Source organism: Perissodus microlepis, chromosome 8 (assembly GCF_051167445.1).
Source record: "Perissodus microlepis isolate ML-2025 ecotype Zambia chromosome 8, ASM5116744v1, whole genome shotgun sequence".
Lineage (NCBI taxonomy): Eukaryota > Metazoa > Chordata > Actinopteri > Cichliformes > Cichlidae > Perissodus > Perissodus microlepis.
In genome coordinates, this window is record NC_140468.1 from 20,334,278 (window position 1) to 20,406,366 (window position 72,089).

Here is a 72,089-nt window from a genome sequence, read left to right on the forward strand (position 1 = left end):
GCACTTGATTCCCAGGCATTTTTATGACAAACTAAAAATGTGTGAGTACTGGAGCTGAACAGAGGTGTCTGAAAATAAAAGTGACATTTTCATCGTTGATGACTCATCCATTTACCTTGAGTGTGTCAGGCTCAGTGCTTACATTGCCACCTGTCAGAATCCCTTCTCCCAACAGCGTCTGTGGCGGTCTATAGCTATGGACTGAGTTGCTAGACCTGGAGGAACCCATCCGAATGAGCCAAAGCCCTAGCAAGAAGCCCAGTGCTAATCCCAGAGCCAGGCCAGAGAAGTATGGACTGAGAGGTAGGATAAAGTAGCCGTATGAAAGCACTGCCACACAAAATAAACTCATTCGTGGCAGAGGGTGAGGGGGCTGTGGAACGGGAGAGGTTGTGGGTGCTGTTAGAGCCTGAGAACCAGGCGACCTCCTCGCCTGCTTATGAGTTTCGATGGCAAACACTTGCATCATATCACCATCTGTACATATTTCCAGCTCCTCATCCCTGTGTTGCTGCACGTGGTGATGCACCGGGCAGGGGCAGTGCTGAGTTCTCCCGAGATGTCTTACAGAAGGCCACTCAAAGACAGAAAAAACATCAGCATCTGTTTTCCTGGCGCTTCTCACAGGAGACTCGGACAGAACAGTGTCTGTGCTACTTTCCCGCCCCAAACCTCTGGAGCTGATCTGGTGAGTTCCCTGGTTCTTACACTGGTGTTTGGGGCTGCCTGAGCTTTCTTCCCTCCTGATCTTACTGAACATGCTGCTCAAAGGTTCGTGCACAACCTCAGTGAGCTTCCTCTTGGTGTCCTCCAGTTCCATTTTGAAGAAACCACCTTTCAGGCTGTCTCCGCTTGGGGAAAGCAAACTAGGAGATGGGGGAGCAGTCCGAGAGTCTCCATTGCTGCGGGTTTTCGGTTGTGTCAGCTGCTTCCACAGGTGGAGGTTAAGTCGGGAGTCTGATTTGGACTGCGACACCTCGGGTTCTGAGCGGGAAAGCTCTGTGGAGATTGACTTGACGAGACTGAGAAAAGGTTTGGGTTTGAGGGTGGAGCTCTCTTTCAGATCCAGCTCTGTGGACAGAGACTTGACCAGGCTCGCTAAGGGTCGGTGGGTGGGTGAGGGCGGGCCAGGCAAGAGGAAGCTTGGGCCCAGAGAACCAGAGCAGTTCCCCAGGGAACCTGGCGTCGAGGGAGACAGAGGGACATGGAACTCTTCGGACTTCACCCCTCTGTCATCCTCGACGGAAAAATGTTTCTCCTTAGAGAGCGATATAGCAGGGTAGTCCTCATCATGCTCAAGGGAGAAGATGAACTCACTCTCATCCAGGCTGTCCCACTCTCCTTCAGTCCCTGTTAGCTGGATCACAATCCCTCGGGGGAGATGCCTCTTTGTCCCGAGGGAGGTGGCACCCACTGAGGAGAGACCGTGGGGTTCCTCGGGAGATCTGCCACCTGCTCCACCTCTGTCCTCGCTTCCTCTCTCTCCATTTTTACCACCTTCTGCCATTTCTTGACTTTACATTTCCAGGCCGAGGCACTTATGTGTCACTGAAAAAGAATAAAAAAAGACACGGTCAGCTACATCACTAAGCCTCAAGGGCAGAACAAATGAAAGCAGTCAGGGTCTGAGCTGTAGAGAATGAGGAAGGGCATCTTTTCTGTGCTAGTGCGTAATTTCCAAAGAAACTGCTTACTGATGCCAACTGCGCATTAATGTGTGAATGCCGCTTAGTTGAGCTCTGAAGAGCTGTGGAAACCTACATTAATCTGAAGACCAGTGAGCCTGAATCACAGCCAAGTAAGCATGTCTCCCATAGCTGTCGCTCCACATACTGAAGGTTTTTTAGAAGCATGCAAAAATAGACAAGACAGACTTTCTTCCCCAAATGTTGCACAAACTAGGGCAACTCAGGCTTGGATCTATATGCTTTTTGGCCCTGATATGAATGCCTTTATGGAAACAGAAAAATCTGTGCATGATAGTAAAAAAGGGGTAATTTAAATATGGTAAGATCCCTTTAAAGCAGAAACAAACATAAAAAAGCTCCACTCATTCTGTGAAGCAGTATTCAGAATGTAATCTCTCTCCAGCGTCACCCTCCAAAGAGCCTACTATCAGCCACTGAAACTGAGCCACAACGCTCCCTGTGATGTCTTCTCAAGCTGCTTTGAAAGTTACTTATGCAACCCTGAGATGAATAGTGAGGGGGGATGTTTTCTGTCTTTCACCCCCCACCTCCATCCCCGCATATGGCCTTTGTGTGTCACAACAGCATTGCGCTTTTTCACATAACATGGCCACCACCTACAAACTTGTAAAATGATACAAGTAAAAACCAACATTGGAGAGACGCATTAGATCAGCTCTGATTTAGTGAATGAAAAAAGTAGTTCTGTGTCCCCAAACACAAGTTGGAAACCAGCATAAAGGCCCAGTGGGAGCCCTTTTATTTGCAGTCTCTTGAGGTCAAGTGCCCTGCTCTTTATGCAAGTTGAACCCTACCTCTTACTGTTCAGATTTACGTAACTGTATTAGGGCACTGTGTGGCACAGTTTCACCCACTTCCCCAGCAGCTGGTGGATTCTGACTAATCTGCTCTCGGCCAAAATGGACGGAGGGGAGATAAACTAACACACACAGATGTGTTGAGGCGGCTTTACTCCTTCCTCACAACCTTTAACGGGATGGAAAGAGGGACCAGAGGCTGCAAGGTGCTAAATGCACATTAAACAACTGTTAAGCTAATAATGTTTTGTCCAAGCTGACTGTTGGTGTCTTATCATCATGTGAGTTAGGAAACTGCTGTGGGGTCCGTGGACTCCAGACGCTGCTGTAGTTCTAATCCAGATGTTTTTATAACAATCACGGCAGCTATAAGTCGGCTTTATGCATAAACTCATCATAAAAGGGTATAAACTATTGGGGCATATAAGATTATTGTATTGGTCAAATAGCATAACACAAAATCCACAGTGGAGAGGGCTTTAAGCTAAAACATGTGCAGGTCTTCTACATGTCTCAAATAAGACAGAGAGAAAATAAAACTGTACAGAAATTGCTGTGAAACACCTTAATTACACAAGATTCACGTGGAAGTGTTGCTTCAGTGATTGGCTATAGCTGTTCCTGTCACTTGGGGGGACATGTCTGCTGGTGGAAACCTCATAAGAACTAGAACCAATCATTACAAGCCAAGATAACCAAGCTTTGCTTGGAAGGTAGCATTAGCTGAGCATTAGCCCAATAGCGAGCTGGCTATTGCTAACTTGGTGCATATACAACAGGCTGCTTATTCACATAGTGATCAACGTTTCCTACATTTTGATGTACATCTTACACAATGTCCACGCCGTTCTCTAAGGATGTTTGCATAACGTGATTTCATTCGCTGACTGCCATGCTGGAGCATGACAATTAGCGAATGAAATGAATATGACTTGACTGGCTGATGTCAGTGCTGGTGCTTCAGAAGTTAAATTTCTCTCAGCTTTCAACACAAGCATTGACAGGTTAAAAATTGATATAGCTTTCAAGTCAGAAAAATGAAGCCAGTGTCATAAAAAAAGGATTCTAAATGAAGGACCCCAGACGGCGATAGCTGTGGTTAGGGCTGTTCGATATAACGATATATATCGGATGACGATATAAAAACGTCTATCATTTCATTTTACGCTATCGTTTGTTTCGTGGTGTCGCAAAATAAACTGCAATATTTTTTTCATCGTTTTGATGGTCACTGTAGTGGCTATATTAATTTCTTAAAGTTCTCTCTTTCTCTTATATTTAATATAACCACACTACGGACGGACAAGCGCCTGTTTTTATGGGTTGTCCTTAGCAACAACGACGGTAAAACCATTGCATGTCCGCTTGTTTATTTTCCACATAAACCTTCACAATAAAGCTCAAGATCCTGTTGAGACTTTTCAAAAATAAACGGAATCACGTGAAAAAGTATGCAGAGTATTGACGGATGAGAAGCAAAAAAAGAGTCGTCAGGTGCTAAAAAATAAACCTTAAACTCAAACGTTAGAACAGGCTTTTCCCCGCAGCACGCCGTGTAATAAATACTCACAAAGAAAACGGCGGCCGTTACAACTTATGTCTAAAAATGTATAGTTTCATGCATCGGTTAAAACACTCAACTCCAGGTACACGACGCCCAGCTGGAAACACTTCAGCTACCCGAGATTCACAGAATTTACAGAAAATATTAAATTTTTTGTGATTTATATCGTTATTGGGACGATAGATGTTTTATATCGGGATATGAGATTTTGGTCATATCGCACAGCCCATGTTAAATTTAATCATCACATCGGCCTCTTCTGACGACGTGTTTGCTGCTACCTGCTGCTGAAAGGCCGTGGGGAGAGGGGACACTTGGGCAGCGCATTTACCACGACATATAATGTGTTTTCTGGATACACTGTGCTTTTTCAGCGTTCAAAGATTGATGGCTCTGTGTCAGAGCACTGCCTATGAATTTCAGACAGATCAGGCATTAACTTAACAAAAAAGTTATCAATCGTTCTTTTCAATAGAATCAATAGTTTCTTTTCACTATGGGTGGGTATCATCACTGACTTCTATAATCCATTCGATTCAATTCAATTTTGCCTCAGACAATCAGAAATATTATAATTCTGATCATTTATCAGTACTGATACATGTGAGACCTCATCAGAATTGCAAGCATCACAGCAGATGCCTTTGTGTCAAAATAACTGAGGATAAAACACAGAACATGAAGGAGATTTTTCTGGCCTGGCTTTTTGTAGCAGATAACCTTAAAAATATTCTGCAGTTTTGCATAATTTTAAAAAGTTTAAATTTCTTCAGTACTGAACAGCAGAAATTAGGCTTTCTTGTCCGAGGTCAGAAAACAGAAATTTGAGATGGGAAACTGTTCTTGAAATACACAGAGAGAGAGAGAGAGCTGTGCATGAAGTGTGATTTTTATCGTGGCGGAAGCAAAACAGCAGGAGTCAGAGGGAATTCATGACGATGTTTATCAAATGTGAAGCATAGTTTGGATCTTCTTTTGCTGCTGGTTCAGTGAATTTCGGTTGGAGAGACACAAAACCTGCAGCTCAGAATCTAGCGCAAAAAAGACGCAAAGACAGCGCAGACCCGACGCATCAGAATCAGTGAGCTGTCGGCTTTCAGCCCCAACGGCGTGTACGTGTACGTGCCGTCAGGTGAGAAAGCTGAGAAAGAGAAAGCTGATTTTGATGCGTCGGGTCCGTTCTGTGTTTACGTCTTTGTGTGGAATCCGTGTACCTGCTCTCATTTACTGTTTGGTGGTTGTTGAAATAGTTTTGTGAGCTTTAACCTGAGATTCTGGGGTTCCTGGCAAAATACATTTATATTTAAAAGTCGATTCAGGATTTAATGAATCAATATCGCTTTATTCAAGCTCACCTCTCTAAATCCACCTGCACTTTGAACTGGACCACGGCCAATCAGAGAGGTCCCGCCCCTGACTATCTCTGATTGGTTTAGACTACGATAGGGGCATAATGTGTGTCTACTGTTGACCACACAGAGACTTTCAGAATTGCAGAGACTTATTTTTTGTTACTCGAACAGTTGGTCGCACCGGTGCGACCTAAGATATTTTTTTTTAGTCGCACCATTGAAAAATTTGGTCACATTTGCGACCAAATTGGTTGCACTCTAGAGCCCCGTATAACAAAATTTAGAGCTTGTTCCCAAATGGTACATACAATTAAGATACATCAAGTAAAAACTAAAAAAAACAAGCTCTATAAAGAGTTGCTTTATAAAGCTTGCTATGAAACTACAATCAGTGCTTTTTATGACATTTGGATAAAAGATACATTTGGGCATTTGGATAAAAGCTTTTCTTCAGTCTAGAGGGAGGATCTGTAATGCCTTCCAGAGGGCAACCATGTAAGAAAATGAGAAGCATCGTTGATGATGTCTCTGACCTAATGTACATATGCTCAACTGAAAATAGCTGAGTGTTGGTGGCCATCTGTGCTGATTTATTAACTCTCTCAAAAGCCTTTTTGTTGGTATGCCTGCTGCGCTGATGCTAACAACTGTTTTGACAGATTAGCTTTCCTCAGTGTCTCAATTAGCGCCACTTCTGCGCCTTCTTTACCAGACTGGTTGTGTTTATAATTCATGTGAGGTTCTGGAACATGTGTGCTAAAAAATTAAAAGTTGAATAGTCTCCAAACTGTTTCTCCACCTATGTTTAATGGAACAGGTTCCTAGAATAGAACAGAATAGAATAGAATTCAACTTTATTGTCATTGCACATGTCATAAGTACAAGGCAACGAAATGCAGTTTACATCCATCCAGAAAGTGCTTTAGTAATAATATAGGTATATTACAAGATATGGATCTATTATAGGTATGTTACAATGTACATGGTGTGAAGGTATGTTATGAATATGCTATAACTATAAGTATGTATAGGCTGTAGTAAGTGTACAAGCTATGTACAGGCTATGAACAGGATATAAATATGGTTAAAAATATGAAACTATACAGATTGTAGATATACAATTTTAAGTATTAATAAACAGTTATAAACAGTTGTAAACAGACCAGAACAGAACTATAATTATTGTATTGTACAGAATGATGGTCTATACCAGGGGTAGGCAACCTTTCTGATGATGAGTGCCATCTAAAATGTCCTCAGAAGTCAGTGTGCCATATGATTGTATTAGCAATAAATTTAATAACGCTCTATATTAACAGTAAATACTATATAGAACCACTTTACAGAATTATATTTGTTCGCAGATGTTGGCAGTTATCAGTGAATAATTATCAGCTATTTTGAAACAAAAAAAACAAAAAAAGACACTTTTTATCCATAACAAAAACTCCATAACAGCAAATTAACTGTACAACAGAAAATGCAAATGCTATCTGTGGTCTCCTCACAACAATGATAAGTAAAATAAACTGAGCCAATATGGCATGTTTGTTAATACACTCTGATCTCTGGTCTCCTGCTCAGAGACACAGGTCTCCGAGCGTCCAGCATTCAGACGGCTACCTGAGGACACTCATGTGAGAGAAAATCTGCTCACACAGATATGTAGAGCCAAATACTGTCAATAAGGCCTCTGCAATGTTCTGAAGACAGTTAAACTTGTCAGGTAGTGATGTCCAGCAGGTGAAAATACAAGCTCCATGAACACGCACAGCTATGGATTCCAACTGCTTCGATGTTGCATTAACTGGCATTAACTCAGCCAGTTAATGCGAGACAAGTCGCATTAAAGCTTTCTGGTTTGATCAGAAAATAAAACATTGGTCCATACACCTAAAAGTCCCAAAAACACATTGTGAATTCTGTCTCGAATCTACGGATGTATCCGTGTATTTCTTCCTTCCCTTATAACTTCCCTTCAACTCATTCATGTCACCTAAAAGGTAAACCTGTTTCTCCATCACCTGTTCAGCTCTGATGATTCAGTAAGGACATCTCCTGGTTTCATCTTCATGTTTCCCTCTCACCTGATAACCAAACCGACATCATGACCAGCAGCTTTTACAGCTGTGGCTCCAGCAAACATCAGCTGATACTGCAAATTAATATTAAATAAATTCTAACAACAGCTGATCAAGCTTAAACGTGCTGCTGTTGTTTAGCGCGACATCCACTGGTTTCCTCTTTCTGGTGCAAAGTGGGCGATAAACAAACAAGAGAGAAAAGCCGATCAGCTGATCATTGATCAGTTTCATGATTGAAGTAGCAAGAGGAGAGGGAGGTAAGAAGTTATGACCTGTAGTCTATCTGGGTCAGATATAAACCAAGTTTAGGTGTAGTTTATTTTCGTTGTGCTGACTTTTTACAGTCCTAAAGCCTTTCATTTGTATTTGTGATTCCAGAAACTAATTTCAGTTTCTTAACCGGCAACATGAAAAGCTCAACCACAAGCTCACTTGTAAAACAATTAGGCCATAACAGATCTTAACATGCAATCCAAGCATTCAAATGACAGGGTGTCTTTCACTCACTTTCTCTGTATGTGAGTGTAGAGGTTTGTGTGTTTGTGTGCCGCGCCAATCAGACACAAACAGTAACAATCTCAGATTAACATTAATGCAGGGTTTTACTGTGAAATCTGACAAATCACAGAGCCGGATTATGGGCTAAACCAACATTTGCTGGAGTGTGTTTCCAAGCTAGCTCATCTCAGCTGACCCAATGTTGATTGTAGTTATTAGTACCAGTGCAATACTTTAGAGTCCCTTAGCTATGAGTCATCTTCCTGGGCTTAAAGTGAAAGCCAGATGATTGACAAATAAAAAATTGCAGGAATCATATCCAGACTGAGGACTTATGGGAGATTCTGCTCATACATGAACCTGAGATGGAGGCCGGTGGAGACCACAAACAATATAAAGATACCCTGAGATTTTTTCTTTTCACATGAAAAGTCGAAGAATGTCAGTCCCTGTTAGATTAAATATTACAAGTAACAAATGACTTCTTGAGGCAGTTTAAAAGCAACTTCAGCCTCACTAATAATAAAGTTATGAGTTTGAAAATGACACTCAGGGCTCCTCCCACGACGTTCAAACAATAAATGTAATAAATGATACATCAATCATTCAATCAATAATAAGAACAGCGGTCAGTTGAATCCTTTTTGCACCAACATATGTGATAGGTATGAAAGAAAATATAAAATATTATTGGCTGACTTTACAGCCAAATCCAAATAAAGCACAGAGTGCAGCTTTGGAACAGCGCATACAGACCGTATAGCAGTAAAATCTTCACTTTTGCATCCCTCCCTGCAAGCACAAGACGAGCGTGAAAGGAAATCACGGCGGGAGAGGTGGAAGTTAAAGAGATGGCGAGTGAGCACAATTAGCTAAAAGAGCAGGCACATCTCCTCCGCTTATGATGTTTGGAAAATAAAATAAAATAAAAGGAAGATAAAAATGTGGTTAGGGGGCGTTTACTTACCCCGTGAAATGTGTGTGGAAAATAGTTAAACCGGTTCGTTAGTTTTGTCTTCCTCCGGGTTCCTCTCCATTTGTGCGCGAGAGGACAGCGAAATGCAAAAGTGTCGCTCTTCTGTTCGTCTGCCTGCCCCCCCCCCCCCAATTCTCTTTCCCCCCTCTTACGCAGCCTCGCACGCGCGCACACCTTCCCTCCGCCCGTTTCCAGATGTGTCACGCGCTGCTGAGAATCACAGCTCAACAGCCTGATTATGAAAAGCGTGGCCGCGCGGCATGGTAATCCAGATTAACCACAGAGTTCTGCGGTCCTAACAGACACTCGCACAAACTCACACACGCACACACGCACGCTGGCACAGTGTGTGTCTAATAATCGTCTAATTGTATCCTACACACAACAGGGTGACAGCTGAAGTACACCCTGAGGGTTGAATACCGTTACACAGCCTACTGCATTAAACTCCGTTACTCGTCTTATCGATCAAAAGTACCATAATCAGCAGAACACTCTGATACTGGAATGTGCGGTTTTTAAAAAGAGTATGTTTAGCTTGAGTGAAATGCCAGAGAAGACTTTTATGTGATGCTAAAAAGGAAAGAATAAATACGGCTCCCTTCTTCTGTGCAGTTTGGCCTACATAAAACACAATGTGAGCCCTAGAAATGACAACGTGAGGAATGGGGCAGACTGGCCTGCAGGCTGCAGCTGGGGTAAGAGACAGTAACCCCCATCCATCACTGCCTGGAGGAGGAGACTCAGTGAAGAGCTACAGTCTGTGTACAGTTTGGTCATTTTCATGGTTCTGTTTTACTTTAACTCTGCTCTGTTGTTATTATGGCGTTACATGTTTTTTTTTTAACTTGTTGGTGTTAACATATGAGCAGTGAGTGGAGTCATGGAACCAGAGGGTCCTTAAATAGTCCTGAAAGGGTTTGTTTTTGCTCCTGTGAGAACTTAAAAGATTCCTTGAATTAAATACATGTCCTTAGTCACTGTCATTTTTCTGGTGTGCTTGTCATTGCTGCAGCACATTCAGTTTGCACAGGTTGTCCAGCTCCTCCAGGATGGCACATCTATGCATTTCATTGCAAGAACGTTTGCTGTATCTCTCAGCACAGTCTCGAGAGCGTGGAGGAGATTCCAGGAGATGGGTGATTACACGAAGGGTGAGGTGAAGGCTGTTAGAAGGGCTTCAACCCAGCTGCAGGACTGGGATTGGCTTCTTTGTGCGAGGAAGAAGAGGAGGAGCACTGCCAGAGCCTCACAGAGTAACCTCCAGTGGTCTACTTGTGCATGTTTCTGACCAAACTGGCACGAGGTCCTGATATCCTTTATTAGGATCTGTGATCACACCACAGTGCTGTGCAGCTCCATTGGCATTTGCATGTGAACAAAAGAAGTAACTGCTTTCAAGTAAAATCCTCAGACTTTCTGTCAGACCATAAATTGGTGTTTGTTTTTTTTATTGTACTGTGAAGCTTAAGCATTAGTTCTCTTTAGCAGTGTCATTTTCTAAAGACTCTCTAATGGCCACTTGAGCTTTCAAACACAGAGTGAAAGCAGCATGCTAGATCAGCGTCTCCAGCAGGAGGCACAGGACTGAAAGCAGGTCACCAACTTGGCAGCTGGCACAGCATATAATTACTGTACTGTAGATGTTAGACCCCCCAAAGTAGAACACTGTGAAGTGTACTGGGTCAAAAATAAAAAGCTTCATAATAAGTGCATTTACGAGATTTTGTGACATTTTCAAACACAGACCAGGTGGAAGCTTGCCTGAAAGTAAATCTAATCATGCAGTATGGTAAAGCATAGCTTTAAGGTATTAAACATACTTTAAGGTTTTCCCCTATTTATTTAAAATTTTCTTTAATTTTTCTGTTTAATGCTATTTTCTGGAAGAACACTCTTTTAAGCTTTCTGGTGCAGAGCTTCTTTTCATCACATTATCATATTACAGTTTTTCTCAAATGTTAAAACACAAAAGCCAATCCTGTAACCCAAATGACCAGTAGTCTAAACACATTTACTAAATGTAGCCACCATATTCCAGTACCATAAACACATGTCACATGAAGACACAATTCACAAAACACAACCCTCTGTACTCATAAATCTAAACACATTTGTCCTTGCTAAAACACATGTTGCAAAACAACTCTGCTCATATTCTCAAATGAAAGCCCATGTGATGCAAAATGCTTGCCACAGTCACCAATCTTTGAACACAGGGAACACACCTGGCGTCAGTCACTACACACAACGACTCAAAATTGAAGACACCCGTTGCTAATGATGTGACCCCACCTATAAAAGCATAGTTTGGTGAAGATGCCAAACAATCACAATGGATGAAGGCATTCGAGCGTGCGGAAGGAGAAGAGCTGCAGGCCAAAGAGGAAGAGGGGTTGAGATCAGAGGAGGAAGAGGTGAAGGCCTAAGAAGAAGAGGAGTTCGGAGTAGAGGAGGAAGAGAAGGAGGCCAACAAGAGAGAGGAGAAGGTCCAGGTGGGAGAAGAAGACAACCTCGCACCATCATAACAGATGATATGCGAGCAACAGTAATTGATCATGTCATTGGCCATGGCATGACAATGGCTGAAGCGGGACGAAGAGTACATCCAAACCTGAGTAGGTTCACCGTGGCCACCATTATCAAGGCATTTAGACAACACAACAGGTATAGTATGCTATTGCTTTCTTTGTCACACTACAGTTTTACAGGCCTGTGAAAGTGGTCTGTTACTTTACATGTAGTTTTACATATAAATCAGTCAATTGACAACACATGTTTCTTTTCAGAGCTGAAAGGATGCCACATAGAGGTGGGAGGGTTGCCATATTCACAGCGGCATAAGAAACCCTCATTGCAGATATGGTCCGTGAGAACAACTGCATTAGACTCCGAGAGATCAGAGACAAAGTCATTGCAGATAATGTAAACTTTGAGAACATTGATGCTGTCAGCGTGTCCACAATAGACCGAGTTCTCCGGCGCCAACAGATGAGGATGAAACAGGTCTACAGGGTTCCCTTTGAGCGCAACTCTGCGTGACACATAGAACAACGTTACGAGTATGTGCAAGTACGTATACATCCATGTCCACAGTACAGTTAGTGGACATACTGTGTTGCTTAGTGGCCTACATTACTTCTGGACAATACTGTGCTACCTGATTGACCGTTCTGAACACCTGTACGCTTTTCCATGTTCACAGAGGATAATGCAGTTGGACGCGATGGCCAGACCCCATGAGTACCTCTTCCTGGATGAGGCTGGCTTCAACCTCCAGAAACGAAGGCGAAGAGGCCGTAACATCATTGGCCAAAGAGCCATCACTGAGGTTCCTGGCCAACGGGGGGGTAATATTACTCTTTGTGCAGCTATGGGTACGGAGGGGCTTGTCCACCGGCATGCTGTCCTTGGGTCTTACAACACCCAACGTCTCCTCACCTTCCTAGAGGAGCTAAAAGACATCCTCCTGGACCGTCAACAACACCATCCTAGGCTAGCACATCACATGTATGTGATCATTTGGGACAACGTCCGCTTCCACAAAACACACCAAATCAGAGAGTGGTTCACCACCAACAGTGACCACTTTTTAAACGTCTGTCTGCCACCCTACTCCCCTTTCCTGAACCCTATAGAGGAGTTCTTCTCATCATGGAGATGGAAGGTGTATGACAGACAGCCATACACAAGAGAGAACCTCGTACGGGCAATGGAGCTGGCCTGTGCTGACATCCCAGTGGAGGCCTTCCAGGGATGGATTCGCCATTCCAGGGCGTTTTTCCCGCGGTGCCTAGCAAGGGACAATATAGCCTGTGATGTGGATGAGGTGATGTGGCCCAATGCAGCTCGGCGACATGATGCCGCACAGTGACTGTGTGTAATACTGTAAAAAGACCGTGTAGACAATAAAAAAGACTTCACACCCTGATCATGTTTCCGAGAGTACTGTTGTGTGCGATAGATTCTGTTTTTGCATTGAGTTGTGTTACAGTAGTGTACGTACATGCAGGATGTTTTTATAGATTTATAGTCTTCATGTGAAACTCACAAATCTAAATGCCTAATCCTCTGCAGGGTTCTATGACGATCCGTTACTGTACAGTTTATAAAAATATGCATTGGCAGTTATGAACCAAAGAACCTTCTCACAAATTGAGCATTGTGTTTTCAATTGTTTTGCTGTAGTGTGTAATGCTGTGTATAGTGTTTACAGTTTTGACAGCTTCGAGCTGCTCTCTTGGTGTGGGAGTTTGAGTTTTGCAGTGGGAAGGTGTGGTTGTGTTTATGTAGCTTTAGAGAAGGGTGTTGTGTTTGGACATTGGGGGACCTGGTGGTAACGTTTGTGACATGTGTTTTAGCATTTGAGAAAAACTGTAACCTTCAGATATTGAATCTCAGATAAAGAACCGAGTCCCTTAAAAAGACAATCGCTGTGGTGGAGTTATGCAATCTCCACCACAGCAACTGCATAATGGAAATAGTTCATGTAGGCAGTATTCACAGGAAAAAGTAAAGAAAAGTCGTATCTCATAGCATATATCTCTGCCGAGCAACACAAGAATATATAAACGTGCTTTTCATAACATTTGGTTGCACAGGCCACGATGAGCTCACCGCCACGGTAACCCAAGTGACGTATTTTATTCTCATTAGTTTAAATGCTCATTTCTAACATCTTATTTCTTTTTTTTTTTTTTTTCACAGTTGCATAACTGCTCTAATATGACCTGGTTAAAGAACCAGATAGCTTCACATTATATTCTTTTATTTATACATAATAACTAAAAAAACTCTCATCACATTCCTCCTTTAAAAAAAAAATGTAATTCTTCTTCATATTCTCCACGGCTCTGTCTACCTCGGTATGTTACTTTAATTGCTGCTTTACATAAGAATGAAATCCCAGTATGTGTTTGCATGAGCTATTTTTAGAGTGCAGCCCTGAAAGGCCAGTATTTTAACATATCTTCCTGGCATATGGTATTAGGATAATTACGCTGGTATTTCTTCAGTACGTGGGTTCGTGAAATCAAAAATGAGCGCTCAGGACCCAGGGGCTTCATCGCTCCAGCTAACCCCTGCTCACTCCCTGTCTTTCTCCGTGTCTGCCGTGTGAGTGACTGTGGCCGTGCGAGTGTTGGCCACCCCCTCCTCAACACACACTCACACACATATCTTGCCATCTGTTGACATGTGCAGCTGTTCAAAAATAGCCCCTCTACCAGAAGCTTCCGTAAGTGGCCTGCAGATCAGCAGAGAGGGCTCCTGTCCCACGTCCATGCAGGTTGTTTTGACTCTACAATGACCACGTGTACTCTAAAACCACAGCAAGATCATTTCTTTTGTTCATTTTTTTAACCCCTCTGTTCATCTGGGGGTTTTGTTCTTTGATCATTTCCTGATCCAGAGCGGCTGCTTGAAGTGCTGCAACCAAAGCTGGAAATGGAGCCCGTTTCTGACCAGTTCATGCAATTCCACCCCATCCATGGTACCAATGTTCGACTGGACCACTCGGGAACCCAGGCCACAAGAGTAGAGAGCTTTGCCAACGGAGTTTGTTTTAGCAAATGCCCCCTGAAGCCTGGAGAGATTTTTCTAATAGAGATTGAAGATAAGGAGCTGGGATGGTGTGGCCACCTCCGGATCGGTCTGACCGCCAGGGACCCCAGGAGCTTAGAGGTGGTACCTGAATACTCCATTCCAAACTTGACAGATTTAGGGGACAGCTGGATATTTGCTATCACGCGCAACCATAACAAGATCGTCGAGGAGGCTGAGGTCATAGAGCCCAGGCAGGGAGAACTGGTCGGGGGACGGAGGCTTGGGCGAGGGGAGGAAGAAGACGGGGCTGGAGATCAGGCAGACGAACGAGCGGCCAGGAACAGAAAACCAAAGACTTTCTTCACCGACACCCACTTGTACATCGAGAATGTTCGAATTCCCAGAGATAAGCTGGTTGGTCGGAGCCGGCCCGGGCGCTACAGTCACATTTTAGACGACTTGTATAAAACCAACGCCCTGCCTCCCACAGCCAGACGCAGCAGGATAGGAGTACTGTATGTGCCTAGAGGAGAAGGCCTGGCTGACATGCACATAGTCATTAATGGGGAGGACATGGGAGCTTCTGCAAAGGGAATCTCTACTGCGGGGCCTCTCTATGCTGTGGTGGATGTATTTGCTGCTACCAAGTGTGTTCGGATTGTCCAGGTGGAGTATGGATGTGAGTGTAGGAATGATTTTGAGATAATAGGATGCAAGGTACTGACATTGATTAGCACTAAAAAAAGATACAACACAGCTACAAAGGAGTCATTGTGTACACGCTCCTTTATCAACATCTTTGTGGTCATCTTCACAGTCACTTTGCATTTCTCTGTAGTTATTTAATCTCTTTGTAGTTGTCTGGCATCTCTTTGCAGTCTGTTGTGTCACGTTTTTGTCATTTTGAGTCTCTGTGTTGTTGTGTTTGTGTCTGCTTATAATTTTTATCTTCTCTTTGTCAGTTTATGGCTGTTTTTAGCCTCTTTTGGACTTTTTGCATCTCTTTGTGTTCATGTTGTGTCTTGTCGTGATTGTTCTCTGCATCCAAAGGGTCGTTACCTTTTTGTCATGTTGGGCTACAGTATGGTAATTTGACCATCCATCAAATATTAATGACTGTTTAATAATTTCAGTTGCTCAGGCTCAGGGGCAGCTGGGCAGTTTGCATGTTTAGAAATTCTTTAGTGCTTTTTATTCATCTCTTATTTTCTCCATTGCCTTTAATCTGCTAAAACACTTTGTATTTTTGTCATTTTCCTCTTTTCTGTCGCTCCAGTCTCATCCTTGCAGACACTGTGTAGGAAGGCCATCCAGAAGCACATTGTTCACAGGATGGCCATTGACTGGCTCGAGCTGCCAGAGGCACTCAAACACTACTGCAAGTACGAATGAAGGACACATGGACACGTGGATATCACTTAAGTGCTAGGTCCCATCAAGAATTTGATATTTATTTGGATGACATTTATAAATTATAGCGTTACACTCTTTTCACTTGGAGCTGACATGAATTGTTTGAGATGACAAGATCAAAGTAAAGTAAATTTAAATAGTTTGTTATGTGTCTGTTTGATTGATTAGTTTTAATGTTTGCATCACAGGTAGCAGTGCAGCTGGATGATCTGGTCACACGGAGTCATTTCCACGTTCATGTTCACGTTTCACCCTTTTATTTTTTTTCTGACTCGATGGATGAACCCGTGTTGTGTCTACACATAACACAGAACTTAGCAAAGAATTCATTTTAAATTGTGTGTTTAGACTTTGTCATTAGTAGCCTTTCAGATGAAAAAAAAAACTATGGCAGATAAACAGTATTTATAAGTAATGTCCTTATGAAGTAGGAGAAAATCCAGCAAAGACCGTGTAGCAAGGCACAGGGCCTACTCATAATGAATATGTTGCCCCAACCTAGTTAATTTAACTACACTTTACTTCAGGTTTTTTTTCTTCAATGAGTTTTTGAAGCCTTGTCAGAAATGGTCTCAGTGGAAACTTGTCAACAATCTGTTTTTGCCTTATATATTTCCATGTTTGCACAAGTTCCAATAAGATGACTGCAATTATTCCCCAGTTTCCCAGCAAACTAAAAAAAAAATGAAGGGTTGCTTGATACTTTTTGCACTGAACTGTGATTTTCAGATTTCCGTATTTCAGAATAACAATCAATCTCCTTGTAAAGTTAAAACGAGTCTGGCTGTGGTGGAAAGTTATAATTAAATCAATCTTCTTAGTTCTTCTTCATCTGCCTCCATAACCCTCTGCATGTCCTCCTTCACTACATCCATGAATAAGGCAATGATAAGGCTGTAATTGAATTTAAAAAAAGTATCACGTGGTTAGAATTGAAAATATGATGCTCCATTTCCGGTAGGTTATGTTGGTTAAGGTTTGCTCAGCCCATCAAACACATAAATTAGAGATAACACATCTGTTTCAGTCCGACATCAGACTCGGAGTAACACGACCTCCACCTGTGCGTCTGCTGTCAGACACTGACATCTAGTGGCCGTGGTAATAACGACAGTGGGCGGAGCTCCCGTTAAATCCCAGGCCAGGATTACGTCACACGAGAGGAGGGGAAGCCGGAGACGTTCCGTAATCGCTCCCAAACGGAGGAAGAAACACCGAGCAAGCTTAGGAGAGAGAATTTTCCCTTCAGCTAATCTATTTAGACCAAATATCATGTCCTTCTGTCAGTTTTTCGGCGGTGAGATCTACAAGGATCATTTTAAACCAGGTGAGCAGCAGGCGGTCCCGTTATTCGGTAAACGGTGATGTGATGTAACCTCCCCTGGACTGTAGTATATAAGTAAGGATGAAAATGAACTTTGAGGCATCGTGTGACTGTAAAATTAAGTAACTCCTGTGCAGCATCACAGTGGCAGGATACAGGATGTACTGTGGCAAAATCTGGAGGAAGATAAAATAAATGTAGCTGGATTTTACCAGGATCGCAATAGAATAAAGCTGCTGTAATAGTAAAACAAAGCAGTGATACAGCTTAAGAATCCAATCAAGTATTTAGCTACAGCTATCAAAGGGTGGCATGTTCAAACGATTTCTTCAGACGTTGTCATGGCACTTGGAGGAATTTTTGTAGCAAACAGATTTTAGTTTTTGTTAATGAGCAAACAAACTGTAGAATTGGGAGCAATGCTGGAAGGATTTTAGCCCAAAAAAAGTGCAAAACACCAGCACGATCTCAGCTATTCAGAAAACAAAATAAACCCAGTTCTGTCTAACTACTTAAACATCTTTAGATTATATTGAATGTCTTTTTGCAGGTTGGAAATAAATAAAGGCACCAAAGCTTTTTTTGCATGTCCCCCTGCAGGAGTGTATGTGTGCTCCAAATGTAACCATCCGCTCTTCTCCAGTCGGTCCAAGTTTGCTCACTCGTCTCCCTGGCCGGCTTTCACAGAGACCATCAGGGAGGACAGTGTAACCAAGATGATGGAGACGCTCACCGCCTACAAGGTCCGAGTCACAACCAAGCAAAGTGTGCATTGAAGCAACAAAAATCATAATTACAGTCACCTTTTGGTTCCAACGGGAGGTTTGTGCACTCTGGTGTTGTGTGTACACAGGTCCTGTGCGGCAAGTGTGGCAATGGACTAGGCCACGAGTTTGTAAATGACGGTCCAGAGGAGGGAATATCGCGTTTTTGAATATTCAGCCACTCGCTCAAGTTTGTCCCCAGAAAAGGTAGAGAACTGTGTTTACTGCTGTTTTATAACAAGTTAACCTTGGAAAATCCATGCATGCAGGCAGAAAAGGTCACTTCACCTATATTATAAAACCTGCTTCTTAGCAATAATGCTTTGTTAAGCTGTGAAATGAATACTCACTGTTAAAAGTTTTAATTGGTAGCTGTTTCTCTTAAAAGCAGAAAATAATAAGCGTTGTCCACAATGAGGTCAGTTGATTCTCTCACATATGAAATAATCCTTTCTTGCAAAAACCACTCACCACTGTGGATTCAGGCTCGATAAGCATTAGGAAAAAGAATCAACTGTACACTTACTTGACAATATAGCTATTAGAAGAATATAGTGGATTTAAAGTACAATATTATTGAATCTGAAATGAACTGAGGTAGCAAATGCTGTTCCGGTTCTCTCATCTAATAACTCGTGTGTCCTGATGTTGCTCCACAAAGTGCTCGATGTTTGAGATTTGACTGGCAGCTTCCTGTAAGAGGGAATCAGCATTTTTCAGATTTAGCCTCACATGCAATCAAACAACAGCAAGTGTGTTTCTCTTCTCTGTCCAAGGTAAGGACAAGCAGTAAAGAGCGAGTGAAGTGTTTCGTGTCCAGCTGCTGTACCTGCTGCTCGGCTCGAATCCGGCGAACAGGTTGGGTCGGTGGGTGACGTGGATGGGAGAAAGGCCCTGGAGGGACGTCCTGTCCACTGAAGAATCTTTGACCGGGCCTGTGACGCCGAGCTCAGACTGCATCTCTGCAAATATTCCTTTAAAAGATGGTTCAAATTTTTTGAATACCTCATATTTAATGTGCATTTAGTCATTTACTCTCCTCAGCTGAAACACGTTGATGTGAGTAGACACACTTGAAAGCAGTTTCACTTCCAAAGGCTGCTGTCTATTTAAAAATATCAACTATGCACCAAAGTCCAGATAGTCTGCCTGCTGTTGTGTTACTTGAAATTCATGCAGTAGCAAACAAATCATGACTCAGCTGATTTGTTCTTCCAGTTTTCCGCATTTACTTAACACTGATTTCTGTTCTCTATATCTTTTACTTATAGCAAGTTTACAGTCCAATGCACATCAGTTTAATTTGTCTCCCACTGTTAGTGTTTTGTTGCTTATGCGAAGGAAAAACCAAACAATAAATTATATTTGATAGAGTCCGTCTTTGTCTTTAAAGATGCATTTGCAGCACTTAACATAGCTACATTAGGGATGAACTTGCTTATTTAAATTTACCTTCAAAGTGGTAGAGCTGTCATTCTTTAGATTGAGCTCTAGATGGCGATATTGTCCTTTCACATGACATTCACTGTTTTCCACAAGTGAGGATTCCCTACATTTGCCCCTATATGATGCAAACGGTGTACTGTATGCTTTGGTATACTGCCTACGCGTGTGATTGATGCACAGGCAGAAATCTGTGTGTGTGTTTGTGGGAGTTCTCTGGCATTAATTCCTTCAGCAGGGGCTTAGGTGCTCTCTGAGGCCCAGCTGCAGGCCATATTCTCTGGGTTCCGGGGGTTGGCAAAGACCCTGAGGTTTAGAGGAGTAGCTCGGCCGCCTGGTGAGAGATTCAGGGCTATCATTACAAAGGAAGTAAACATACACCCTCGTGCACACAAAGCTCGACAAACGTGTCAGTCGCCACCCTCTCTCGTCCATGTCACAGACGTGTACTACTTCAAAGAGATGTATTATTTTTTTCCCACCTAATGGCTGTCACATGCATCGACTCGCTTTCTTTTTTTTCCTATGTGCAAAAACATGGAGCTGTACATGCCAAAACACACACAGAACACACACACTGAACTCCATTTTATTGGTCTCACCACAGACAAGTTAAGTTTAAAGCCTATTTTCTTTCCAAACATCACTTCTTGTAGTGTGCAATTATGAGAGGTCATCATAACATTGGGAGATGTCGATGAACTCTCACCGTCCGCAGCTTGAATATTCAGCTGCAAACATTCCATCCGACTTCACGTGTTCGCGCTGCCAAAGGTATTCGAATGCATTCAGGCCTCAGAGTGGCAGAGAAGCCTGACCTTGCACCGAGGTTGTTACGGCTGAGTGAATTTCCTCTTGTGTTGTCTTGGCAGGCAGACACTCAGCTTATTCTTTCAACATAACTTAGCTTATTTGGTGGATGTTTTTACCCAAGATGCCGCACTGCACAGCATTTTTAGCAGAGGTGGTCCCGCTAGGAGTTAAACCCATAACTCTTGGCAGTGGGTGTCATGGTCTTCCTGTGGTATACTGTACAGCCCTGTCGGATAAGGTAAAAGCAGATACATCTAGGGGACTGTGATTACGACAACAGATAGCCGAGATGAAGTCTGTAATTACAGAGAAAGGAGCCCCATGGATCATCTTTCCTGTTATATTCCACGAGGCTGTGACATGTGGTTCATTCCTGTCATGACTGACTTCTTTCTTATGCACTCTTTGTACCTCAATGAGTCATTCATATTATGCAGAAATTTGCTCGTATTTCCCACAATAGTTTTCCATAAAAATCTTAAGGGACTAACTCTTTCCAGTTTGGTCTCGGCATCATCTTTTTCTTTCTTTATTCATTGTCATCTTTAAACACTAGGTGACATCAACCACCATAGACATCATCCATTTATGGTTAGTGAAGTCCTGTTATGTGTTAGCGTTTCAGTGTTTTGGAAGCCTATGTGACGATCTTTGAAAGAAGCTTGCTAAACACTTGCTGACTAACAACTTGTGCTTGAGGAGTCTACCCTTGCTGGCTGTTGAAAAGAATAAAGCGCCTTTTTCGTAATCAAATCTGGAAGGTACCCATCTGTTCTGCTATCCATGATGCTAACATAGAATAACAGTGATAGCATGCTAATGTTTCCTGGGGGTCACTACGGTCAGCAGCTATTGCTCAAAATCTTTTATGTTCTTAAACTGCGTCCGCATCCCATTGGATTACTAATGCTGGTGTCAGTACTAATGCTAGGTGTCAGAAAGGAGGAGTATCCAGGCTAACGTTGTTAGCTAACAACGTTGTTAGCTACTGAGCATGTTGTTTCACAGATAAATTATCTCCTCGCTAACCACATGCAGTTCAAAATGCCAAAATAGCGAAGCCAGAAACGCTCAGCTCAAGGCTTTAAAACAGGACTTCACACACAATTCAGTTAATAGTGGAACACTACATACTTCTTACCCTTATTCACAACAATTAAGAGGACTAGCCTGCAGCACTTTTTTCGTTTCACTCATGTATATGCCGCTGTATATATTCAGATGAGAAAAACTTCACAACAGAAAGATATATACATGTGACAGTGATCTAGACAGATATATATATTCATCATCTTTGCAAGCTACATATAGCCTGTAAGCCTTGGATTGATGTTGACGTGAAATTACTGTTTCACGTCAATTACTTATTATACAATTACTTGATATAGAGATGTTATTAATTGCTGTATGTGTGGTTATGTTTGTGCAAGTTTCGTCCAGAAATTTTGGCCAACCCATTAAGGAGATTCAAACAGACATACATACTTATTAAATTGCAATGCCAGTGCTAGCTATCTTGATAACATCCATAGGTTTTTATCAGGCATTGATGTTACATCTGCCATTTTTTTGTTACTTTGTGTTTAATTGCCTTCTTCACTTGTTTCAGTTTAGTTTCTTGGTCAGAGGCTTCCAGTGAGTGCCAAACTTTCCATTTTTTGAGATAAACTACACTGGTCAAAATACAAAGTGTACTAAATGAAAGTGCGCCAACAGAAGGGTCTGATTTGAGACATAATAACCATTTTAATATTAGATGTAATGCTACATTTGGTAATTGGCCGTGAAAATCTAAACAGAAAGAAACAGTTTCACCTCTTGTTGTTTATGGAAAAAAAATTTTCGTCATATATATTTCTTTTAATTTGTGTTGGCGTTTTCTGCCATATGACTAAACATGTCTGTTTTCTAATGGCACTATATCATCTACTTTTGCCCTCAAGAAAAAGAGTTGCTTCACAAAGGGCTGTGCTTACATGTTTTACAAGGATTTTTCCATTAAAAGTTGGCATCTGTAAATGTTGATAACGCTACTGTCAGTGATCTGAAGTTATATCTCGCAGGAAACCAAACAAAATTGCATCCCTCTAAACCACAAATATGATAACTACCTTTCTGGTCTGAACATCTTTGCACGTCATAAAAGGCTTCCACTTGGCATGTTGTGCACAGCTACTTGGTAGATAATTCAGCAATAATTGATCTTTTCATAGCTATCATTAACCTTAGCATGACTCATGCGCATCAAGCTGCATTTGGGTTTCACCACTGATGAAATGAAAGACGCAAAACAGAAACAAAGTGCTTTCTCAATGAGGTGTGTGGACATAGGACGTCTGCGGGTTAATGGCGACTCTCTCCGAAGGGCAGACATCACGCTGTTGTTGCACAAGCGCCGCATTAACCTGGCTGCCCTGAAACGTTTTAAGATTGAGCTAATGTTTGATCCAGTGAGAAAAAACATTTCTGTACTGGTGTGAAGAAGCTAAATTATATGTTACCTGTGCAGTGTTGTAAAAAAAAGAAAGGGTATTCAAAGAACTACACCTTTTCTTCCCCGGCCGTACAGATGAATCTTTCATTACAAACGGGGAGTTTATGGAGGCTCTCTCCTACCACAGCGTAATTGAAAGGGTAAATGAATCCAAATTGGTGTATTTTATAAAAGAAAATGTTCTGGTCTACAAAACAAACACTTTTCAGACATTCTGCACAGCACTTTGGAGAAACCTAATGGAAAAAACCTTTGTTCTTCAATTTTTCCCAAAGCAGTAAATCCCAAGGGTATTTCCGAATAGACGACTTTTCACATTCATAGGTACTATTTTCTCTGGGTTTCTAGCCCACGGGCTCCAGATCAGATAAGATGATTATTCAAAATTGTCCCATCAGTCATCGCTGCCCCTGAGCCAAAAAACAGGTGGATGACATCATGGTTATTAGGGCATATTAGAGCCACTTGCTGAGCCAAAACACACACAAACGCTGAGACGCACATGCATACCCACATATCAGTTTTGCTATGGGACAGTGAAACTCTATTGTCTCGATCTAGATAAAGAGTTAGATTTAACCGTTATATATTCAGCAGAAATGCCTCCTCTATAGGGGCGACTGTTAGACGACGAACAATTAGCTGTACCTGCATCGCGGTATGTTTATCCTTCCTATTAGGAAGGCATTTTAAAATGAAGCATGTGAGCAGGAATGACTTGATGGTGCAGTTTAGTGTTGTGTTTTATTGTAATATTTTATTCTTTTAATTATGTCCATGTCATGTTACATTGCATGGTCAGAGACTTTGCCTTAACGCCTTACTTTGAATGTACCAGAAGTCAAAGTACGAGTTTTGATGGTAACAACTTGCTCAGTAGATGGGAAAACCCCCAATGAGAGATAGCATTTCTATCAGTTTGCTAATATGTGGTATATATGTGCTAAAATAGTGCAATGGTGAGCCATATTGGACTCCCACACTATGAATCTATTTGAGGTACCAACAAAAATAACTCATTATAATTTTTGATATATTATATATCAAGCTTTAAATTTCAAACACATGTGCATGCTAGCAAAAATGTCACGATTCTGTATTTGTTTCATACTTTTTTAATAATATATATTATATGTTTATCTTTTTTTGGTCTGTCTGTGCTGTTTTTTGTTTTTTCGGTTGCTTTTGCAGTCTGTAGGTAGAAAGTTTTCAGAGTACTCTATGCAGTACTGTGAATTCAGCAGCTTGTAGAACCACCTTTACCAGCAATAATATTTTCTTAGTTTATCAGTCTCTCACATCATTGCGAAGTATAGTCTTTAGTCTTTTCTTTTTATGCTCATTTCTATCCTACATATATACAGAATTTTGCCATACTGTGCACTATTTTCATGATAAAAAATGGAACAAAAAACAAACATCACATCACTTAATTGTGGCTTGCTGGCATTCATTTGTGCACAGCTCTCTGAAGGTCCCACCGCAATAATTCAGTCAGGTTGAGGTCTGGAGTTTCGCTGGACCATTGCAGCACTTTGATTCTTTTCTTTTTCAAATGAATTAGCTGGGATGTTTGCTCCTGGGAAGATTCACAGCTGTCTTGAATGCCTATTTCTTTCTCACTCAAGAATGGCGGACTTTCAGATTCTTTTGGCGGTGGTCTTATAACGGTTGCTCACTCACTGTTATTCCTCTTTGACGTTGTGTTAACACGCAGCTGGAAGCTCGAGACCAGCAAACTGCCAAAATGTCTGCTTTTATAGAGGTGCTCACGTTTGCTAATGATCAATTAATCAAATGCATTTCATTAGCAGCACTTGGCTGCTCCTTATCCTCTTAATTCCTAAGGAAGCAGAAAGGCTGTGTTTAGTTTTTTACAGGTCTTCTTAGTGTCTCTTTCGCCTTACTGCACTTGTTTGTATTGTTATAAACTATTTTTTCCCCCTTCTTGTGTACTAAAGAAAGTTTGAAGAAAAAGTCTTGCTTTTTTCTACTGGATGCCAAAATAGATGCCTTGAAGGGTTACTCCAACAATGCAGTGTCACTTCTATATTGCCATCTGAGTCACAATGAGTTTGAGACTGAGATGCACACTTTTTTCTTTTCTTCCTTCTTTTTTGTGTGGTTTTTTTTTTTGGTGTTTTTGTTAGTGCAACTCACTATCTTCATGGACATGCTATGTCTGAAAGTAAATACCCTTGTGCTTCAGGCGCCACACCTAAAGTTTGGAGCATCATCAAAGACATTTCAAAGCGTCGTGCCAAATCTGTTATAACCTCATCCTGACGGTCATTTGACTTTACAAAGTGTTTTTGCAGTCTGAATAATACTCATAATGATGAGTAAACCAACCTACTTGTGTAAAATTGGTAGAGCCTCTAATTGGCTCTGGTGCATTTATGCAACATTTCACTTCAAACGCACAACCTGATGGTGTTCCCCGTGGCTCCCCTGATAGCCATTTAATGATGTAAATCAAGGTAAAACATTCTGGAGATAGAAAGCAGCTCCAACTCGTCAGATCACTAACCACTTGCTGTTTATTTACAGTGTTCTGGCACGGGCAGCATTGAAGTTCGGAAAAGCAGGCCTAGGCTATAAATTTGTCTGAAGATGTAAAACCATCTGAGTAAAAAGAGACAAAGCACGCTCTATGACCCGTTCCTGCTGGGTGAAGATCGTGCGGTCAGAAGTTAAATCATGCTGCAAACAGGATCGACCCACAGGCAGCTACCCAGCCAGGCAGTGGAACAAAAGTCACTCAGCATCTGGGCTGAATTACGTTCCATCCTCTGGACAAATCTCCACCATCCATCTTGATGCCCTGACGCCTGTCAACTTTAGCGCCCAGCTCCCTCGGCCTGCTGTGTGTCCCCAGTGTCAGCGGCATCTCTCAGGTCCCAGCGGACCCCACACGTACACCCCCATACATCATGCTGCGAGATCAGAGCATTGAGCTGCTGCTCGATAAGTCAGCACAGACAGCGAGGTATCGACAACTTTCAGCTCCAGATGGGATTTGAGTTAAAAATGCAACAAGGGGCTATACTGGCCCCATCTGCTTTTCTTGCCAGATGTTTAACAGTGGCTTTGATTCTGTAAAAGGTCTGCTATGCATCTGTATAAAGTTAATGTCCTGGTATGAGGCTCATAAATATGTACTACACCATTCTTCATTATTTCTATTAGAAAGGAGACACTGTTTCAGATGTGTACCAAATGTATTTTTTATCAAATGGTTACTCGGTACAGCGAACTAAAGCTGAGGCCGGTTTATATGCACGGTTCATTCAAACCACTTTTGTGCAAAGTGTCACTCAGCCACATCTAAAGGCATAATTACGCCTTAATGGCCACACTCGGGGACAGCACGAAAACCCTGCCATCACAGAGAGGGCAAAGAGGCAGCAATCGTTCAAACTGGGATGAAGGTGCGCCATTTTCATGGTGCTGCACTTACTTGAACCCACAAGTGGCAGAAAGTATGAAGACAAAAAACAAGTGAAAAAGAAGCCCAGTCCTTATTACCTGCCTGATCGTTGCAGCTGAATTTTGAGCTCTTTATGAGAATCTCAGGAGCAGTTAAAGCACACTGACAGTTAAAGCCTTCGTTGTTGTGGCCTTTCTGATGATCCCAGTGTATTTTTGTAATCTTTAGTTCTTGTTTGCTTTGTGTGTTTTCCTTGACCTTGCTTTATTTTGAAGTTTACTTCTTCATGTGGCTTTCTGTATTTTAACTTTCCATTATTGTTACAGCTGCCCACATGGGCAAGCCAAATGCCTTCTAGAGAAAGATTGTACGGTCAGACAAGACAAAGATTAAGGTATTTGGCCAAGAAGTGTGTTTGGAGGAGTAAAGGCCAGGCTTTAAAACCTTAACACACTGCACCCGCAGTCAAGCATGTTGGTGGTAGCATCGCGCTCTGGGGCTGTTTTGCTGCCACTGCTACTTCCAAATTCTTCAGTTTCACCTTAGTCCAACAGCTAAACCATTGAAATTTGGACACAGTTGGGTGTTCCAACAGGACACACGAAATGCATTTGGTCAAGGTGCTAAGGAACATTTAACTAACTATTAGTGGGTGTGTACATATATATTGACCCTGTGTGTGTTAGAAAAGACAGATAAGTTCAAACTTGTGTACCAAATTCTTGTTTTTTTTTAAAGTCATTAAGCAAATGGTTAAAGGATTAAGGTTAAATAATCATTAAAAGGCCCAAATTACCATGAGAGTTGTGCCTATGACCTAAGTATTCAAACCTCTGACCACAACTCTTTGTGTTTAAAATAGTGCCATCACTTTTAAAGAGTCAAATTATTAAAAGTATATTTTTAATTACGCATCTTCCTGTGTTTTATCTCATCATTTCTGCTTTTACTATACCATTTTCCAACATTTTAAGCATCAGACATTAAGTTTCATTCTCCCCCTGTGTATTGGTTAAAGGTCAAACATACAGTAAAGAGGAAAAATGGAAAGTATCCATATTGGAAAAAGGAAAAACTATCCATCCCTCTGTGTCATCATCAGGCCAAACATCTGTCTTAGACTTTACAAATCCCAGAAACATAACTCAAAACCAGTGTAAATAAATCCAAATCTGCTTTATGTGAGTAGGAATATACTTCTAACCTCAGTACGAAAATGTCACTTAATTTAGTATAATTTAGTGAACTGACCCTTTACCAGAAATATAGCAGGGGGAAGGAAAGAACTGAATATGATGTGATACAAAGTTTAAGCAGAAGTGCTTTATGGGATGTCTGGCCGCAGCAGGTAGAAGTACATCCAGGTTTCAAGCACCATCTGCCCAGTAATCACCATCTGGTTTGCTTTCTGAGCCTCACTTCTGCGTCGCCGTGGATTCCTCCTGTCAGCACCGCTCGCTGTTTGTAAACATCGTCTTTTACTGCTGTCTAACTGCATTATCTTAAGTCCAAGAGCAGATAAGAGAAAAACCGAGTGACTGGCTTCAAAGCAGCCGAGCTTCCTGAACCACAGCGGCACACGCTCCAAAGAAATGTAATCAGGGGCTTTTCTCCTGGCCATCGCTGCAGAACTGGTGCTGCGATACACTCTGTTGTTTGTGTGTGCGGTGTTAGTGGTTGAGGGGGTCATGTTTGTTTAGGCTCTGTCTTTCCCTCTGTGGGTACGGCCTAGGTTTATAGAGGTATAATTCTGTGGTGAAACTGCTCAAGATCTTACAAGTTTTCTGAGTTTTCCTTTGCTCCATCGATTTCTCCTGCTTAAACAACCACATAGTGAAATCAATGCCACTCTATAAAGCTCCTGTATTCAAAACACAGGCATTCACGCAAACACCATGTAACTGTAATAGCCCCAAATGATCTAACAGCGTGGCACGTGTCTGAATTTATATTCGTTTCCAGCTTCTGATAAATCTCTGTGGAATTTCACAGCAGAGTGAAGAAGTGACCAGAATGATTATAAACCACTTTTTCCCCCAAATTCTGTGAATGACATCATGATTGTAGATCAAGGAATGGTATGGTTTTGGAGATCACACAGCGCAGTAAATTGCACAGTAGCTGTAGCGTGCAGTCTGACATTTTGGGCTAAATGTTTGATGCGGAGGAAAGAAGAAGGTGGGCAGAAGGAGGCCCTTGTGCAAGGACTCACCAACACACACACATATGAAATGCACTCGCATAACCTGCGAGCACAGATGCCGCTGTGAAGCTTTAATCTGCCCATATCATGGGGTGGTCTTATTACTTTGAGTTACATCTGTCAGATAACGTATCGGAGAAGACGATTGCTGCTGTGAACTGTAGCCCAGATAGGGCGATTGCTCTGTTGCCATGAAGTCCCCGAGGTCTCCTGTAACTTCATTCCAGGGTTTGATTGTGGGCTGTTTCATGAAGTTGGGCTTTTTTTTGTTTGTTTGTTTGTCCAACATGTTTTTTTCTTGCTCAAAAGGGCTGTAGAGGTAAAGATCAGTACTGCTTTTCTAATTCATATGAAAGTAAACAGCCAGAAGTTGGCTAACCTGGTGAACTTTAGCTGAAAAGTAAGCGCGTGCACATAAAAGTGCACATATAAAATTACATGTTTGCACTCTTGTCTAACGGAGATGACGGGTTTGAGTCCACTTTCATGTCTTGTTGATAAACAAGAGGCTACAGGCCGCAGACAGCGTTAGCATAGCGTAGCTGTCACTGCTAATAAGCAGCGCTGATAGAAATGACACGTTATAAGCTGCCACAAAGGAAAAACTTTTTTTAATGGCTTTATTTACTTGTTTAGTTTTTTGTAGTGCTGTTAGCGTTAATCTCGTTAAAATGATGTTAACGCCATAACTGCATTAACACGGTGAATCTCCATTAGCGAGTTAGCACGGTTACAGTGTTGCCAACTTAGCGACTTTGTTGCTATATTTAGCGAGTTTTCAGACCCCTTAGCAACTTTTTTTCTAAAAAAAAGTCGCTAAAAAAAGATGTGAACGCGCATATCGCTTTTACTCTCAACAAGCAGCGGGTGCTGTAACGCAGTCAGTTCTTCTTTTACTCTTTTACTCTTATGCTGTTTTGTGGATCACAAGGTTTAAAACTACTTATAAACACACACACACAAAGTAACTCCACCAGAGTGCCTATTTCGGGTCACTTTTGCCGGTCCAAGCCCGGGTAAAGGAGCAGGGTTGGAATTGTGACATTAAAAAAAAACAATAATTGCTAAAAGAAATTTAATTTGTAGTTCTAAATAAACTCTAAATGCATTTAGGATGTTTTTTACTCACTTTATGTCTCTTCCACGATGTTATTTCTCTCTCCAACAACATAGGTTACAATTAGATTAGCATGACCAATTATGCAAATTAGGCGATGACGTCATTTAGCGACTTCTAGCGACTTTTAGGACAACCAATAGCGATTTTCCTTACTGAGGAGTTGGCAACACTGCACGGTTAGCGAGTTAGCACGGTTAGCTCGCGCAGCGTGGGGCTGCACAGCACGGGTTATTTATTTTGGTTTTTTTTAACGTGCGGTTATTAATAATAAAATAGTTCTTGAATATATAAATAGAATACAATAATACTTTATATGTATATTTTTAAAAATGGCAGTTTGATGCTGTTTGTAACCAAGACATGGAATTCAGGACTGATTTAGGAGTGTATGTATGTGAAGACATATGCAAATCTTGCGCTTTATTTATGTTTGATGTTGTATTATGTTGATGATTCAAAGTAAGTTAAAATATATACATTTTAGCGGCGACTGGTATCACTTTCAGCCTTTGAGGCTATTTGCTTTGGTGTCTGTGTCATTATTGCAAAATTTATCATTACAGCGAAACGTGCTGCAGTGGGAAGGGAGACAAACATGATACTTTGGTAGGTGTTTATATGACTAACTGACGACAGGTCTGTCAGTGCTACAACAACAAAACTGTGCCAAATGCAGTCATGAAATTTTACAGGATTGTAGCTGAGATCCAAATGAAGTGCACGTTCAAAGATGGATGCTGTCCAGCCAATGACTACTGAGTATACTCACGGCTTTATGTGGTGGGGGTTATTCATGAGGCAAAACACCAACATGTTGAGCGGCTTCACAGTTCGCGTGATCCTATAATATGACCATCTCTAGTTAAACAATCACGTCAATGTGCAAGAGACTAATATTTTCACTTCTCAGGTTTAAAGAAACCTGGTGTAGCACGAACTATCAGGAAACTATCATGAAAGTGGTGCTGAATGTTTTGGCAGGTGTTTATATGTCTGTTAATCTATGGACCGATTTCAACATGATGGTGTAACAAGGGCACAAGATAGTGTTACGAAACCTTCCAGGTGTGTAGCTGAGATCAGAATCACGGAGGTTTTCTTTGGGCCACTCTCTTTTATCATTTGCTTATGCAGGCATGACTGCCATGTAGATGTGCAGTGTGAGAACTCGTCTGTATGTGGCAGTTTTTTTTAAAGTGACCCTTAATGACTTAAAACATCTGGAAAGTCTCTCAAGGTCACGAGATAATTACAGTTTAATTCTGCTGTTGAAATGTGTGGCAATCACAGCTGTAGAGAAATGGGGAGAAAAAATGGATGCCACTCTGAAAAGTATACACTGTAAAAGAAAACTGAAAAAACAGGAAACATCCTGTTAATTTTCTAAATTTTGTATTTGTAAATGGCAAATGGTAAAAATAAATGGTTAAAAAATATGGATAAAAAAAATATTCCTTATTTTTAATAACAGTTCATTGTACCATAAATCTTAATTTTTTAATGTAGGTTTTTGTAATGCATCTGTATGTGGGAAGGTTTCATTATGCAAAATTACTTTGTAATGTGTAAAGATGACCTGTGCCTTTTTTAAATTATAGTCAAACATGAAAGTCATTTAAATATATTTGACGATTCAAATATACATCATTAAATGAATTAGGAGACTAACTATTGATTTTCTTTTATAACAGAAAAATCATTTCAAATAGCTATATATCTGGTTAATGTGCCTTTTTTGGGGGGGGGGGGGGGGGTCGTTCCCCTCTCATTCTTTAAGCAACAAAAATGTTAGAAGACGTCAGCAGTAGATAAGCCGATCCTGTCTGCATTGTTGTGTCTGAATCTCAGCCCTGCGTGGAGCACCTGAAGCCTTATCTCATCCTGTGTTGTTACTCCACCGGCTGGAGGAGGAGGTCCAAAATGCTGGCGGTGTGTCACTGGTCAACATGCTGTCAGCACAGCTCAACACATCATTATGGCATTTCCCCAATCCTATTACACAGGGAGTGCATTCATAATGACTGAACGAGAATCAAAATATTTGCCTTAGTGTTAAAGAAGAATGTTTCCACTGAGAGGGAAACATCTGAAATTCATTTGTTCCCCTCCGGTTTTTCTCTCAAATTTGGAGGCCTTTTCTTTTTTCTGCTTTATGAAATCAGAAAAAAATCAAGAAGCAATTAGACAAGAAATAAACAAAAGAGCGCTTTCCCCCTCAAAACAGCTTTCTTTTGTTTTTTATTTTAGATAATGATCGGTTGCTTGCAATGTAGTGTTGTAAAAGTCTAAATATGAGAAGACAGCCGGTCATTTGGTGAGTGTAATTCCTGCTCTCGCTTTTCTCTCTGCAAAGCTTTAAACTGGTAAACAGTTTTCATAACTGCCCTCTGATTTCCCCAGGTCGCATAGTGAGGCAACAATCGTGTGCAGGCATGCCTGGCACTTGACGTGCCTTCTCTATTGAAAACATTTTTCAAGTAGCAAGCTCATAGCCACACCCATGTGATAATGTACAGTGCTGCTGTGCCCTATACTTACTCAGCTCGCCGCAGAGCTCTGCCCTGCAGTTATGGCTGAGAATATGGCCTTGCCACTGGCTCTCTGTGTGCGTAGATGTGAAGACTCTACGGACTCTCCCATTGGCTGATGCCTGTGCTTTGTTTGTGTGTGAAGTTTTCCTGGTGACAGCTATTGTATAGAGTACACATTCCTGCAGTGTTTTCTTTGCTAAATGGGAGACGCTGTCATTCAAAGTTTTTGCCTGGTGTAGCTTTTGTCCCCCTTAAATGTTTTGTTGATTGGGTAAAGAGTGTGTCCAGATTGGTCTATTTTTCTATCTCTCAAAACATCGAAGAGTAACAATAGGGGATACAGCGACGTATATTAGGACAACTAGAAACACCCAAAAAAATCAGCAGGGCCGACTGTGTGAGTGGAACAAAAAGTCTCTGGTGCTCAAAATGCACTCTCTCTATAAATTACTGTGAAACTATTGAAACTGTGCATATTTTATAGAGAATGAATCTTAATTATTATTAACCACTTGGTTTTTTTTTTTTAAATCTAGTAAAGCATTTTCACCTGGGAATATCTATGTATCTATCTGTCTCTATCTGTCTCTGACTTGCCTTCAATTCAGGCACTTTAGATTCTTTGTTGAGTAGTCATAGATAATAAATAAATACATAAAAATTCACCTCTGTCTTTGTAGGAGCTCATTGGCTAAAGCCAGGGGCGCCACCAAGGGGGGGCCACGGGGTACTGCCCCCCCCCCCCCCCAAAAAAAAAAAAAATTTGCTGGTTCCCTCCATTGCACCCCTGGAAAAACTGTCCTATGTTGGTAATAATTCTATAAACCTGACCACAAGAGAGAGGAAAACATCCTACAATGAGTTGAAACATTAACTTGTTATTTGTTCCTGCTTAAAACAGAATTAATTATGGATTTAAAAATCTTATCTGGTTTTTATATCTGGGATTGACCAATAAGCCTATTTGAATAGAGCTTTCACAGTGTCTTCCTGCAACAGGAACACATTAAAAACTCATTGCACCAATCATTGCTCATCAGCAAAATTAAGCAAATTTAACGGGTTTAATGGAACCTGATTGTGACACAGAGCGTTGACAAGGGAGGAAATTCTTTAAAACTTCATGATAGGCCGGGGTTTTGGCATGAGCTTTGGTGGAGGATGTTGGTGGAGGATGGTAGTGGAGGATGCCACTGGCACCCTCAGTGTGTCCTACTGGTTTGTAGAGCAGCGTATTATCAATAAAACAATAAAAAGTAATAAATAAAAAAGTTTAAAAATGAGAATTTGTATCATTTGGTCTACATTTATTAAAAGTAACAGTGACACACCAGTGCCATCTTGAGGTCAAATGGACAACAGTGTGCAGCATATTATAAAAAATAAAAATATTCTTAGATGCTATATATGAGGCTTTTTTTGACATTCTGCCAAACCAAATATAAAATCAGAGGAATATCAGGAAGGTGTGTGTTAAAGGTCCCTAAACTCCTGAAGTATTCCTTTAAGGTCAAACAAAAACTCCAAAAGCGTTCCCTGAACTCTGGGTTGAATCAGTCAGACTAGCTTGAAAAAAAAAACCCCAAGAAGCTCTGCATGAAACTCATCCTTTAATCCACAGTCCTCTTTAATGATGGTGTCTGGTGTGGTTTGGTGATACATTTCTTTGTGTGTGTGTTTGTCCCAGGCTCAGAGCGAGACACATTCCATCCAGGTGACTTAACAGCTCTTCAGTTGCCGGTCGCATCCATTGTCTCTTCAGAGAGGCAGCACAATACAGGTACAATGCTCGGTATTCTCCCGGGGGACAATGACTACAACGCCCTTCTGGACAGCTTGAGAAGTCATGATGGTGTATTCACTCTGAGAGGAAACAGTAACAGATTTTCTATTGTGAGAAACACAAAACTGGAAGCATTAAAAAGAATCACAAAGCACGACATCGGGGTAAGTCTGGTGTATGTCTCAGTGAAATCGCTGATATGACGTCAGTGATTTCAGATCTAAGATGCATTTCAGGTCATATTGTTTGTCTAAAAACGATGTTTTATATTTGGCAAGACGTCATTTGGTTTCATTTGATAATAAAGAAAGATCGCCTAAGTCTCAGGAGCAGGGGGATGTGAAACAGATCCTGTCTTTGAAGCAGCCGCCACAGGTCATTTGAGGGACTTTGTACAGCTGTCTGTGTTCCCACTGCCTCAGACTGTACAGAGGTGTGCAGGAATTCAACCCACAGGATGTCACTCAGACAAGGGCCTATGTGAAAGAGTGTTAATACCTTAGTTCAGGTGTGTCCCTGTAAACTGAGCAAAGTTCCCATACAGTACACTGTCATTCATGATAACACAGCTATAGTACACAGGCCCCATAGTGGCCTATTTATACTGCATATCTTGTACTGTAATTGTGCTGATGGCCTACAAATACAATGCAATACAATAACAACATGACATTTTTATTTCCACATTTTATCTGTGCAGTAATTACATGTTTTTCTCAAGAAGCAATAGTCTAAAGCCTCCCCTCATTTCTTTATATTTGGCTTCCGAGGAGACTTTGTTTAAATTAAATTCTTTCCGTTTTTCTTTCTCTCATCATTAGTCTACTAGTTGTACCTGACTGTTTTCAGAGGAATGTTTGTTAGTTTGCTTGCTTGTTTGGCAACATAGCTCTGACCTATGAATCACCGGAGAATAAAAAAAGGCTCATAACTCAAAGGATGACCCAGTGTTGCCTTTACATATAACAGAAAAATGGCAAAGAACCAGTTTTAAATGGTGTCTTTAGGAATTTTGTTGCCAGCAGCCTGTTACACCAGCATCTAGGTTGTTCCCATTCCTTTAATTGAATCTATGAAAAATGCCAAAGATAACACAGTTTGACAGGCATGAAACAGTGTTTGTGCACAAAAATGTGATTCACAAAGAGCTATTAGCCAAAATTAGCAGCTATTAGCCAGACCACAACATTAGTGAAGCAGTGTGGGATCCTGTTGACAGCAAATAGAACAAAAGGCAGCCAACGTCCAAAGAAGAGCTTTGAATGTCCTTCAGGAAGACTGAAGAACTATTCCTAAAAACTACTGAAATAAACTACAAGAAAGCTGCCTCAGAGTTCAGACTGTGTTGAAGAATAAAGGTAAATATTGACTCTGAAGCTCATTAGAATCGTATAGTACCTTATATACCGTGTTCCCATTTGTATTTGCAGATTATAGAGAGAAAGAAAGTTTCGCGTTTAACAAAATTGAGAACTGGAGCTCAAATATTGTATATGGTTTGCAATCAATCTCTGAAATATCTGAGTATCCAGTGAGTGGCAGTTCTCTGGGTGAAAAAGCCTTGTTTATGCTGGAGAGGAGAGGGAAATGAAAAGACTCCTTAAAATCTGATAGGAAGGCAACAATAACTGAAATAACACCTGCAGAAGAGCATCTCTGAACGCACAGCATGTCAACCCTTAAAGCAGAATGGCTACAGCAGGCCACGATCTCTCAGAAATCTCTGTTCCCAGCACATTGTTGAATCTGTGCCATGAAGAATTAGGGCAGTTCTGAAGACAAAAGGTGGGACGGGTCCAACCCACCGCCTAATAAAATGGCTGGTGAGTGAATTTAAGTGCACTAAATACTTTAATATGAATATGCCAACATATTGATTTCCAGACGGGAGGTGCATGCCCTCGCTTAAAAGTCCTTACAGTAGACTGATTCAATTCCAAGATGGACATTTAGCTATGTGTCATCCTCTCCACTCTCCTAATGTGATAAACGGACACACACAGAGATAAAACACACACTCACATATAATAACAAACTTGTCGTAATGGACAAGAAAGCTGAAAGAGCATTAGTAATTCCAAGATTTTCACTTTAACGTCCTTTGATGGTGCGCGCACTTTGCCAAACTTTCGTCAACTAGTTTCAGTTTAAGAAAAGAGAAAAGAGCTAAACTCGGTCTTAAACATTAAACAACACAAGGCTAACCGGCGGTATCGATCACTTTGACGAGAGTGAAAGGCACATCTCCGATTGTTTTTCAACATCAGATCAATACGGAGGAGTGCTCCAGCAGCGGAGAAGAGTAAATGATGTCTTCTCTGTTTAGAGACTGAGAAATTGACATACTGCTGGACTGGAGGATGCCTGTGTCGATAGATATTGTCATCCCCTTCAGATTTATCATCCACAAGAGCGTGCTGCCATGTACCCTCACTTATATTTCGACATATAAGGCGAAGGTGCCGATATTCTGCAATTTCGACTGCACCATTTTAGGTAAAGGGATTTAGTATCCCGTGTCAGAGCACTCTCTCTGACACTGGATGGTTGGCATTTGGAGATTCAGAGATTTCAGGCCAAATCAGCAGATGAAACTTTTAAAACTGGAGCTGTGTTGCTGTTGAGTGTCTTGGGGTTTTTTTTGTTTTAGTCTCTCTGTTTGAGTCTTCTGTGATGAATCTTTCCCTGTGAAATCCTTCCTGCATACTCATCACTTTGCGGTGCATAAATAAACACTTTCAATCCTCGATTCCTTGATTTTGGAGTACACTGGACACTAAAAAATCTCATTTTAACACTGGTGTGTCGCTCGTGTTTCTCATTACTCTCCAGATTACAAGCCTTTAAGTTAACGTAATGTCATGTTGGGCAGTTATTCATAGATTTCATACTGACTTGTAGAAAAAAGGCCATAGAAGTGCTTGGAATTGCCCTTACGTGCTCTGAAGCAGGCAAATTGTAACATCTACCCCAGATAGTGGACACTTTTCAGCCTAATCTGAGCTACTTTTGGCACTTAGAGCTCCGTTAGATCGCTGACATATGTTTTAGGGGCCAGATGTGCCCCAAACGTCACAACATACCTGACATCTGGTCCATATAAGGATGACTTCGAGGCAGCCAGACTCAGACCCAGAGTCAGCAAAGGTCCACAGAGGCCGATAAGAGAACTGCAGATGTGGATCATTCCTCTCCGAACCTGCTCCTTTTTTCAGTTTATATTAGTTGGCATAAATGATAACCCGTCGGCGCTCAGTGTTCAAACCCAGAGAATGATTTGTTTGAAACAGCTGTAATAACATATGAGAACTTGTTGCTTATATCCAGCAGTACAATGCATTGCTTTAAAAGGCACAGAAATCATATGTGTGCCAATAAAGTTATCAGCATTCTAACTGCTTAATGCTGGAATACCTTTGGGATCATACAAACAAACACACACACACAAACATAGTAACCATAGTATATTCTTTAGTGTGTTTAGCAGGTTTTGAAGCCACTTCAGCTGTAGCCGTGATGAGTGTCAGCCAGCATCCTCAGGTTACAGAGGTCAAGCGGGGACTCTTGGGTGTTTTTTCAGTGTAGCGGTACACCTCATAAATATCACTGGGAAGAAGGGAAGAAGCGATGTGGACTTTTTATCTGTCTGTGTCACTCCTGAAAATATCATCTGCATCCTGGGGCTTTCTTGGCAAGATTCAAGAACAAATGAGTAGACGTCTTGGGGAGATGAATCCTTAATCCTAAACCTGCACCAACATGTACAACAACAGCAACAAAAAGAAATAAAAAGACGAGCTGCTATACGTGACTTTTTTATATTTCCAAGTGTGTTTGTTTTTTCTAGCATTTGTCTGTAGGAGAAAGTAAATAAAGGGACAGACTGGTGGTGGTCTCAATTATCTCATGTTTACCGGTATGGTCTCACATATACACACACACCCACGCACAAGGAGAAAAGAAACAGAGAAATTGATGACACCTGTTTGTTACAGTTAGCCAGGGGTGACAAGGTTAAATGTGTGTGTGTGTGTGTGTGTGTGTCATGGCTGGCACCACTGGTGTGTGTGGTCCGGCAGCCCAACTATAGCAGGCAGCAGGTGGCCGCTAGTTGGCCATACAAAGCTGCTCAAAGCGACCGGTTACCTGGAGCTCAGTGCGTGGTTTTCCTGTATGCGGAGAGTTCAGCAGTGGATGTGGCGACTTAAAGGGGAAATGAAGGGAAATTGCTTTCAAAAAACTAATATCCCCTCTTCATCATTTCCCAGACGTGCATTAAATACAATTAAACTAACTACCATATTTCTCTAAAATTGCTTTCAAAATAACGCGATATGAGCGTTTTCTCCTCTCTGTCACTTCGGAGAGGAGAGGGGACGCGCCGTGCCCGCGTAATTATTTTTCGCTGTATTTTCAGCGTGGCACGAGCTGAGGATTGGAAGGGGGCGTGCGCTTGATAAACAGGGCGTGGATTTGGCAGTCACACGGAAAGGATCGCTGAGGGTTTCCTACACAGCCGCTGCCAGGGAGCCGCAGGGGCGCACAGAAGACACGGAGAGCTGTGCGGCAGATTCAACCTGCTGAATCTGCGTTTTTATTTTGTGGATTTTTGCTCCAGTTGTTAAATAAACTTTGTTTTGTTTGTTTGTTTTGTTTTGATGACTGCGGGATTCAGGGACAGTCACGGGGGGTGAGAGGGATAATAAGGAACATGTGGAGCTTTTGGATGCGCGGTGGACAAGTTTTGCGCCACTTGGACATGTGGCACAAAACAGGCGCTTTTTAAGCTGCTGTCACTTTGACTTTAGTATCCAACCCCCTGATATGGCATGTTTCCTGCGTCGTGTCCCCGTGCTCAGGATTGCGACCCATGGGATGTAGTAAATGGAGAACTGCGTTCAACTTTGGACACCTGAAGGTGCACTCCAAGCTGCCTGTCTTCTTTACCATGATTATTCTTTTCATTTACCTCTTTTACTGCCTCAACGGTTACTGCGAATCCCTGCCCAGACCCGTGTATGACCAGCGAAGTAATCTCCAAACCAAAATTATCTTTAAAGATGGACAAGAAACGGAGCAGCTCGGCGCGTATAACGCGTCTCCGGTCTCGTTTGTCCGGGAACAGCTGTCGGACTTGACGAACAGTGATCCCCCGTCCAACAATATTTCTATAGCCAATAATTTTGGCAGCAAAAAATTCCCTCAGGCCATCATCATCGGGGTGAAGAAAGGTGGCACTCGGGCTCTCCTGGAGTTTTTGCGCATCCATCCAGACGTGCGAGCCGTGGGCGCTGAGCCGCACTTCTTCGATCGCTTCTACGAGAAGGGACTGGAATGGTACAGGTAAAGGCGTGTTTACTTTGTTTTCCTTTTTATTTTATTTTTTAATTTTTTTATGAAGGACTTATGAAATCTTTCATAAAAATCACGAGTTTCCTTCCAGCAGTCCTCAAACAGCAAAATGGGCAAACGGATACTGACCTTAAAAGACTCAAGAAGTCTTTCTGTTTGTGGTGACTTCAAACTTCCGGAATATAAGTTTAAAAACACTCTTTCTCTTTCTTTACGTAAATGTGAATACCCCATTTATCCTTCGTTGATAATGTTGGTTCACGGACACATTTCCCCCCCACGAATTCGCATTTTAAAAACGCAAACATGTATTTTATGAAATATTCAGCTTCATAAAAGACATTTAAATACGACAGTGGTGTATTCATAACAGGTCATGTGCGGGAATTAAAAATCGAGCCCCTCTGTACGGGCCTGTACTATCTGTGCTCCCCTCCGGATTATATTGGATTGCTCTGTCATGGAAACTTGAACCAGATATGGCTTTTATCTTCAGTAGCTGCGGTTTTAATGCAGCTTGTCAGAGCAGTTTGATGTGGCAGACGCCTGATTAGGCAGATGTTAAATCAAAAGAAGAAGAAGGGGGGAAAAGCTGAGCTCATTTTGTTCCTTTGGAATCTGTTTTGCCTTCAATCAGCCAAGAAATAAACATCAATAATTGGTTCAGTGGGAGGATTTTAAATTATATATATATATATTTGAAATAAAGGTGATATATCCCAAGGGGACTCACATACTGAAAATATGTGTTTGTGTCTCTTCCTTGTTGCACTAAATATTGAAATAGGACTGCCTGGCACACGATGTAACAATAACACAACAAATTCAACACACTCCTTCATTAGTGCAAATAAAGTCTCTTTTAGTCCAGGCTGTAGTGAAAGAGGAGAGGTGAGGAGAGCTGAGCTCTTCTAACCCCTTTCCTCACCTTTTCTCTCTTCATTAATATCTCTCAGCACCAATAAGATGCTCTGCTGATAGCTTGCAAGGATGGCAGCGTATTCAGTCCCCTGCCAATAAATTGCTGTTTATTGAGCTGACACACCGCCTGGCTAAGTGTCCATGCTGGTCCCCTGAGAGCCTTCGTCACTATCAGCCCCTGATCACACAGAGAGAGGGTGGGTTATTGTGGATGCTGGTGGTGTCGTTGATCTGATGGTGGCCCAGATTTTAAAGGACATATTTCTTTCGGTACAAGTTACTCTTTCTACTGAATCAATGAAGCAGTTTTTTTTTAATGATAGCACGCTCCAGAGAAAAACGTTAACATTTATCTTTTTTACTGTCTTTTAACAACATAGATGGAAGTTACAGATCACCTCAAATTTGCAGAAGACAGAAAAAATCAAGAGTTAGTGTGCGGAGGAGGAAAGATGAGAGCCATTACAGAGGATCGGCAGAGTAAATGACAGTTTGATGAAGAGATGTGGAAAGGGTAGAGGTGAATGTGGAGGGGTGGCAGGAAAAAAATGAAGGGTGAAAAAACAAGAGAGAGAGATGTCGTCAATACACGACAGGTAATCAGCTGTTCGCTGGAAGGGTGTATAACTGCTGAGTGACATCAGAGATCAAAGTATGCATGCACAAGTGTAGGCTGGCGTTTTTACCACTTAACAGGGGTACTGAAGGCGGAAGAGGCTGGGGATTTCCTGCTAAATGCACGGTGCATGCATGATAACAAAGAGAAAGATGAACGATGGGGGATGTTTGTATGTGGGAAATGCTTCTCGAGGCAGTTTCGGTTTAAGATCTGAAGATAGGTTTATCATCAGTGATGCTGAACTTTGGGACGATTAAAGCACAGCACAGAAGTGGACTAGTTCAATCCCATAAAACCTTTAATTAGACAATAAAAATTCCAGCGCACACCAGAGTAAGGGACACTTTTATCGGCAGAGTGCAATAAAAATCTAGAAGTGAATGAGCTGTGCTTTTATTGCAGTTTTATCTTAACAGATTTGCTCTCCATGCCAACAGGTGTGTCTTTGAATTGTCAGGTGCTGGTCCAGCAGATTCACATACACCCAAAAATTAAAAAAAAGCATGTTAAATGGTTAGGTGGCAAAAGGTGGTATCTGTAAATTTAAATACCAGCTGTGATCCTATCTTACAAATCTAGATCACGAACGGAGAACAGATAAAGAGAGAGCTGACAGAGTAATAAGTATGTCTGAGAATCACAAACACAGACAGGGGATCACTGTGAATAGAATCAGCAATAGATGGGTAATACAAAAAATGCAAAATTAACTGTTAAAGAAACAAACTGGAATTTTTAGCTCATTAACAGTGGAACACTGTTTATGTTATTTTCAGTTAATATGTATATTTACTTAGTAATAAATTATTTAATCATCTTATTTTTCCTGGAATCCAAAAGTTGGGCTTGAAATTAATTGTTTTATTCACCCGTCCTCCGTAACCTCTAAATTATAATTAAATGCAGATTTCAGTTCAGATTTTTCTATTTATTTTAAATCAATTAATTAATTGCTAAAGTGATAAAGATACACAGTAACCTTGATGAAAACCTCAAGCTTGCATTTTGATTTAAAGGTGAAGGTGAAACCTTTTGTGTTTGTTTTTTAATATCTTTTCCCTCTCAGATGTTACCAAAGCCATGAGATAAGTGAGGTGCAAAACTAGACTAATCAGGTGGATTAGTGCTGCCGTTACATCTATGCTGTGTTTGCTGACTATCTTTTAAAAAATCTTCTTTCTTTAGTGTTACTGGCTGCGGACTGTTTGCTAAGAACCTATTTTTAAATGCACATTGCTGCGTAAGAGATGTAAAAAAGAAAGAAAGAAAGAAAGAAAAGAAAATGTAAATGTCACGATTTGTAGGCCATTTGCTGGTGTCAGTGATGACAAAGCAAGACCTAACAGGATTAAATGTGGAGAGATCAGTGACCTTTACATGTTCTTTATACTTTCTGTTGATAGGAAAGTGACCTTACCCCTGTTCTTTTTAACACAGATGTGATGTAAAACATCTCTGTGTTTTTTGTCTCTCTTTTCTTTTCTCCTTTGAAGATATAATGAAATGTGTGTTTTTGCTCCGTCCTAATCCGCTGACAGCTCTTGTCAACACTGCGCGAATTGGACCGGTGTAATGACAGGTTAGGCATTAACGTGGACAGCTCAGGGACATATGAAGGGGCTGAGATGAATTAGGCTCCTAGCTGCAGTTAAACAAGGCCTTATCGAGCATTAGTCAACACCCCTCCCATCCAGCCACCGCCTCGCCACGTAGCACTCATCCTTGATGAGAACTGCAGTCATCCTACACCTGAGTGCAACAGGGGACACTTATTGTGCCCAAGGGCTATGTAGTCCTCTGGCTTACAGACAAGCACTGACTTATGTATCTACTTTTTTTATTTTATGTGAGACAGATAGATGATCAAAGGAAGTGGAAGTAGTCCGGTGACTCCAAACAAGGCTTAGATCATACATTACTTAAAACTGGAGGGAGTACATGTTATACCATAGAGTTACTCAAGTATTGGGGGGGAGGGTGGGTGAAAAAGATTGTGATTTAAACACATTGTGGAAATAATAAATAAGTAGAATCACATATAATAGATGCTACATAATGCATCAGAACTTTGTGGGATTAATGCCTCTGAATAAAGGATGATTGGTAAGTGGCTAAAAGTAATATTAGTAAAATTAATTTTAGGTTGAAAAATTATTTTTAATTTATTTACACAACATCACGCAAAGCTGGATACAGGTTAGCTAAGTAGCAAAAAGGCTAGATAACTAATGGATAAATTATTGTAACTATTATATCCAGGTAAAAAAAATAGTTAAAATGATAAAATACAAGAAAAAAAAATAATACATAACATCTGATACAAGTTTAGTGGTACTAGAAATAAGTAAATAACTGAAAAGATAAACAATATCTAAAATCTAAAAACAGATGGAATGACTAACGCGTCTAAAGGTTTTTGCTAATGGTTGAAAAAGTGAGCCTAAGTCAAACTTACAAAATAAATAGCTAAACCTTCTGCCAGTCCAGATGGTAGTAGTGCAAAAAAAGTATTGTCAAATGATTTTATTTTATATTTTAAGGATATATCTTCCCAAATGTAAAAACTATTAAAAACAATGTTATGCAGAAGTACTGAGATCACTTAGCTTCTTTAGTTTTTTCTGCAACTACACGCAACTTTATCGTAGACATAATAGCCTTCTGAAAATATTATCTACAGCATAGGTACTTTAATAATGTAACCATTTATTGACATCAGCACATTTTCCCTGTATGCTACATTATAGTCTGTATAAAAAGTACATTTACTGTAGTATCTGGAGCTTATCTTATTAGCCATTATTAGCTATTTGCTAATTTGCCAACTGGTTTTATAACAGCTGTTAAATTACATTTTAATAAGTAAAGAAACCAGTAGAGAAACACCCATCAGCCATGTTTTGAGCATTGACGTTGTATAGTTTGTCCACCAGAGGGCACTTTTCAAATTCCTTGTTGGCTATTGTGTTTAGAACGCCCTAAACAACAACTAGCTGCTCTTAGCAGAGCTGGACAGAGCATAGCAGTAGTAAATAAATATTTACATATACCAAACTTTGGGAAATCTTTTTATGTTTGTCGTTTCAAAGGAAATATTCACAGATATATCAGAATATCAAATACTTAAATTGCCAAATATCTGCAATTTATCTGTCTCAAAAATGCCAAATTTGTTGCAGTCTACTATCTTCTTTTCCCTCCTTCCTTCGATTTTCCTGCTTTTCTGCCTTTTCCATAATTCCAAATCTAATCTATTTTTGTAATAAAAAAATATGACTAATTAAGTGTAATTACAGCCTAAGTACCTAGTGATTCAAATATATCAATTTGAAACAGAACCGTAGCATATGAAGCCAACAAAATCATCTGAAATTGTGCTGGAAAGTATCAGTTAGTATTCTCTGACAGAGCTCTTCATTTCAAAGTGTCTTTGAGCTCAGAGAACCATGGCCCTGTCTTCAGCTGGTAACCAAGTAAAACACATGGACATCCTTAAAGGAAGCATTTGGCAAATTGTTTCAGAAAAAATGCTTATATGTGGAAAAGCCTTGGCTTTACCATCTACTGGAAACGATTCTGTGGCTTTGTGGTGGGGAATGAGGGTTCAGACAGCCATGGTGTGCAATGAGTGAGTGTGAGCATGTGTGTGAGCTTGGATTCATACACACTGCTTCAGCCGTATACCTGATCTCCATCCACTTTCTTCTTCTTCTTCTTCTTCTCCCCACCATTTCTTGACGCTATAAATATCTCGCAGATATAAATGTCATTTCCCCATATTGATCACCTAAAATACGTTCTTCCTATTGATTTCCTCCTCTCTGCCTTTATCACGCTGTTGCAGCAGAAATGAATTAACTTCTGAATATTCCATCTTGTTGACAAGAAGCTCGTACTCCCATCCGCGGCTGACATTTATGCCCCACAGTCTGAGTGTTGATGGAGTGGATTTATTGGCTTGTTCAGGTCACTCAAACTGTGTAATGTAAAGCCACTGGACACGCTCTCACTCCTTTTAGAGCCTCGTTCTCTTTATGCCTCCTCACAGTCACTACTTTTCTTTCTCTTTCCTTATCGACTCATTTCGTTTTCTTGTCGTAAAACCAAGGGAGCGTGTTGTATAATTCAGCTGAGGGTTAGATGCGCCACCTAGACAGTAATGTCCAGGTTGTATTTCCTGTTAGGGCACCAATCACATGGGATTCTCTGGTTGAATTTCTCAGTACTCACATTCTTGGAAGCTGCGTGTTACGGAGTGTTTCTTAGAGTAAACAAGGACTGGGAGGGAAAGAGACACTTTCAATAAAGAATTCAGAAAAATAGGAAATGCAAAGAAAGAAAGGCAGCTTTCCTTGGAAGACAGGGTTCAGTGTTTTGGACGTTTGAAGCTGTATAACTACAAGAATAAACAAGTGGGTTCAAACCATTAACATTAGTAGCATCATCCAACATGTCTGTCAGAACTGACACACATGAGATTATTTACCTATATATAGAGAGATTTTATTATCAGAACGAGTACGAAATTCAGCTGGAAAAGCTTAAGCGCTGTAATTAAATGTGACTCGATCAAACTAGACTTGTTCTGGAGGTGGTATGGATTTTTACTTGGTCAAAAAAAGGCCTGATTTAGCCCTGTCATCAGTTTTTTGACAGCTCGTCACTGTTCGACCTTTACCCCGCCAGCACGCCATTTTCATCCAGTCAAATTTAATAGAAACAGATGACTGGTGAGAGATGAACAATGAAAGGATCACTGGGGAAAGTATGAAACTTCCCACATTTCAATCACAGTTACAGAAAGAGAAAGTTTGTGTTGTTCATCGCTCAGACTGGTTTTTAATTCTTCTGTTTGGGGTTTTAATTCCAAACTGCTGTGCTGAGTATGGGCATTTTTAGTAAGACTCAAAGAAGAGGGGGCGTCGCTCTTGTTCTTCAGTCGCAGACTCGTTGAAATCAGCCTCTCCTCGTTAAACAGACAGAGCAGACGAGGCAGCAGGAGACCTGCGAGATCAGGATGACTGATGAGCTGCCACAGACGACAAAATAATAATCCTATTTCTACCTCCTTCACCTTCTTTTCATCACATCATTTGCCTTCATTTCCACCAAACCTCTTGCTTTATTTTTTCCCCCCTTTACACTGTTATTAGTCTTTTTATATTAAATGAGCGTACATGAGGAAAGATGGGGGGGGGGGGGTAAAAATAGTGCAAGATCTGCAGACGTAGCTTACTCATAAATGAAAAAGAGGAAATGAAAGAGGTGTGGGGAGAGAAACAAAACTAACGAGTCAATAACTATATAATAATGGTAACACCCTTCATATTGTGCATATGAACACACACACACACACACACACACATATATATATATACTTAGAAATTAGATGTAGGCTTTTACTTTTAAAAGGTTTTTACGTTACATTTTTTTAAAAAATATGCATGTTACAGTAACAATACAGCACACATTTTTATTTATTTCACTTAAATAAGCACCTATTATACTTATATGCTCCACTCACTCATAGGCCAGCAGCTACCCACTGCACTCATGGTGTCACAGCTTTGCTAATCTAACGTGAACGTTGATGACCTCTGCACGAACAAAAGGAGGGTAAACATACAAGACAAACAGCTTATTATTGCTTATTTGAGACCTTTATTTGATCATGTCAACCACACCTCTGGCCATTATCAGAAACCCCTGTGTTGTCTACTTTTTTTTAACAACCCCAGTTTACATTGGTGGACATTACTTTAAATATACCAGAGTTAGTCATAGGCTCATTTTGATCTGTAGCTCTTGGCCATATTTACTCATATTTGAGGAACTATGGTAAGAAAATTTGAAGCTGTGTACAGTTCTGGGATACAAGTACCGTTTTATATCCCTTTAAAATGAATATTTTTTAACTCCAGTACATCGCCCATGTTAATGATGCAACATTGATATTCTTTTTTTTTTTTCAATTTAACATTATGTTAAAAAATTCGGTACTTTTTCTAACCACAAACTGGTGAATTATGTCTACAACTTAATTTAATGTTTATATATTCATATTTGTTATCATATTTTTAATTTTATATATTTTCAATTATATATTTTTTGTATTTATTTTAATTTATTTTCATTATTTTAATATTTTTTTTAATTATTTTTTATTTTATACATTTACGTTTAACAACCCTAATGTATAGTAATAGTTAGTAAAACAGTTTGAATTCTAAAATGTTCAAAATGTTTGTTCTAAAAAACAACAGAAAAATATTTAAAATGTCTTTATATTCTTTTATATATTTGCCATCTTCTGGGGATTTTTAGTCAGCTCCACAATCTATAAAAGCTCAGGCATTTAAATCTCCTTTTAATTCTGCTTCCTCTACGATGTTTCCTGCTTTTCATTCATAGTTAATATTAATCCACAAATCCACACCAAATTTGCCACAAATGCTCTCTCTGGAGATGCAGGTAATTATTGACGGTGTGTGTATTTGTGTGTGGCTGCTGACCTCTCATTGGTGTCCATCTCTGTTTAATGTCTGACTGCCTGACGGGCTTGGGGGGTGGGTGGGTCATGAGAACCTGCAGCAACAGAAAAACACACTTTTCTTTGTCTGCTACAAAACCTTCCTAGAAAACTTCCCTACACTGGAACTAACCAACTTAGAATAACTGGTTGATTGTTAGTGATGCCTGTGTGGGTTTTGAGAGGAAATTAGGTTAATTATGCCTGAAACTCTGGCAGAGAGAGCTAGAGCTGAATTTGAGGACAAGCAAAACATCAAACAAGACACGGTGATGGGTGGAAATCTGGAAACCAACACCAGCTCCTGCTTCATGTACATCCAAAAGCCTTCTGTGTCCTGAATGTTTGATGTCTGGACAAATGTAGCCAAAGCTTGCAAAGAGCCTGATAGATGCTACTAATGGCAGACTGTTGCAAGGATGGTTTCCAGTTGTAAAAGCCCAGTCTCTGCCAGCAGTGATTTCCGTTTTTCAGCTTAAGACAGTGCTAACAATGAGCTGAGAAACCACAGGGATGAAGGCTGCAACTGCTCGGAAGTGGGTTTCCACGATCGTACAGTATCGAGTGTTCTTATTGGTCGGGACCTGGGGAGTTGCCAGGCAAGCAAAAGTCCATATTGAGTCAATTATAGCGTTGCTGAGGTGTGTTTGTCCCACATGTGTATGTACTCATTTAGAGGAGCTGTTTAATTAGTGGAAGCGTGTGTTCCCTGGTGCTAGTGCACAGTCAAAGGGAAGGGTAAACATTACAGCATGTACCTCTTTGCACATGTTTAATATTTAACTGGACTAACTGGGCCGAGGGCAAACTAACAGCAAGTCAAAAGGCAATAAACAGCAATTTATCTGTTTGCTATAATGGGTCATATTTGTGGTATAAAATTATAATTACTGTTATTATAGATTTGTCAAGCTGTAAAAATGATATACATTTTGCCGTATGGTTTTAATATATTTATATCAAATGTTTTCATTATTTTTATAGTGAACATAGTGACTAGAAATGCTCATATTCATTATTATGTCCAAAACAGGCTCATACATGAACTGTAGACGTGCACTGTTTGATTGAATTATTGTCATTCAGTCAATAGGCCAAACAGTGCACATCAGTCAAGAGCAAATAATAATATAAATATATATACATAGTATAGATAACATAGTAATAACATAATTATAACTGCTTTTTTTGGTTGTTGTTTTATTTTGTAATTTGTGGTCTTTTTTGTACATTAGTGATTTCTACTTCCTGTCTTTGACTTCCCTCTATTGTGATTTTTCTGTCCCACCTTCAGTTGCGTTAGTATCACCTGTGTTTAATGTACCACACCTGTTCCCGCCTCCCACTTGCTCGCTCATCTGGTTCTCATTACACTCAAATTTTCCAGCAGTTTCTTTTTTTCCCCTCTTGTAGCATTCTTCTTTTGTTTTTTTCTCATGTTTCTACACAATTTGGTTCGCTCTCTTGAGTTGTGTGTTTGTGTCCTCTTCCTCTGGATATTCTTTGATAAAGTAGCAAACATTCACATATGAGTAAGTGGTGTTAGGGCAGTTCATTGAGTATTTGCTTAATCCAAAGAAACTTCTCTCATGCTCACATGCATTCCCAAGTGCTGACATCTTACTGCCAGCCTAATTATACAACCGCAGCGTCCTGTGATGTCGGTGAGATCGTGACATTGTGACATCACCGGGGTTACATTCGAGAAGGGAGGAAGTGGAAGAGTCCCTCGCTTTCTCCACCCACTCTATCTGGCCGTATTCATCCTGCATTCGGGAGATGGGGAAAGGCAGGGCGGGGCCCCTTAAATGCCCCCTGGCTAGCTGCTCGGAGATAAAGCCCCACAATCTACTGCTGTGGGCCCCGGCAGGAGCACAACAGTAGATTTTCCCATTTGATAAGTCAAGCAGGGTGGGAGCAATCAGGGGAAGTGACATGCACGTGCAAACACACACACAGTTATTTAAACTCACTTGTATGGCCACAAAAAAGTAGACTCACACGCCCAGACACTCATGAGGGTTTCCGTACTTTAGTGCTTTCTGTCATTACGGGCTGTTCTGTTATCAGTAAGATCTTATCACCACATCCTTTCTTCCTGATCTTCATTCTGTCTTCTTTAAGAGATTTACGAGTGTAGTATTTTCCAAAATGTTAAGCTACTCCCCAAAAAATATAATGTGTTATAAAAAGGCAGAAGTTCAATATAAAACACATTCATTCAGTGCAGTCGGTTTCCACCGAATGCTACAGCTTAGTGGTTTTATTGAAATTCACACATATGTTTGACAACAAAACCCTGCTGAGCTTCCTCTTTCATTATCTGCTCTGATCTTTTTTCAAGGGAAACTCTGACTGCTCCTCGCTCGCTCGCTCACTCACCGCTCTCGGGCCTTGAGATGTGTCTATTAACTGTTACGCCTCTATTTTTCCCCTCAGCTAGACGCATTCTTCAGCTCTTTCCTACCGACCTACCCCAGTGATGCAAACCTCCTCAGTAAAAATACTCATCGCCACCCTGGTGCGTCAGCCAGACAGCAACCTTCAGAGCATGTAATAGTCTGCCACACACACACGCAAAAACACACACGTACACAACTGAAGGGAGCGTAACATGATCTGTGACGGATTTATGTCACACAGATATTGTGTAAGACTCTTGTGCCAACCTATAACATAGCACAGATGTCCAAGAAGCATTAAAAACACTGAATACGCGTCCAGTAAGCAGGCGTAAATTCTTATAGGTCCTAACAGAGACAGTAACTTCAGCTAGTTTTGCATTGTAAGTGCTTTTTGACCACTTCTTACCAATACTTCATACTAAAGTTATTTTAACTTAGAAGCTCATTGTCTGATTACGGTCAGCCCGTCAATTAATTTTTAATGCTAGGAATTCTTACATACTGCTGGGAAGTATTAACAAAATGTAATATAAAATTAAATATCACTGCCTGGAATATTTTAAAGGTCTTACATTTTTAATGAACGCTGCGTAAACCCTGTAGGGTGTCGTTCTTTGAATTAAAAAAAGCCTCTTGAATTGCATTTAGACACACAAGAATCCCACATTCAGTTTCCTTTTGTTATTATTATTATTGATCAAATCTATTTTTGGCAGCCAAAGAAGTAAAGGAGAAGATGTGCAAGAATTCTTGTATTTATACAAGGCATTGGGTACATTTAAATAAAGATAACCAGCCAAAAACATCATCCAACTAAGGCAATGGCCCAACTCCAACAGACACAAAGTGAAGCACTACTTTAGCTCCCCTTTTATTGAGTTTCTTACAGTCCCTGCTGACTTCTAATCAGCCCACAGAAACTTCTCAGTCCTGTATTTGCCGACAGTAATGACAACCCTCTCCCTCCACGCAGCAGCTTTTACAGATCTTTGAACACACGCAGGCTAACTGTATCCGTCTTCAGACGTCCCTCTGTAGTGGTTTGAGGATGTCAGTGTGTTTTAAAATCCCTTCACACATGTCAAATGCATTCATAACATTCTCACTTTGAAGGATACAGTAGAGGCCGAGGGGAAGCTTTGAAGTTGTTAAAAAAAAGGGGGATCAGGAGTGGAAGAAAGGAGGTGAGGCGAGAAAAAATGTCGGAGATAGAGGAAGGAAACGCAACACATACGAGAGAGTCTGCTCGTGATGACATGTTGCATTACATGATCTCCGTGATCCCCAGTGGTCTCGCTCCGTGAAACGCAACCATCTGCCCCTGACCTTCGGGGTGGAAGAGTCCATTTCCGTGCAGCGCAGGCTGGTGGGGATTAAGAGGGTCCGGGGATCTGGCCTCAGGCCCGGCAGAGCCTGTATGGATCACAGCTTTCAGAGCTCCGAACCCTGGGACCAGAGGAAAACTTCCTAAACCAGAAACACTTCCCTCATCTCCGCCATGCGCACACACATCCAACACGCGCACACAAACTAAGAACTTCATTGCTCCCAGATGTGGGTCCATCCTGTGGAGGGCATGTTCAGATGGTTACAGTGTGCACATGTGTGCGCTGTGTTTATATATGTGTGTGTGCAAGGAGAAGGCAGACAGAGCAAGATGGGTTGTGCACAAACAGAAATGGAAATGGCCGGGGAATGTGCTTACCACTGGAAAAGTGATAAGAGGCATTCACAGTACCTTACCTTACCAAACCGCTTTTTTAAAAACAAATATGGCGTTCAGGTTGCAAAAAGTGGTAGGAATGTGCATAATCTTTGCTGGGTATTAGAAAGAAAATAGATATATCAATTTAATCTACTATATTTTCCTTTTGCTTTTATAAAAGAAGATCAAACTCTGTAGTGTTAGCTACGAGAAGTCCCGCCTTATATTCCGTAATGATCAAACTGTAGAAAAACTTTATCCCCCACTCATCAAAATCCAAAATTATTAATTTTGTTCTGATTAATCGGGGTGGCTGAAAAATACATTTTCAGATAATCTGTTTGTCAAGTAGCCCCTGCTTTTCTCTTGCCTTTGAGGGCAGCACAAACTACTAAACTGATGTGTGCTCATTTTCTGTTGATAAATAAAAGCCCACAAGTTTGCAGCCATTTAAACAGTCTCTAATAAACCTCAGCCCACCCACACAGACCACAAGCTAAATGTGTGTGTGTGTGTGTGTGTGTGTGTGTGTGTGTGTGTGTGTGTGTGTGTGTGTGTGTGTGTGTGCGAAAGAGAGAGTGTGTGTGCCTGGATGCATTTGTATGCACAGATAAACGCACATCAGCATACTTTCGGATCAAACCGCATTCCTGCTCCAGATGCTGATGGGAGAGGTGTGATGAAAACAAACATCAGGTTGCTAGGTCGCCCTAAACTCTCTCTGGCACCATTTCACACACACACACCAGTTGTGATCAGATAAAAAGAACAAACATTTTGATTTTCTTCTCATCTTCATGAGATAATGGGAGATTAGATGAGATGCCCCTGTTTTGTGCTTTCTCGCTGCTGCTTTTCTTCTCTCCATCTGTGGCTCTCGCCTTTTGTTTTTTTAGACTCACAATCGCTGATCTTCTTCTTCTTCTTCTTCTTCTTCTTCTTCTATCTCCTCTCAGCTGTAATCCACCCTTACCGGCAGCCCCTTTCCTCCCCCCACCCTGTGTTCCATCACTGTGTGGCCTAAAAATGTAAACACGACGTCAATAAAAGCCCCTCTGTGCCTCAAACAGGTTACTGTGGCTTTCATTAGCCCGACTGAAATGAAACATCCATTTAGTGCTGCAGCACACTCACGAAATAGTTCAAACATGCTGGAAACTCAGAAAAATACAATTACAAAAAGAGGGGGAGGGGGTATCGATGGTGTTAATATCAGTTTTTCCAGTGTCAGGCTGATTCCTGTGACAGTAATATTAATGGGCCAGAAAATATGATCATTAAAGGATGCGACTATTCCTTTTTCTCAGCTGGAAATACTCACTGAATTGATCGCACGTGTTTTTCCGATGGGATTTCGGGAATCATATTGGAAAAAGTGGGTGACACAGGTAGGCAAGGATGGATAAGGAGAAGTAAATTTACCAAAACAGCATCTTCTTCTTCCACTTCTTTCGACTGCTCCCTTTATGGGTCATCTGCGTCCATCTCACTCTATCCCTAACATCCTCTCCTCTTTCACTACAGAGTTCTTCTTCTTTTCCTCCTGCTCTTCAGCTCCATATTCAGCATCCTTTGCCCAGTATATCCACCATCCCTCCTCTTCCAGTCATTTCCTCAGAAGTAATTATTTCTAATCTGTCCCATCCTGGTCTTCTTCAACTTCTGTCTTTCTCTCAGTGCTCCTTTCTCCAAACTATCTCACTACCATGTTGTAAACCTTCCCTGTCGCTCCTGCTGCTATCCTTCTGTCACAAATCACCTACTTTTTGCTCTGTCCATTGCTTTGTGTGGTTGAGTCCAAGTGTTTAAAATTATCCTCCTTCATTACTTGTACTCGTTGGATCGTCACTGTTACACCTGTCTCTCTCTCATTCACATACATGCATTCTACAAAAACACTCTGAGCTTCTCAATACTTCCCCATCAACACTCTCAAAGCAAACATCACATCTGTAGTGCTCTCTCAGCATCTTCTTAACCTAGCTTCAACAACTTTTCCCCATACTGTATGTGAGAGTGCAGTTTCCTCTGAAAGGCAGAGCTCTTAAACTTTCCTGGGATACAAACGAGGTCTTCAGCTTCTTTTTTTCTGGGACTCAGATCCATAAAAACTATATTGCCACTTATATCATGTGGTCACCAGAAATAAACTCGCGACCGACATGCTTAGAAACGTCTGAGCTATAGGTTGTAGCTTACACTACGCCCTAATGGAGAGAGGACTCATGGGAACAGCATCGTTTTTTTTTCCTTTAGGTATTTGTTGTACATTTCACAATTTTGTTTTGCCTCAGCCCCCATAATCCAAGTCAGACATTTCTTATGAATGCCATAAGTTGTATATTTGGTGTTACTCTCAGAGTTTCATGCCAGGGGACATGCCGGAGTTGGCGCCGAGTGTGTGTGTTGGATCAGAGAAAGAGGGAGAGAGAGAGAAATGGAGTCTCCATCACCACACACCAGAGCCCCAGTAAGCCCCTCACTTGCAGACCAACCACGAAGACTCCGACCCAACCGCCACCACATGCCTGCTGAGGAGGGAAGGGGGAAGCATGGAAATTAGCTGAGGGATCTTTCACAGTTGCAACACTGGCATTCTTCTCCACTTGGATTTCTATAACACAAACTGCTGCCTGCGATTTGAATCTCCTTTGCAAACCAGTGCGTTTTGTTGTTTTTTTAGGAGAGGGAAAATTGGCAGAATATTTTTCACAACGGAGGTTATTAGATTCCATTTTGGTGTTACGGTAGCATTTGAATGAAGTAAACGATACGAGACAAATAGGTTTTCCTTTCCCTCCCATTTCCCCCCGATTTATATACAATCTGTTCTGGCAGGTTATGGAGACTCTCAGTCAAACACAGGCTTCGGTCAGGGTTTGTTGAACTTTTTGAGGTATGTCCTCTCAGTCTGAGTCATCTAAGTAGGGGTAAAGATCAAGAGGAAGAGGGCAGCCCTTTTTTTTTTTAAAGCCAAAGTGTGCCTAGAATACCTCAAGTAGTGATAATAACAAGCAGGGAGCCAAAAGCAATAACAGGATTGGACCAGAAGACATGGTGAGCCCTATTATAGGATACCTTTGGGCTGTATGCAGTCCGCAAGTATAACTGCTGCAGTAGTATAATTGAAATGTAGAAATGCAGTTACACCACCACAGCCCAAATAGTCCATAAATTAAATAACGATCCCAGTTTATCGTTTGGATCTTATTTTTGTTAGTTATTACTTTGCTTGAGTTTGTTAGCATGGATTGATCAATAAAATAAAAGGAATCTGTCCAAATCCAGCTCCCAGTAATTTGTGAAAGACTTGCATAACATCAGTCTGTTAGTGGTGCAAAGGTAATGAACCAAAAAGCCATTTGCACCAACACAAATTATTTTATTTTAGGCCACAAGGTGGTCATATCATGTCAGTTTTAACCCTGTAAATCCTGAAACATTAAATTTATGCCATAAATTTTACATTTTAACAAAATGGAGTGTTTATTGAACATTCTAAAAAAAACTTAAAACAAAAATTAATCAAATATTAATTTCCATATATTAGTTTTAATTTGTATCATATTTGCAACATCTTGTGCAATTGATTTAGATTTTTTTAAAGTCAGAAATTCATGCATCAAATATGAGATACTTGGTGATGGAGGGTTAAAATGTTACTTTAAGCTTCCTGCAAAGACAAATATTAGACATTAAAGTTAGAGGATATAGTAAAGGCTATTCCACCAATGCCCCAAGCCTCATCAGTTGACTGGCCTGGGGTTAAGGTTACTTTTTCATTCGTACCTCGTTCTACACAATCTACATTTGCAAAGTCGACTTTCTTTGACTGCGTTCAGGCGTGGTTGAGTTTTCTGTGCCACTGCCTGCTTGAAGAGGTGGGCTCTGGCATGGTTCAGCTGTATTGGCATACACATGTTGTGTGATTGCTGACTGGGCCTAAATTACAACTAAAAATCAGCGTGACACTGCATGAGGACAGTGTGTTGCCGTGCCTAGACGCTGCCGAAATAAGTCACAAAGTAAGTCTAATCATAAGTTTTTGTTCTGCTGAAGCATCCTTCTTTAAAATAAACTGTCACGTCATAAAGATGTGGCAGCAATGGCGAGCAGGAGGTCAGTCCATTCGGGCAGGGATAATGGAAATAGAGAGCAAAGAGGAGTGGACTGAAATATGGGGAGCAAAAGAGACAAACTGAAGCATGACTTTCATTTTGTTGCCTCTTGACAGTAACTTCTTCATCACATTGCATTTCATTCCAAATCAGAGAAAAACAAACGCATCCCATTTCTACCCTCGGGTTAAATTGTGAGCCGACGTTTTAAATTTCACAGCGGTGCAAATTACTTTCAAACAATATTTCATATTATATATCTTTGACTATAAAGCCTAAATATGCATGAAACCAACAGCAGAGTCATATTGGAGCTTTTGTAGATTATCTAAACCCTTAAAGTGTGTGTTTGTCCAAATAACTTGACTATCTGACCATGTTCTTTCTAAGAGTCTTCCCACATTCCCGGATGTCAGCAATAGACCATTTTCTGGAAAAAACATTTAGCCATTGCAGAAAAGGCACACATGTAAATAATAAAAAATTAATGACAGTTGAATTCCATTTAGCAGCTTCAGTTTTGGGGCCCTGGTAGCGGCGCGATACTCTTTCTGCTGTCCTGTCTCGGCTTGCTGAGAAAAGCCATGACAGAGCGCCGTCAGTAATTAGTAACACCTGTGGTTTCCTAATGTGACAGGTCAAAGTGTCTGCTGTTGAAAAATGCCCGCTTGGCGAGTGAATGCAGTGTTTTTAATTAGCAGAGATGGCCAAACTGCAAAAATAACATTTTACTCAAGTAGTAATCTAAACTAAATTTCTGGAGGAACTGCCTCGTGATTGCTGGAAGCTTTTGTAGTTAGCATGCAGCTGTTTTAGTCGACAGCCGACAGCTGGAAGTGTGTTTGCAATTCAAAGCAAGCAGTACGAGATAATGAAAGTTAGCTAGGTAACAGTTAGCTGCTATACTTTTGATTTTCAGGTGTCAGTGAGAGCAGTGCTGTAAGAAATGCTAGTGGCATTACAGCAGTGTGGCTATTACTTCGGGCCAGCCGGACATTCTCCCATCATCGAGGAACACAGGAGCAAGAGCAGCGGTTATGAGCTTGTTTAGAAGGAGGCCGCGGATGAGATGAGGAAATTACTTTTCTGAGGTTAGCATAGCCTCGCGGTTTTCCTACAGCAGCCGTTCACTAGCTCCCTCCCAGACTAAACTCACATGGTCACTCCATCAGTGCCAGCAGCTAATGCCATGTTTATCTCTCTCTAATCACCGATTTATCCCTCTAATTACATACCGAAATCAAAAAGCCTTGAAGGCAAGTGAGGCATCGTCAAAGGAATGTGCTGGAAATATTAAGGGAATGTATCATTTCTCTAATATGTACTCTTAATATGTGAGCTCTCAGTAGTGGGGTTTTTTGGGGGGGCTTTTCGACTGTGTTAAATGGCTTTCTCTCTCTTTCATCCAGGAACCTGATGCCTCGTACTCTGGAAGGCCAGATAACCATGGAGAAAACCCCGAGCTACTTCATCACCAAAGAAGCTCCCCGGCGCGTCTTCTCCATGAGCCGCCACACCAGGCTTATCGTGGTGGTTCGGGACCCTGTGACGCGCGCTGTTTCCGATTACACGCAGACTCTGTCCAAATCTCCCGGGCTTCCATCCTTTCAGAACCTGGCTTTTCGTAACGCCACCACAGGCCTCATCGACACGTCTTGGAGCGCCGTACGCATCGGCATCTACGCCAAGCACCTAGAGAACTGGCTGCGCTACTTTCCAATGTCGCGCTTCCTGTTTGTCAGCGGCGAACGCCTTGTAACAGACCCGGCGGGTGAAATGGGTCGGGTCCAGGACTTCCTAGGGCTCAAGCGCGTGGTCACAGATAAGCACTTCTACTTCAACCAGACCAAAGGTTTCCCCTGCCTAAAGAAGCCTGAGGGGAGCAGCAGGCCTCGCTGCCTGGGGAAGTCAAAGGGGAGGCCCCATCCACAGATACCCTCTGAAGTCCTGCTCAGGCTCAGAGACTTCTACAGACCTTTTAATCTTAAATTTTACCAAATGACTGGCCACGACTTTGGCTGGGACCAAATGGCAACTCACCAAAGCTCTTAAAAACTGCCAGTTTTATTCACCAACAGTTAAACACAGGCAGGGATACTGTGTGTTCTTTGTCGCCAAAGGTTCTACTCTGTATAACTTGCCTTTTGTTTTTCATTTATTAAGGTATGATACCTGAATGCCAATGCACAAAGGAGCCTTCACCTGGCTTTATAACAACCATGCTAACAAAGTTTAGAAAAACTTCAATCCTTTGAAGCACTTGAGCAAGCATTTTCGACAAAGTCTTGTGCAAATGGCTTGTTTTGTGCTCATACAGACAAGCAGAAGGCAAACTAAAGCATAATGCCTATTTACTTAAATCAGGATTTCAAGCACTTGACACCCCAAGTTAAGCTGCCATTGCTATCCAAAACGCTGACAATGGGAGACGTTCACAAAGTTAAACCAAAAAGAAAAAGAGATTCGATGGGTGAACAAAGCCATGAGAAACCAAACGACAGTAACTGATACGCAATGGTGCAATCACAATAAATGCAAATGGGTTGAGACACAAGTTGATCATTCAGAAATAGTTACACTAAATCAACATAAATAACAGTTCAACTCTGGTTATATACACTTACAAAAAGTCTAAAGTTTGTTTTATGGACTATCATTTCATTTTTTAAAATACAAGATGTAGCAAAGATGATATATAGCTGGTTCTGATGAAAAAAGGTTAGAGAGGGAAACCAGCCATGGTCAACTACATGCTGTAAATTTGCAGTTATTTATGACATTAATGCAATGAGTGCATTGTTAAAGACTGGAGAGGAACATTTACAGCCAGTAAACCGGTGACTGTTTTTCCAGTTTGTTTGATTAACACTTACCTGTCACATGGTACAGTACTTACATGTAACTGTGTATTTCTAAAAGTCTAATTTATAAGGTGGCACAGTGTTGTTGAGATGTTTTCTCTGAAACTTTTGTATTTGAAATTCTGCTGGAAATTCTGACTAAATATTTTGTTCTGAAGCATTTGGGTCATTTTTTGCTATTTATTTCTGAGAAGTGTTCGGATCAAACTCTTTGTATTTATTCCAGACAGGCCGAGTTTGCTGCTGCCAAGACTACAACATACATCTGCGGGGCAGATGATTTGCTGGTTCCTGGAAAAGATGTACGAGACTCGTGATGACTAGAAAATAACACGTAATTAATCGGTGTTGTGTTATTGCAAGAGATGATGTAGGAATGACCCCATTCCTTTACATGATATGAAATTGTAAAGACTATTTGTTTAATATTTCATCCTGAAAGAATAAGCAGCTTTAAAATGAGATTGCCACTTTGGCAGTCATGATCTCACACCACAGCTAGCCTCTGTTCCACATCCATCACAGCTACTGTAAAGTACTATGCAAAAAGTCTTGAGCTGCACCACGGAAATAGGTGCAGCTGTTTATTGAAATATATGAATACATAAATGGGAATATAGTATCCAGGCAGACATCTATCCATTTTGTTGTGCCTATTCAAACACAAATAGATTATACAAGGCAAAAACAGTATGATCATCTTTATTCTTCAACACAGTTTGATCTCTCTTAGGCAATATTTTTTTGTCGTTTCTTAAAGTAGTCTTTAGGAATCGTTCTCCGGGCTTCTTGAAGGACATTTAAAGCTTTTCTTTGGATGTCGGCGGCCTTTTGTTTTGTTCTCCATCTAGATGATCCCACATTGCTGAAGTTCAAGCTCTGGTGAGGCCAATCTACGATAGTGTTTTTCTTTCCAGGTATGCTTTTACTGCACTGGCAGTTTTTTTGAGATCATTATCGTCATTATCATTACTTAAAAATAAAGCTGTTAGGGTTAGTTAGGGTTGCTCCTGTCCTTTGAATAAAGACTACAGAGTTAAAAGCTAATGTCATGTCTAATTAGTGAGGTTTAAATGTGCTGGTAGGCTAAATTTGTTACATTTAGAAAAAGCCTACTAATCAAGCCAGTTTTCAGTCTAAACTGTGCTTATCTTTAACAGATATATGCGTGCAACTATGCAAAAGCTTCTCAAATCACATTTGAAAAAGGTTTGGTTTTATGGAAATAAGCAATCGTTTTGGAGATCAGAAAAGAGATCACATACGATGAAACGTAATCACAGAGTCATCACCGTCGCCTTCTTTCGACTGCTCCCTTCAAGGGTCGCCACAGCAAATCATCTGCCTCCATCAAACCCTATCTCTACCATCCTACTCTGTGACATCAACCCTCTGCATCACTGTAGTCCTCCTCTTCTTTTCCTCCTACCCGGCAGCTCCATATTCAACATCCTTTGTCCAGTATAGCCAGTTTTCCTCCTCTGCACATGTTCAAACCATCTTACTGCTCAGCCTGAATTATCTCTCCTAGATAAATTAATTTCTAATCCTGTCCATTCTGATCATTTCCAATTCAAATCTTATTAACTTTTCAGCTCGGCCACCTTCAGCTCAGCCAATCCCACTGTACTTCATAGCAGGTCTCACCACCACCTTGTAAACCTTCTTTTTCAATCTTTCGGCTCTCCTTCTCTCACAAATCATCAACAACCAGCCATCACCTGATGACTAAGCTCTGTATAAGCTTTTGGGGAATTTATCCTTGTTCAAAAGGAATAAATGGCACATGGAACAGGAAGTCTGGAACTGAATATCTGTTATCTACTATCAGGACATCCTGGCCACAAAAGACCCGAAAAATTGACTGTATCCCCCAGAGTGTTAGTCAGTCAGTTCCTGGAGTTTAAACTATGTTACCCATCTGCTGACTTTAGCGTCATATTTAGTGAACAGATGTGAGAGAGGTATCAATATTCCCATCTAACTTTCAGCATTAAGATAATTCACCAGGATGTCAAACTATACGTTTGTCCATGATGGAAAATGCTTTCTTCAAAGTGACTCTGGCTCTAACAGCGTAAAACTGCAGAAAGCCTCTCAGCAGTTTTAAATGCGCTGTAGTCATTTGAACGTAGACACATGTTCAGTCAGTTTTTGGCACACACTTGTTTTAAGTGTGCCAAAAACTGACTAAAGTTGGCGGCTGGAGCTGGATATAGTTGGGGTGGCTTTTTTTTTTGTAGGGGTCGTGTAGCTGCAGGCGTCTGCGGTTAAATTTGAAGTTAACACAGGACAGTGGCTCTTCTGATGTGTAAGCAATCAATTCACCAGGGTGATTGGAGACCTTTTGGGGATGGCAATCTTTGACCTCTTCTCTCCCCCTTGACCTGTGATCCTGGTCACCATAAACTGCTGACCGCTATAGCCATGCTGGTTAATGGAGTCACCCAGCTTGAACTACGAGCGCAGAAGCATGCACACACTCACACACTTATAAACACACACACACAGACATACAGCAACACCCTCCTGATCCATTAATATTACATTCTCAACCTCTGGGACCTCCACTGAGGGGAGATGCTACCAATCAATAGCTGCCTCTTTAGTTTATAGGTGGTGGAGATACGCGCTTATAGGTGCCATGTTCCAGCGTCGTTGTGATTTAGCTTTGGGGTCAGGTATGGGTCACTATCATACTTATCGTATTTGTATAATATTATTTATCAAATGATAGATCTTTCCTGCATCTTTAATCGATGAAGCACCTAAACACAAATACACGGGTGGGGGAGGGGGGTACTCACAAGGATGCTGGACCTGATTACGACTTTAATCCTTCAAGAGCTGCGCAGCCTGAGAAATGTATCTATTTTTGAATTTATTCATTATTTTAAATTCTTATTTCATTAGATTTGAATCAGCAGTTGTATCAGTTCAATTCAATTACCATTAATATAGAAAAAGCTTGGATGACACTTGTGTTAGCAGCAGAAATTGAAGCTGGCGTACACATAATGAATTGTCAACTACCGCTGTGCACTCGCTGATCCCCGCACAGTTTCATGAGCAACTTTCAGGTTTGATACATTTTTACCATTTTTACAGCTTCTGTTGCTTTAAGTACCTTGTTTTTTAAGCAAAGCTCTCTTCTGAACTCACTGCATGCTTTTGGATTTTATCAGCTTAACGGATAGATTTTATAACAGATTAAAAAGAAGAAAAAAAAAACAGGGATGAAAGTGGAGCAAGTTGCAGTTTCAGGTCAAGACCACATGCTTTTTCATTCAGAATTCTGCAGCCACTTTCACTGCCAGCAACAGTTTCAGAGGAGTTATGAGGCGATCAGTTACCTCAGCAGATTTTTTTAAATCAAAACGTGCTAACGTTTGACAGGCGGGTGGTGTTCACTTTCCCCAGTGTATACTCTCTAGTTATAGAATATCTTCAAGTCACACAATCCCATTCACTGGTGAGGAGTGCGTAAAGGGAACCACCGGGCTATGTCGTTGAGCTCTCCGCTGCTGAAAAGTTTCCTTTATGTCTCTCTCTGCACCAGAGAGCCCTGAGACCTGAGATAGCAGCAAATCTCTCATTCATCAGCTGACTGAAGTTATTCAGGCCTGAAGGTATTGATATGCAAACTAGATGGTTCAGCTTCAGGTCTGCAGAACAGACCTTTATCCAAAAAAACAAAACAAAAAACCCCTGCTCTTTCCTTATACATTTCACTGTCGCTGACACAATGGCCCCTCCCGTCAATGGGCCATTTGAGCGTCTGGCTCCACTGACTGTGCATAGGATCCAAAAACACATGGATTAGGCAAAACCCGGATATCGGGATGGATGGGCAAATGTCACCCCTTCAGATCTTTGCACCCTTAATAAAAGTGACTGGTGACCCTTATTGAGGAGGTCAAGTGTTTTTATTCAGGTGGATTGGAGGCTTCTTGAGGACTGCCTGCCACTCTGCCAGCCTGCTTACTGGGCACCACATGGGTTCGGTGAAGCGTGCAACAGCAAGGATGAGAGAGGCTAATTGAAACCCCGACTCTCGCAGGGTAGACGCACAGACTGGTTCAGAATTAATTTGTAGTTCAACTGGACAAATTGTACCACACATTTTGATATGCCAAACAAATATACTGCTAAAAAAAAGTAAAGGAATACTTTTCATTTACAGTATAACATCTAGTCAAGCTTTTAGGATATTGATCTGGTCAGTAAAGTAGCAGAGGGGGATGTTAATCAGTTTCAGCTGCTTTGGTGTTAATGAAATTAACAGCAGGTGCACTAGAGGAGCAGCCCCCAAAACAGGAATGGTTTTTCAGGTGGAGGCCACTGACATTTTTGCCCTCCTTATCTTTCCTGACCTTTTTTTCACTAGTTTTGCATTTGGCTGGGCTCAGTGTTACTGTAGCATGAGGCGATACCTGAACAGAGGCTGCACAGGTAGTCCCACTCCACCAGGATGGCACATCAATAGGCATCATTACCAGAAGGTTTTCTGTGTCTCCCAGCACACTCTCAAGAGCATGGAGGTGATTCCAGCTCTCTAGTTACTCTAGGAGAGCTGGACAGTCCCGTAGAAGGCCTTAGCCCATCAGCAGGACTGGTGTAAGGAGGAGGAGGATGAGCAATGCCAGAGCCCTACAGAATGACCTCTCGCATGATAGTGGTGTGAAGATCTCTGACCAAACATTCAGAAACAGACTTCACGAGGGTGGCCTGAGGGCCCAACATCTTTTAGAGAGCTCTGCCTGGCACCGTGGAGCCTGACTGGAATTTGCCAAAGAATACCAGAATTGGCATTCCCACCCTGGCGTCCATGTGGTTTTTACAGATGAGAGCAGATTCACCCTAAGCACATGTGACAGACGTGACATGGTCTAGAGCAGCCGAGGACAGTATTATGTAACATTGTTTAATTTGACTGGTTTGGTGGTGGGTCAGTGATGGTCTGAGGAGAGATACTCATGTAGGGACCTTCACAAGCCAGGCATCAGCACTCTCTCTACTATTAGGTATCGGGATGAGATGTTTGGATTGTCTAGCCCTGGGTTCTGATCCACAATCGCCAGCCTCATGTAGCAAGAGCATGCTGGCAGTTTCTGGGGGATGAAGGAACTGATACCATTTCTTTGAAACCTATCGTGCTGTGACAAATTGTTTATCTTTCCAAATAGTTATTCTGATGCTCGGTCAGAGTGGGTACCCTTTTAACAGCAATTTTTTAATATCCAAGGAAGAATTCAATCTTAAGTCTAACCAAAAATAAAAAATAAAAAAGGAAAAGTCTGAAAGAAGAATAACATAATGTCTGTAATCTGCAATCCTAGACAGGACTTGTATGTTTTGGTGGGAAGCCTTCTACTACCCCACAAGCAGTCTTTCTGGGCTTCCTGTTTGCTCTCAACAAACAGCCCAACTAAGCCCTACTGAACTCGAGTGACAGTATTTTTCCTATGAAAACCTCTCAGTGCAGGTTAAACATGATCCTCAGTAGGCTGACCAAAGCGTGCCACCGTTGCATTCCGCAATTAAGCGCTAAAATGTCTAAGCTTGTTTTCAATAACCGAACTCAAAACAAGCCTGTTCTGTTCCCACAACACAGAACAGCCATATCCACCATCTACTGTCCACATTCCCTTTTAATGACCAAAACAACGTCTCCTCTCACTCTTGAAGTCACTTGAGCAACTGGTCTCTGGTCCCCCTCTGCACTGTGCTCTTCCCTGTGGAGGTCAGGATCAGCACTGTGGCCCGCCTTGAGATCAAAGTTCAAAATGCATTCCACCGCCAGGGTCACTTAAGGTCAACTAAAGCCCGTGCTCTGAAGGTTATTCTGAGACTGATGAGTAGAAAGTGACTAATCTATTACCCAATTCTAATAATGGAGTAATTTACTGTGAATGATTGAACTAAATTAGTCATTACAGCTCAGGGAGAACCCTTTTACACGCCTTTATTATGGATGATCGCTACACTAGACATGGACAAGCCAAATAAACCAAGCGTTAACACTCGATATAGTAAGGTACTTTTTCATTTTGCTAAGGAAGACCCAGGGCTTTAAACCTAATTCTTATTGTGTTTTTAAACTAATCCAAAAATTTAAAATACACCTCTGAGGTACTCCACTGGAAGTTTAAGAAACTGAGACTCGCTCACATTCATGCTAACAAGATCTTGGTCATCTCATAAGCAAATTGAAATTAAAGCCAGAAACCTCATCTCCTGTTTTTATCTGTTTATCATAACTGTCTAAATGTATGCCAAATTACACAGACCATGATTGGTTTAATATGAGGTCTTCCCTACTTTGACGAGCAAGCTTCAAATTAGGAGCAAACGTTTGAGTTCTGGCTGCAAAAGCTGCATTCCTGCAGCAAAGCAGAGAAAATCTGCACCCATGCTTCCTCTCTAATTAGCAGATCAAGGGACGGACAAAAAACATGGACTACATACATTTACACATACGCTGTTTTTTTTAATCACTGGGAATAAAACCAAGTCCCTGTGTTACATGCTCTCATTGGCGAATTTCTTAGGAATGGCCTCTTGGTGACAGTTTGTTTAATGAATGGACTCTCACATTGATTTCACCATATGTTCATTTTTTTCACATCTGATATGTTTTTTGTAATTCACTCATTTTGGAAAGAAACTAATCAAAGAAAAGATAGATAACAAAAGCTATACATGTGGTGCTTTGATGCATTAAAGAAGCTAAGTTTAGAAATAAAAGTGGAAAGAAGAGCCAACAACTGTCAACCTTGTTACAAGATATAGAGGATCATTGACACCTATTGAAATTGATCCCACAGAGGGTATCTATGGGCCACCTTTGACCCTGAAAGGGTATGTCAAGATCCTGAAACAGGCAAATTCTTAGAGACAGGCTAGCTGTCATACTGGGGATAAACAGATATTTAGTTTTTACATGAACTGTGGTTATATTATTATTATTATTATTATATATTATTTTTCAATATTAGATTAGATGAAACTTTATTAATCCCTCGGGTGGTATTATTAACTTATATGAAAATAAAAATAATAACATCAGTAAGTTAATTCTTTCCCATTAAAAGAAAAATGCACAGTGAAATTTACCAAAAAAAAACAACAACAACAAAAAATGAATTGATAAGAAAGGAAAATGAAAATGACCATTACGGCTAAATAAAAGACTTTTATCATTTTAATTACACTAAAAAACATCTCCACCCATTCACATCCTGTGCTTGCTTTTCTTCTTTCCTATAGGAACTAAGTACGGTGTAAAGAGTTACTCTGTCAGTCTTTTTAGCCTGCTATGATGGTGTGTAACCCTGCCTGAGCGACCTGCTGTTAAACAGCTGTTTCTAGATCCTTTGCTCAGCCTGCGCTCAGACAGTCTCACTTGAGTTTACATCTCAGCGAGCACTGATCATGTTGATCTACACACTGCTGCACAGTGAAAAAGTCATCCAAGCCTCTAATGCCTAAATCTCAATTTCCTGTGTTTCCACTAAGTGTTGGGAAAACTGCAGAGGCACACTGAGATAACCTCTTTTTTATTTATACCTTTCTATGCAGCAGTAAATTTAATTATTTCTTATTGGACACTTTTTAGTCAGAGACAGAGAGTGGTATAATCTACATTTATACAAATGAAAAAGGTCACAGGGTTTTGGCATGTATGCAGCAGAATAGGACTCTAACACAGAGACATGCATACAGACCTCCCATTTCCAGGCTTACTTCTATGCTTCCCTCCCACAAACCTCCCTTTCTTTATTTTTCCCTCTGCACCAAAAGGTAAATTAGATGCCATTCAAAGTAACAGATGTCTTGGGAGTCAAGTCACCTCTTGTACACTGTCTCAGTGTCTCTTAAGCTCTCTTAGGTCAGATGGAGTTTCCTATCACCCTAACAGAGAAGATGGAGCAAGTCTTTAGGGATATGATCAGCTTTCAGCAGCTTGGGGGACAATGGAGAGTGGAAAAATAGAAACACATGGTCTAATAAAAATGGATTATTAATATATTTACTAACAATATTTATTTTATTTGTGTCTTTTAACTTAGCCATCCATTAACTGATTCACTGAATTGTTTGTTTGAATTTTAAGTGTAAAATACTTAAAAAAAAAAAAACACTAAAGTGATAAAGAGAAAAAGAAAAGGCAATAACACAAGCAAAACATAGCCTATGCTGAGTTCATCAATAATTATTAGTGATAACCAAATAAGGTAAGTAAATGGGATTAGCCTATAAAATAAAGCATTTTTGTTATGTCACCAGTAAAATAATCAAATTGCTTTTATTTTACATTTTTTGACTACTTTTGTGTTTTCTTTTTTTTTTTCATTTCACTTTTTATCCTTGAGTTTCTGTATCTTTACCAAGTTACTAACAAAGCTCTGTGACTAACAGCATAGCTAGCATTTTCAAATAGCATCCTAGCTAAACAATAACAATAACAATAAAATTTAAACATGATATCATGAATCATGGACTGTTATTAAATCTTTAAGGGTGTTGAAGGTTTGTTTTTGTTGTTTTTAATAACTGGTTATGAAAGTATTAGGCAGGACAGTTCTGAGGAGATGATTAACACTGATGCTAGCTAGCTTGTTAGCTAATTGAATTCAACTGATGATAAATGGCTTGCAGAAAACATGCTTGTGAAAAGTATGTCGACTCTTTGAGCCCTGTTCTCATAAAAAGTTCTCTTTGTAGCTGACAGTTTGTCACTCTTCAGTTGAATAGTTAAGAGTTAAAAATACAATAATGTACAAAAGTTTTGATCCACCTTTCATTTCACCTTTCTTTATATATGCTTCCAAGGATCCACACTTTCTTATAATTCTTCAGTTATATTCAGTTATATAAATTTTTTTCTTTTTCTCATTTTCAGTCTAATCCTGACCTTATCTTGTATCTATTGTAAAGGGAGGAATCTGGTTGTTACACTACTTCTTAACTATGAAGAATTCATTTAGTCTCATGTCTGCATATAACAGAAAAGTTAGCAAAGATTTTAAATTGTAGTTTTAGGGACTTTCTTGTAGGCAGTTTGTCAGAAAAAAAAAAAATTGTTCTCTCTTCTTTAGTGGAATGTACACAAAGTGCCAAAAGTAACACAGTTTAACAAACATAAAATAGTATTTTTGCACGAACAAGGCGATTCCCAAAAAGCTGTTAGCTTTTCGCCAAAAACATGGCAGCATCTACTGAAGTTCCCAGTATCTGAAAGTCAAAGTATCTGAAAACTGAATTTAAACAGTAGTCTAGGTAAAGGGTTTTTTGCTTCCTGGACCTTTTTTATGGAGTTTGCTTAATGAGTTCTGTTGACCAATAATATTTCAACAGATTTAGTTGCAATTAATCAAGATTTTTTTTGTTTTTGTTTTTTTTTAAAAAAAAAGAAGAATTAGCAGCTGTCATCTGGCAAACATTTAGGTTTTTTTTTTAACCTATGGGTGTTAAATCGAATTTAATTTAATTTACTTGAAGCAAACTGTTTACTTTGCATTTTTATCTGCATTTTGAAAAAGTCTAAAAACTAAACGAAACAAAAATACATTAATAACTATCTGACTACACCAGAAGCCCTAGAAGTTAGCCAGCTAATTTATTTCTTTAGGACATTATATTCTTCTTCTGGTATATTTCTCTTGTTTTCACCAGAGGCCACACAACAGATTAAGAAAAAAACCAACTTATCACTATAGATTATGAATATGCTGACTCACTGTTTTCTCACAGAGTAGTTCAGTCTAAGCAAATATTACCACTCAGCATGAGAAAAGATCATCGTGCTTTATTATCTACAGTGGTTACTCAAACAAATTGGAGACAGTGTTCTTCTTGTGTGCTGCTGGGATCCAGACTATAGTTAATTCCCACTTTGGAGGCAGATATGGGAACAATATCACATCTCATCCCTGGGGGGCCTGACAGAGGACTACATCACCTCCCTGAGTCTCATTATTTAATATCAGAGTGCTTTACTCAGAGGCTGCAAGGAGGTCAGAGATTTATGGGTCACTGTTCAATAAGGAGCATGTCACACACTCAAAAAAAGCTGAACACAGAGGCCGACCAGCTTGGGATTTAGGGACATTAGTTTGCAGAGGGGGTGAAGAGATACAGCGATAAAGAGAGAGATTGTTGCACATTCAGACAGCACAGAGGAGTAATTGGTGGTGGAGAAAAGGAGGTAGCAAAAAGATGAGATGAGGGTGACCAGACGTGGAGAAAGTGGGAGCGAACCGTTCAGCTCCAGCGAGAGAAATGAGACGAGCGATGCCATAAAAAGTAGAAATCTTTGGCCGCGCACATTTTCCATGTTTCTATTTTCTTTCTCCAACATAGAAGCTGAGATAGAACCTCGCCATCATTAACTGCAAACAGATGTGGTTATTGTTCGCAATTTAAATCATCGCAAAAAATTATATGATATCAGTGCACTGACAATATAGTCGTAATTACTCATTCATCCGCTTTGAAACATCACGTTGTTTTCCGACCAAAGCGGCCATACGCTGCTGCTCAGCCATTGCTGTCATTTTGAGGCAGAAACTCAGACATCAGACTGACATCATGATGGTTAGGGGCGGATAACACAAACCAGAAATTAACAGAAAGAAAAATTACACGTCCATTATTTTTGGTAGTAATGACTGCAAGCAGTGCACGAGAAAGGAAAGACAAACATTACAGTGGAATCATAATTCTTTATATATATATGTAGGAAATTACTTTTCTGATGTTTGACATCAAACAGCTCAGAGCACTGTGAAGAAAGGTTTAGTAAGTACAGTATTGGGTTTCTCTGGTGGCAAAATATTTTTATACAAATATAAAATATTGTTCTGCAAGTATTAATGACATTTTACAGCATTCACCCGTTTTGACTTCACACTCCTGATGTGTGTTGTAGTAATCCCTTAGGGAAATAATTGTAATCAACGGAGAATGTCCTGTCATACATCAGCAATCAGCACTCAGCAATCACGCTGAATGCCCACATTTCATGGCCAAAATCAGCTTTTTAAAGACTCTACACTAAACCAATACTAATATTTGCAAAATTAAATAATTAAAAAAGAAATTATTATTTCAGTCATTTAGCTTCATTGACTCATCGTTCACAAGGGGCTTTCACGTGAGCTGTCTCTAGGTGAATTCCAGCCAGTTCCAGTAAAATGTCATGAATCTGAATCAAACACTCATCTGCTGCTTTGGTTGCACAAACATGTAATCAGCCAGTCGTATGGCAGCAGCTCGTGCATCTCGACAACCTGCTGAAGTTCAGACTGAGCATCAGAAGAAAGGTTAGTATTTGAAAAATTGGTGACCTACACATCTCTAGGGTTTACAAAGAATGGGCTTATAAATATTCAAAATAAATAAATATTCCTTGTTGATGTCAGAGGTTAGAAGAGATGGACCAGACTGCTTTGAGCTGATGGGAAACCATTCGAATAATCACCTGTTACAACTAAAGTGTGCGCAAGACTTTGAAGACGAGTCTAAATGTGCAACATGTCACATACACTGAAACAGGGTGCCACTCTGCTAGCTAAGAAAAGGGAACCGATGCTACTGTTTGCACATTCTCAGAAGACGATCAGAAGATTGGAAAAATGTTGCCTCCTCTGAGTCTTCATTTCTGCTGAGACATTTCATTGGCACGGTGAAAAGTTGGTGTAAACAGTATGAAGCCCTGGATTCAGCCTTGCATGCATTGGTATCTGAGGGTATTTTCTGGCATGCTTAGATTCACCTAGTACACCACAACCTACCTGAGCTGACCACCCTTTTATGACCACAGTTCATCCATCTTCTGATGATGATGATTTCAGCACATCACATTTGTCACATCACAAAGCTGCTTTCTTGAAAATGACAGTCAAATGTCCTCCATATTGACCAGATCTCAGTCCATTAAAGCATCTTGGGGATGTGAAACAAAGAACTTACAGAGAGAAGGACTATTGTTAAAAACAATCCAGCTAATTGTAGTAAAACCTTTTTATGTATATATTTATTTTAATATTAAGCTACTTTTAGCTGCTCATGTGGTCACCACAGCAGATAGGGCACATATTTGATAGCAGCTCTTTTTTTGACCAGGTACCCTTTGTAATGCAGCCCCAAAGGATTTGTGTCTCCTCGGGTGATTAACCCAGTTTTTTCCCCCTTGTTAGGGAAATATGTTAACCACTACAGTATGGAGGCACTAGCTGGTTAGTTGGTTGGTGTAGCTCAGGAGGTAGAGCAAGGCTGGTCCCCATGCGCTCGGTTCACTGTGTGAATCTTACCCAGAAAGTATTTAGACACAGAAAAGTGCTTGTGTGAATGGGACATTATCAATTGGGTTGTTTTGTTTTCTTTTAAGGGCTGGATAGAGATTTGAGATTGGTTTGTCTGCTGATTTTGGCCCTCTGCAATATTTTGTGTTCCTGTGTTTTAGCACTTCAGGTGTTAACACCTTTGGCTCCCAACCTCCGTTCTGGCTAAATCTGGCCCTATAGTGCAGCTTAATTACTCCTAGAATAACTGTAAACTGTGGTTGCATTTCAAACAATTTCCTTTGCTGGATATACAAATGAGTATAGTCCAGTGCTGCACGAACAAAGGGTTATTTGTTCGTGCAGCGACATCCTAATGGCCAGTTTAAAATATAATGTTAAATAGAAAACCCTCATTTTTATTATCAGCCTTTAGAAATCTATACTGATTAAAAGCTAACCCATACATCCTATCCAGGCCACAACAACATGCCCCATATGCTATAAAGTGTCCATCTGAGACAGTGGCTCTTCACATTCCCAGAGATCTATAGGCAAACCATAATCCTCCCAACCCCCAGCCCATAGCGACACATCCCAGTCCTACCGCCCTGATCTTAGAGCCTGACACTAGGGCACAGGTAATAGATCACATTATAACCAACACATGAACATTTGCTGCAGGCTTGCTCAATAAGCAGCTAAAGGAAAAGGTGTAATATGCTATTGACGTAGCCACAATTACAAGGACGGTGAGAAGATGAATGTGATTTTACGTCCGTGTGTATGCGTGTGCATGCAGTGTTCCTGTGCACACATGCGCGGCTGAGTTAATATATCTTTTTACAACGCAGATGTATCTTTGGCCAGCCTGACATGCCTTTGCATTTGCAGCATCCACCCTTCAGGCTGTAGCTCTCTGGGGTTTAATAGTCAGAGTCACTGGAGTAGTCATAAGGCCTAAAGGAAATCAATTACACAGAGACTGTGTTGTTAGTACCAGAGAATTTTAGCAGAGAATTTGTTAGATGCACAAGCTTTCAGGTCAATAATGTGAGTAAATTTGTATTTACTGAACAGTCCGTGACCATTCCTGCTATTCTTTTAAATCATACAGTATGCAGTAGCATTTGGGTTAACCAGTTGAGCTGACAGGATTGATTAGCAGTGAGTTCTTTCAGGGAAAATCCTTCTACATCAAATTATTCTTACATATAATGTAGGTAACCCAAGGCCAGAGTGGAATACCAGAAGTCCAACTCTGGTGGTCCAAAGTATAACGTCACTGACAGTGAAGAGGAAAACGACTTAGGTGGGGAGAGCAAATCAGGCGAGCCGGTGTCTCCTGATCCAAATATAACAGACTTGTATGTAGGTTCAATAAAGCAGGCCGGTTTTAAAGACAGACATGACTGTGAGCTGGTATAGAAGGCAGTATCGAGTGGCAAAA

The 72,089-nt window shown here is 40.8% G+C and overlaps 4 protein-coding genes and 1 long non-coding RNA gene across 7 annotated transcripts in view; 4 read left to right on the forward strand and 1 right to left on the reverse strand.

Moving 5' to 3' along the window:
- tex2l (testis expressed 2, like) overlaps positions 1-9,126 on the reverse strand; it is a 20,005-nt gene extending 10,879 nt beyond the window's left edge. The window contains exons 1-2 of one of the 2 annotated variants that reach the window (XM_084938119.1): positions 8,972-9,126; positions 143-1,548 (exon numbers count right to left, since the gene is read on the reverse strand). In XM_084938119.1, the coding sequence (XP_084794245.1) occupies positions 143-1,507 (1,365 nt within the window). In that variant the 5' untranslated portion in view covers positions 1,508-1,548; positions 8,972-9,126. Of the gene's footprint in view, positions 1-115; positions 1,549-8,971 lie in introns of both variants that reach the window. The other variant, XM_084938118.1, reaches the window with a different exon arrangement.
- Positions 9,127-10,903: 1,777 nt separating this feature from the next.
- Positions 10,904-12,266, forward strand: LOC146381926 (uncharacterized). Its single transcript, XR_014801236.1, has 3 exons — positions 10,904-11,647; positions 11,770-12,052; positions 12,186-12,266. It is a non-coding gene; the product is annotated as an uncharacterized LOC146381926 (long non-coding RNA).
- Positions 12,267-14,249: 1,983 nt separating this feature from the next.
- Positions 14,250-16,148, forward strand: neurl2 (neuralized E3 ubiquitin protein ligase 2). 2 transcript variants are annotated; one of them, XM_084938693.1, is made up of 2 exons: positions 14,250-15,203; positions 15,801-16,148. In XM_084938693.1, exons 1-2 carry the CDS (start codon positions 14,426-14,428, stop codon positions 15,914-15,916), a joined length of 894 nt encoding a protein of 297 aa, XP_084794819.1. In that variant the 5' UTR covers positions 14,250-14,425; the 3' UTR covers positions 15,917-16,148. The 2 variants fall into 2 exon arrangements, with proteins under 2 accessions (XP_084794819.1, XP_084794820.1); XM_084938694.1 differs by having other exon boundaries at positions 14,250-15,190.
- Positions 16,149-17,093: 945 nt separating this feature from the next.
- msrb1b (methionine sulfoxide reductase B1b) lies at positions 17,094-19,398 on the forward strand. Its single transcript, XM_084938120.1, has 4 exons — positions 17,094-17,264; positions 17,862-18,004; positions 18,115-18,232; positions 18,802-19,398. Exons 1-4 carry the CDS (start codon positions 17,210-17,212, stop codon positions 18,816-18,818), a joined length of 333 nt encoding a protein of 110 aa, XP_084794246.1. The 5' UTR covers positions 17,094-17,209; the 3' UTR covers positions 18,819-19,398.
- Positions 19,399-38,260: 18,862 nt separating this feature from the next.
- On the forward strand, positions 38,261-60,323 carry LOC146381929 (heparan sulfate glucosamine 3-O-sulfotransferase 6). Its single transcript, XM_084938121.1, has 2 exons — positions 38,261-39,185; positions 56,901-60,323. The coding sequence occupies exons 1-2, from the start codon at positions 38,713-38,715 to the stop codon at positions 57,541-57,543; spliced, it is 1,116 nt and encodes a 371-aa protein (XP_084794247.1). The 5' UTR covers positions 38,261-38,712; the 3' UTR covers positions 57,544-60,323.
- Positions 60,324-72,089: the final 11,766 nt, after the last annotated feature.

Excerpts from the sequence above, each read along its gene's own strand:
- LOC146381929 (XM_084938121.1), top strand. The coding sequence starts at position 38,713 with ATGGGATGTAGTAAATGGAGAACTGCGTTCAACTTTGGACACCTGAAG. Across the intron at positions 39,186-56,900 it reads AAGGGACTGGAATGGTACAG|GAACCTGATGCCTCGTACTC; the intron begins GTAAAGGCGTGT and ends TCTTTCATCCAG.
- neurl2 (XM_084938694.1), top strand. The coding sequence starts at position 14,426 with ATGGAGCCCGTTTCTGACCAGTTCATGCAATTCCACCCCATCCATGGT. Across the intron at positions 15,191-15,800 it reads AGTGTGTTCGGATTGTCCAG|TCTCATCCTTGCAGACACTG; the intron begins GTGGAGTATGGA and ends CTGTCGCTCCAG.